This window comes from Gossypium hirsutum, chromosome D10, assembly GCF_007990345.1.
Source record: "Gossypium hirsutum isolate 1008001.06 chromosome D10, Gossypium_hirsutum_v2.1, whole genome shotgun sequence".
In the NCBI taxonomy this organism is placed as follows: domain Eukaryota; kingdom Viridiplantae; phylum Streptophyta; class Magnoliopsida; order Malvales; family Malvaceae; genus Gossypium; species Gossypium hirsutum.
Window position 1 is genome coordinate 67,845,749 of NC_053446.1, and position 61,256 is coordinate 67,907,004.

The 61,256-nt window shown below is 32.3% G+C and overlaps 8 protein-coding genes across 13 annotated transcripts; 5 read left to right on the plus strand and 3 right to left on the minus strand.

The window, feature by feature from the left end:
* Positions 1 to 852: 852 nt before the first annotated feature.
* Positions 853 to 3,704, minus strand: LOC107931849 (ribosome biogenesis protein NOP53). Its single transcript, XM_016863805.2, has 10 exons — positions 3,413 to 3,704; positions 3,140 to 3,312; positions 2,822 to 2,870; positions 2,522 to 2,739; positions 2,330 to 2,415; positions 1,971 to 2,090; positions 1,762 to 1,884; positions 1,478 to 1,544; positions 1,301 to 1,380; positions 853 to 1,197 (listed from the first exon to the last, which is right to left on the minus strand). Exons 1-10 carry the CDS (start codon positions 3,579 to 3,581, stop codon positions 1,191 to 1,193), a joined length of 1,092 nt encoding a protein of 363 aa, XP_016719294.1. The 5' UTR covers positions 3,582 to 3,704; the 3' UTR covers positions 853 to 1,190.
* Positions 3,705 to 5,659: 1,955 nt separating this feature from the next.
* Positions 5,660 to 9,484, plus strand: LOC107931851 (uncharacterized). Its single transcript, XM_016863808.2, has 7 exons — positions 5,660 to 7,140; positions 7,280 to 7,623; positions 7,951 to 8,103; positions 8,276 to 8,368; positions 8,807 to 8,865; positions 8,980 to 9,073; positions 9,166 to 9,484. The coding sequence occupies exons 1-7, from the start codon at positions 6,816 to 6,818 to the stop codon at positions 9,385 to 9,387; spliced, it is 1,290 nt and encodes a 429-aa protein (XP_016719297.1). The 5' UTR covers positions 5,660 to 6,815; the 3' UTR covers positions 9,388 to 9,484.
* A 714-nt stretch (positions 9,485 to 10,198) lies between these two features.
* LOC107931746 (polyprenol reductase 2) lies at positions 10,199 to 12,954 on the plus strand. Its single transcript, XM_016863677.2, has 7 exons — positions 10,199 to 10,356; positions 10,831 to 11,165; positions 11,269 to 11,618; positions 11,803 to 12,037; positions 12,324 to 12,422; positions 12,508 to 12,579; positions 12,664 to 12,954. The coding sequence occupies exons 2-7, from the start codon at positions 10,956 to 10,958 to the stop codon at positions 12,766 to 12,768; spliced, it is 1,071 nt and encodes a 356-aa protein (XP_016719166.2). The 5' UTR covers positions 10,199 to 10,356; positions 10,831 to 10,955; the 3' UTR covers positions 12,769 to 12,954.
* A 4,126-nt stretch (positions 12,955 to 17,080) lies between these two features.
* On the plus strand, positions 17,081 to 19,386 carry LOC107931790 (calmodulin binding protein PICBP). The gene has a single exon (XM_016863721.2). The coding sequence runs from the start codon at positions 17,352 to 17,354 to the stop codon at positions 19,248 to 19,250; it is 1,899 nt and encodes a 632-aa protein (XP_016719210.1). The 5' UTR covers positions 17,081 to 17,351; the 3' UTR covers positions 19,251 to 19,386.
* A 525-nt stretch (positions 19,387 to 19,911) lies between these two features.
* Positions 19,912 to 21,546, plus strand: LOC107931796 (protein trichome birefringence-like 39). Its single transcript, XM_016863730.2, has 5 exons — positions 19,912 to 20,209; positions 20,277 to 20,457; positions 20,550 to 20,725; positions 20,809 to 20,967; positions 21,056 to 21,546. Exons 1-5 carry the CDS (start codon positions 19,953 to 19,955, stop codon positions 21,345 to 21,347), a joined length of 1,065 nt encoding a protein of 354 aa, XP_016719219.1. The 5' UTR covers positions 19,912 to 19,952; the 3' UTR covers positions 21,348 to 21,546.
* Positions 21,547 to 21,622: 76 nt separating this feature from the next.
* LOC107931795 (uncharacterized) lies at positions 21,623 to 36,098 on the minus strand. Of its 4 annotated transcripts, XM_016863725.2 has the most exons (14): positions 35,941 to 36,098; positions 33,254 to 35,814; positions 32,450 to 32,818; positions 31,859 to 32,317; positions 29,471 to 30,265; positions 28,826 to 29,311; positions 28,040 to 28,501; positions 26,505 to 27,296; positions 25,863 to 26,345; positions 23,666 to 24,130; positions 23,268 to 23,558; positions 22,245 to 23,102; positions 22,070 to 22,158; positions 21,623 to 21,990 (listed from the first exon to the last, which is right to left on the minus strand). In XM_016863725.2, the coding sequence occupies exons 2-13, from the start codon at positions 35,789 to 35,791 to the stop codon at positions 22,105 to 22,107; spliced, it is 8,052 nt and encodes a 2,683-aa protein (XP_016719214.2). In that variant the 5' UTR covers positions 35,792 to 35,814; positions 35,941 to 36,098; the 3' UTR covers positions 21,623 to 21,990; positions 22,070 to 22,104. The 4 variants fall into 4 exon arrangements, with proteins under 4 accessions (XP_016719214.2, XP_016719215.2, XP_016719217.2 ...); XM_016863726.2 differs by lacking the exons at positions 23,268 to 23,558; positions 23,666 to 24,130; XM_016863728.2 differs by lacking the exons at positions 26,505 to 27,296; positions 28,040 to 28,501; positions 28,826 to 29,311.
* Positions 36,099 to 40,705: 4,607 nt separating this feature from the next.
* LOC107931797 (protein trichome birefringence-like 40) lies at positions 40,706 to 48,434 on the plus strand. 2 transcript variants are annotated; one of them, XR_005919975.1, is made up of 4 exons: positions 40,706 to 40,966; positions 46,365 to 46,453; positions 47,526 to 47,568; positions 47,657 to 48,434. XR_005919975.1 is itself a non-coding variant. In XM_016863731.2 (3 exons), the coding sequence occupies exons 1-3, from the start codon at positions 40,924 to 40,926 to the stop codon at positions 47,946 to 47,948; spliced, it is 378 nt and encodes a 125-aa protein (XP_016719220.1). In that variant the 5' UTR covers positions 40,862 to 40,923; the 3' UTR covers positions 47,949 to 48,434. The 2 variants fall into 2 exon arrangements, 1 of the variants encoding a protein (XP_016719220.1); XM_016863731.2 differs by lacking the exon at positions 46,365 to 46,453 and having other exon boundaries at positions 40,862 to 40,966.
* LOC107931791 (uncharacterized) lies at positions 48,324 to 58,241 on the minus strand. 2 transcript variants are annotated; one of them, XM_016863723.2, is made up of 11 exons: positions 58,102 to 58,241; positions 55,446 to 57,976; positions 54,632 to 55,012; positions 54,073 to 54,531; positions 51,600 to 52,382; positions 50,933 to 51,415; positions 50,217 to 50,522; positions 49,775 to 50,104; positions 48,871 to 49,632; positions 48,669 to 48,784; positions 48,324 to 48,590 (listed from the first exon to the last, which is right to left on the minus strand). In XM_016863723.2, exons 2-10 carry the CDS (start codon positions 57,951 to 57,953, stop codon positions 48,728 to 48,730), a joined length of 6,069 nt encoding a protein of 2,022 aa, XP_016719212.2. In that variant the 5' UTR covers positions 57,954 to 57,976; positions 58,102 to 58,241; the 3' UTR covers positions 48,324 to 48,590; positions 48,669 to 48,727. The 2 variants fall into 2 exon arrangements, with proteins under 2 accessions (XP_016719212.2, XP_040959753.1); XM_041103819.1 differs by lacking the exon at positions 58,102 to 58,241 and having other exon boundaries at positions 50,933 to 51,364; positions 55,446 to 58,085.
* Positions 58,242 to 61,256: the final 3,015 nt, after the last annotated feature.

The following is a 61,256-nucleotide window of genomic DNA, read 5'->3' on the forward strand; positions in this document are numbered from 1 at the left end:
AGGACTAAATTGTAACGCTATAAAAAAGAATAGGGGCTCCAAGGGAAAATATCCCGACCTTCCTTATGCCCACCGTTTTAAAGGACCAAAATAAAAAAATTAAATGGGATAAATTTAAAAAACAAAAAAAGAAATAGGGCTATATTGCAAAGTGTGTAAATATCAGAAGGACCAAAAGCGGAATTAGACCCCCTAAAGCAAAACACTAATACAATATACATATGCCAAAAAACGATACCATTGATTGCAAACCGGGCTAATCTAGAAGCTGCAATTCTTTTAAACAAGGGATCCTTAATATGCAAAAGTGACACAGACTTGTGCATCAACTAATCTCTTGCAAGTACATATAGGTTTTGTATATAGTTCAATACAAAGAATCTTGAGTTTGGTATAATAAACAGTAATAGTGAACTGATCTTGAGATAACTTGGAGAGATTCTTGCGAAAGATTAGAGATATTCCAATGAAACAATCTTCAAGATTCTTCCAAATATCGAAAGCGGAATCACAATCCAAGATGCTGGGGGCTATTGCTTTGCATACAGAGTTCTTGATCTAAGGAAAAACCATGTGATTCGATATTGTCCAGGCACGAAGTGATGAAACCAAGCTTGTTCTTGGCAGAAAATGCCATCAAAATCCAACGTTTCCAGGTGTCATAGTTTAAAGCCGTGGGAGGTTGAAAAATGAGCTATAGATCGGGATTGTTAGATTGAAGGAGGTAATATGGATTGCTTTCATGAAAAAGAAAATCAGCCGTAGTAGAAAAAGATTGAAAAGGAACTGTTTGGATGCCAAGAAAAAAGATAAAGAAAATTAAACTAATCAGAGAGTAGATTTCCAACAAGGTAAAAAAATAGAGGAACATTGCATGTAATGAAATTTATAGCTCATTCGACAAGAAGTAACAGAAATAAGGCCTCCTAGGACAAAATTTGCCTTTTAGAAAACATCATTAAACTATCTTTTCCAGGTTTTTGTTACATCTCATAAGACTTCGGTTTGGTCATAAAAAGGAAGGGAAAGCAACTATATGTGAATTTAACTATCATAAAAACAAAAGGAAAGCATTTAAAGATTGAAGATGGATCCAGCTTGGTCTCCCATTAATGGCAACAGGTGAAAAGCCTTCTCATTTGCCTCACCGAAAAATTTGAACAGTCGATATCCTTGGAAACAAATTCTCTCTATTTCCTGTCCACAAGAACATTCACGAACCGTCATCAAACATGCAAGTGAGCACGATAATAATGTTTGGAAAACAAATACATATGAACATTATCAGCTTTCAACTGACCTTCCACTCTTGGCTGATGGGGGAATTAGGCCTCTTTTCTCTAAGCTTTTAAATCTATCTCTTGCAAGTGTAGCACAACCCTTTATGCAACATACAAAAACCACAATGGAGAAAGTTAATTTTCATTACCTAAGAGTAAAAGAATTTGATGTTAAAAAGGATGTCAAACGACGTTACCTTTAGCTTACGGAGAGATCCAGTAAGTTCTTCGGATAAGAGGACTTGTGGGGGAGCAGGCTGGAATCTGGAATTATAAACAATACAGATCAATCGGGCATATGAAAATGTACTGCATTATCTTCAGCTCATTCAATGCAATATGTGAAATCGAACATTCAGATGGAAAACATTTCAAAAGCCAAGGTGTTGGACAAGCCTTACGTCTTTCTTGCTTAAAAAAATGAGAACTTTATATGTTTGCATACTTAAAAAAATGAGAACTTAAAAAAATGCTTGCATACTTATATTTCCCTAAGCGTGGTGGACAAGACTTAAGTCTTTCTTGCTTAGCTATGGCCTTTCGAAGATGCCTCTTTTGCTTCTCCTCATCCTCTTTGGCTATTTCTTGTAAAATATCTGGCAAGCTGCATCGAGAAGAACCAACAGGTGATGAACATATGTTCTGCAATAAGTAGATTATACATATAGTAGAGACAAAGCTGAAATGTACTTGTCAATGTCTTTGGAAAACTCCACTGCCTTTTTAGTTTCAGCTTCTTTTTTTTGCTGTTCTTTCCTTCTAGCTCTCTTATTTAACTCGACTCGAGTCACCCTCTTTGTTTTAAGAGGCCTGCAGCATGATAGAAGCAAAAATTAACATGCAAATAAAGTGTTCCCCGATATTGAGTTCCTTAAGCTCTTGGGAAACCCCAAAAGATAGCCACGCACATAGGAATGCTGGTTAGAGATTACAGAACTTTGAGTCCCATCTTCTCACATAACCCTAAAACCCCATATTTCCCGAGGCAAAAAGATGTAGTAACAAATACACAAGGAATTACAACAACAGCGATACTAAAATAGACTAACCTTTTCTCAGTTGCTTTATCATCCTCACTCAAATTCTCCTCGTCCATTTGGTCGTCATTTCCATCATCTGCTTCAATAAAGTATTTCTAACAAAAGAAGATGGTTTAGAGTTTCATAACCACAACTTATTAGTGTTTAGGATTGCAAGTATGAAGAATAATTAGTACATGAATGTAACAAATAGACACTCACATCATCTTCATCAACCACTTCTCCCATAACAGTTAATGGAACCGGCTGAGGTCCCAACTCGATCTTGTAGGCCTTTTGCATTTCTTCAGCAACCGCTTGAGCCAACGAATCCTGATGACTATCAAATGTGGGATTGTATGAACATCCCGGAGGCTCAACTTCAACTGCTGGAATAATCGATTGTTTAGATACCTGTCTAGCTTTGCAACTATGTTGACCTGAAAGTCCATAAAGAGAATCAAATTCACCATGAGGAAAAAAAAGCTCAAAACTTTAAAACTTCTAAACAAGGGATATTACCTTCATCTCCCCATATAGGAACCATACCAGAGTCAGGGACGGTTTCATCCTACAACCAAAACAAATCAACAATCAAATACTTATTAATAAAAAGGGATAAGTATCAAAACCATACATGAACTTTGATGCAATGTGTAATCACTAACAACATTATATAATTGGCACCATTTTCCGTTGATATATTGCATGCACAAATAATTACATTAAAATCCAACATGAAAAATCATGTATACATATGAACAATTCAAGTTTCATGTATATAATTGCACACAAATCAAAATTCATGTATCAAATGACAAATTGGACCAAAGTTCTCACCTTGGGAACATCTTGAACTACATCTTTAGCATTCAAAGCTTCCTTCTTTTTCTTCTTAGAACTCTTTTGCTTCGAAGATGGTACAGCTTCAACAAAAGGGTTCTTCTTCAACATACTATCCACACGCAATACCTTTTCTCTTTTCTTCTCAATCTTTTTTTTCACAGAAAGATCTGATAAAACAAAGAAACCCCAATTAACAAAACTGAATTACAATTAAGAAAAAAACAAAACAAAACAAAAAGGGTGTTATGTATTTAAAAAAAAAAAGACCTTGAGATTTGTCGATGAAGAAGAGAGATTCAGTAGGAGCTGAAGTAAGAGAACCACCAGAGAGAGCATCTTTAGTGGATTTCTCGAAGAAATCATGGATGTCTTCTGTGCTTATGTTAGCTCTCCATGCTTTTTTACCCTTTCTTGAGGTTTTTGATTTCTTCCCCATTTTTTTCCTGGTTAGGAGGGTGGCTTCGCGGCTGTGGAGTTAAAAGGAAGGAGACCGACGAAACAGAGGGTTTTTGCATAAGCTGTTTGGTTTTCGTGTTTTAAAACGATGTCGAGTTGTTTGATTTTGGTAAAATTCTAATTTTGGTTCCTCTATAATGTTAACCATTGAAATTGAGTCTCTATATTGTAATTTTACATAACTTCTCCCTTATTTTTATAATTTCATTAGCTAGTGTAATTATTAAATTTGTCCTTAGTTTCTCTACTTTAATTTATCAGGATTTGGTTCTCGTACTTTATGAAAATCAAGATGTTAGTCTAATTGGGTGACACTTATAAACATTGACGTTAAATTGGTGACTTGAAAACCAACGGTTCAACAATTTATCTGCACTGAATTTGTAATAAAAAAATAGATATTAAACAATTTATTTGCAATAAATTAATAAAAATAAATATTTCAAGTCTATATGTTTACCAACAAATTGACTAACTTCTTAGTTTTAGTAAAATATAAGGACTAAATTATGAAAAATTAAAGTAAAGAGACTAACTTTTCATTTTTTAAATAGAGGGATGAAATTTGTAATAAAATTGTCATGAGCTAGTTGAAATAATTTAAAAAAAATACTCTTCTAACATGTTAGGGTGATATTGATTTTTAAAAAATTCAAGTCAAGATTTTAATTAAAATAGTTAATAATGTTAACTATTTAAATTAAATAATAACATTATAAAAATTAACAATCCCAAATTAAAGTATAAAAATCAAATTTCAAATTTGAACATAACAAAGGGACTAAACCATAATTTGACCCTTAATTTATTCTCTTTAAGGCGGGCCCTATTTAAAACATAATGCAGGTAAGTTCAGCCCATTGAAAATAAACCTACGAAGAATTTAAGCCCAAATCAAAATAGTTGGCCAGTTGCTGCACTTCATACTATCTTATATATAACTTACATAAAAAAGAACAGAAATAGCTGAAGATGATTAAACTACCTACCAGTAATGTCCAAATAGTTGCTGCTTTTTTGTGTTGATGGTGATCCATTTCTGTGATGAAGTATTCATGTAAATTTATTACATCCACTGCTAATTGCTTGAGTTCCTACATGATGCATGTTCTCAATGGGGTTGTCTTTGCTTTTCTTCTCTTGTTGTGTGGCTACTATCAGTTTTAACACTGCTTTCATCACCTTCTAAATTCAACCACTGTTTAATGCCTTTTCAGTCTTCTTCTTTCACTGTCCTTGAAAACCCTAAACTGAAATATCAGTCCAACGTTACGAAGTAACAACATCATCATTGTTGCAGTCAATCTTGAAGTTGTTGAAAATGGCTCCCTAAACAAATTTTCTATTGGCAAATTGATTTCTCTCTCGATAAATATGCAGAAGTGAGGCTTCTTAGTTAATGCTTTTAGTGGTTTTATATGTATGCGAGTTATGTAGCAAATATTCTTTTGTGCTGAGATTTGTGTTTGTTTAATCTATTACATGTGACATTGATACTACAGTGTATAAAAGACACTCGAATGTTATTCTCATTTGCGGCATGTAAATAGTCTTATTTATAGATTGGGTTATTTGTTCAGATTCGAAGATTCATTTAAAATTTAACACAGTTTAGATAAAAATATTAATTTTAAAAAATAGGTTTAAAAAAAATTAAATCTATTTAAAACAGATGCTGAACTCAAATTTAACCTGACCCGATCTATAAACACTTCTATACCCATCATATTTTATGAGAAAGCCTTGTTTTTTTTTGGTTTGCATGTGTTGCTGGTAAAATTATGAACAATGAACCAAGGTGAAGCCCAAATCGAATAGGTTATTAGACCTTTCGTCAACGCTACTAAAGAAAAGCAACTTCATTGGGATTCACGCAGTGGATAATAATCATAACACTTTTGAAATTCATTTATTTTAATTTTTTAAAAAATAGTAAAACTTTATTTAATAAAATATATATAATTAAAAAATTATTTAAGATATAGAAATTAAATTCATAATTCATGACAGAATTTAGCCTATAAGTAGTTGACAAGCAACCGCCACATTTACAAGCATTTAAGCAAAACCAGTTGCCAAGTGGTTGTGACTCATGGTTTTAGAGGAAATGAAAGAAACAAAAGGAAAAGGGAAAGTCCTTCTGAGACCTGACAATTGACGCTTTCATAATAAAGAAAGCATGGCGGCAACTACAAAGTACAACATTAAAAAAAAACACAACCAAAACAGCCAACAGCAGCAGCAGATTCGCCCTGAAAATTGAAAAACAAGGGGCTCTGTCCTTCCTTTGCCAGATGGGTTCAATTAATGTTGGCCACCCAAACAGGTAAACCAAAACCAAAACCAAAAAAGTAGCTACATAAACAATGAGCTACACACGCACACCCTAATTAAAAACCTTCACCTGTTTTTGTTTTGTATTGTTTTTCATGTTCCCTATATAAATAATTACTGGTTTCTGTTGATTTCACAGTCTAAACTAGCAGCAAAGCAAATCCTGTTTCTTCTTTCAGTGAAAACACCATCAGTTGATTTTTTTTTTTTTATATTTCCATGGCTTCTCTTGTTCTTTTATTGTCTGAACTTGTTCGTCACCATGAACCAAACTTTGGTTTTGTAACACCAACACCATCTACCCCTTCTTCTTCATGCGGTGCTTCAATGTCTTGTACTGCCATTGTTGCCAGCAAGTACGAACCAGAGATTGTAGAAGAAGATCCACAAGAGCTAAAGGTTTCTGTTGACCTCGTCTGGCCGTAGTGCTCCATTACTATGATTTGATGCATGCATGCAAGCCAGATTTCTATGGTTTCTGAGCTCATTTTTGGCGTGTCATTATTTTGTTTCATGTACAAAACTAGGAAGAATAATGTCTTTATGTAACACAACTGAACCCAACTTGGGTTTCAATTAATGTATTTAATCTTTTTCATTCTCTTTGTAGAATGATTGTTAATCGTTTATTGTAATTTGAATTGCCTATTCTTTATGCACATGTTGATTCCAACAACAAAAAGGTGTAAGACTGTTAATTGGTAAGAACCCAAATCTGTAAAAAAATTTACACTGGATTTTTTATCAGTCTGGGACATGAACCCTAGGAAAAAAAAATGAAAGGACCAAAATTGATATTTTGAATATTTTTTTTTCTGCTTTGACATCCAAGTTAACCCTGGCCTTATCTACTTCACTCAATGACCACAAAACAAAAACCATGGCTGCTCTTCAACATTCATGGCTTTCATCTCTCAAAACCACTGCTCTTTTCTCTTCCACAAACCAACACAAGAGTTCTCTTTTCAAGGTTCCATTTTCTCAGAATTGGAGCCGATCTAGTGATGAAGCTTCAAACCCTGAGTCACCTAACTCGGAAGAAGCTGCTCCTGTTGACCCTGTGAAGCTTGCTTTTGAAAAGGCTAAATCTTATAAGAAAACCAAAGTGAACCCGGACGGGGATTCGAGTCCAGCTTCAGTTAAGGTTGCAAAGGAGAAGACAAGCGAGAACAAGGAGAATGGAAGTGAGAGCATAATTGCTTCTGGTAAGAATTGAGCATTCTTGGCTTTTTGCTGGTCTTATTATAAGTTCTGTATGATATATATTACATGTTACTAGGAAAATCATGCAGTTCATAAATGTGCTGATAATTGGTACTTGGTGGGCACTGATTATTTTTTCAGTGAAGAAAACTGGGAGTGAGGGTACCTCACAGCAAAGCAAGATTATGGAAAAGAAGGTTCAGAAGCCGGAAAAGTTGTCGATTTCGAGCATTGATTTCGTAGGGCTCGAGTTTGCTGATAAAAAAAAGAGCAGAGGGTTACCACCTGGATTGGTTCCAATTTCAGATCCTTTTACAGAAGGCGATTTGCCTGATGTTGAGATTCTTGTTGGGGACACAAGCCAATTTGGGGAGGCTACAATGCCTGAGACGAAGCCAAGCACGGAAGAAGAAGATTCGGAGTTTTACAAGCCGAAGGTATCAACATGGGGAGTCTTTCCTAGGCCCGGCGACATCTCGAAGACGGTAAGAAACGAATAATACGTGTGTCATTCTTGAATAACTTATTGCAATGGAACATGTTAAAAAACATACAGGCTCCTACTAGTTCCTAGAGAATAAACAAATTGATGCGATACAGTTTGTTTGGTGAGAATTGGAGCAAGTGATACAAATAAGAATTATATGGATATGTTCCACTTCAACAACTTGTTTGAGACCTGACCGTAGCTGCTCGAACTGTAAAATGACCGATCGAACTTCAATTCTTATGATTATAGAATTACAAGGTGCCTTCTTCATGTTCTCTCAAGAATCTCAAAAAGCATTTGTGATATTATTTCTTGGTTTTAGTTCGGTGGTGGAAGGACTATTCGACCCGGGGAAGTGCTTGAGACAGAACAAGATCGAGAAGCTAAAAACGAGCGCACGAGGCAATTGCTTGCTGCATACAAGAAGAAAGTTGGGTTAAATGTTGACCCAAAGCTAAGATCTGAATGTGAGAAGGTACTCAAATTATTATCAAACCACAGTAGTTGTCTCAAATAGAAGAAAATGCAATTCATTTCTGAAGCAAGCCAGTCTGTATGTGTGTGTATATATTTTGCATATATTGCTTCAAATTGGACTATAAGTGCCCAAAGGACCATTCTTCTGAATTGATTTTTCATAATTACAGATATTGGAGGATGGCGACTCGTTGATGGGTTCTGGGAAGCTTAAGGAAGCTTTACCATACTACGAAAGAATAATGGAGAAGATGCCGTTTCAGGTAATTCTCCCATTGTAACGTTTCGCGGACAAAATGTGATTTTCTTGTCTGTCTCTTTTAGTTGATGGTAGAACTTTTTGGTTAAATGCTCAAATTAGGGTCCAACCTTTAGGGGTAAACCTTTTAAACTGTTCATATAACAGCCTAACATTTACAGAAGTGCTCAAATAAAAGCTTTCCATGCACTTTAGTTTGTAGTAAAAATTAGGGGAATGATTTAAGATGTTCTACTCGTCCGGTCATTCTTGCAAACCGAACTAGACGTTTTAAGAACTAGTAATTTCTCTTTCAGATATCGAGTCAAGATCTATAGCACCGTAGCCTTGTTATCGTTGAAAAATCAATCTTATGTCAAAATAGAATTCAATTCATTACAGCAAGTAATTAACCATAACAAGATATTCTTTTCCTTTTAGTTATTCTCTTTTGATTGTGCAGAGTGAACTTCATGGAGTAGCTGCTTTGCAGTGGTCTATATGTCAAGATTCACTTAGTAGGTAACCATTTAATCTGTTGGAACCTTAACGGCGTGCATGCATCCTTGGACTCGGGTATTACATTACTTTTATTTGCATACAAGATGGACTATAAGCAACTGCAATTGTTCGCAGGTCGAACGAGGCTCGAATTATGTATGAGAAGCTGCAGTCTCATCCAAACCCCGAAGTAAGCAAGAAAGCAAGCCAGTTTATGTACAGTTTCAAGGTAATTATTGATAATCAGCTTATTGGTTTCGCTCCTTCATGTCATCTGTATTCTTTAACCAATGTAAACAACAAGTTTTCATGTATTGGTAGGCCATGGAAATGATGAAGGTAACAGGCTCAAACTTTTCACTAAAGAACACAGGGTACCAAAATTACTTTGAGGCATTTATTGAAGACAAAGCCAATTACACTGCAAATGGGTCTGAATTCACAGAAGGTGCATTGAATCAAGTCCTACCATATATAATTTTACTTGTTTCTCCCATTGTTGCTGTATTGATCATTGCTGTACAGAAAGGGTATACAAAATAGTATTAAACCAAGGGAGACTATAACTCACACATATTGTACATGTTTCATTATATACCTTTCCAAAAATATATATTCAAAGATTTCAATATTTTTCTGATTTCGTTAGCCGTATGATGATATAATATACCACGTTAGCTTGTTGTTACATAGGTAATGTGTAAATGTAATAATTTGATAATATTAATGATCATATCGAATTTTTCATCATATTGTAACTGATCAAAATGTAATTTAAATGGTATATAAGTGACTAAATTTATAATTTACCTTTAATCTTAAGTATATAAACAAAATATAAAAATAAAAGAAACTTTTCAGACTCTCTCAATTTTCATATTGAGCAAATCAGTCCCTTTCGAAAAAAATTACAGCAATTTAATTTATATCAAAGCCGAAAGTGAGCAATTAAAAAGAATTAATAATAGCATTGATTTTTTTATCAATTGTATATAATTTTGATTGGTATGATAATAAATGTAGTGCTTGATGTTTATATATTCTGTGTAAGTATTGACAAAATATGTAAATATTACAAGTTAAATTTGTAAAATCAAGATTAAATTAATAAAATGTGTACATTTTTGGGGGTTAAATTTTTTATTATATCAATAAAAATATATATAATTAATAGAAAAATGTTAACAATATGATTAGCTAGTTGAGTTGCTCACTTTTGAAATTGGAAGAGATTAAAAAACTGTGATTTTCTTAAAATGGATCAATTTGTTCAATATCAAAATTGAGAGGGACCAAGGAAGTCTTTTTACCAAATAAATCATTTTCTTAATTAAAAAAAAGTATAGCTAAACGGTGAGTTTTGGGTTTTTTCAACGATAGTCACTCTCACAGCCTCTTACTCAGCATTTACCCAGTCACCGCTTCTCTCTCAGCCTCTCACGGCGGCTCTGTCTCTCGCAGTATCCATCTCTAAATGCAATTTATCGACGGAATTCAAGGAGGGAAGAGAAGGTATAATAGAAGCTTGTTTGGCCACGGTCTTTGATCTGTATTTTCATTTGTTTTCCCTTTCGGTGATGATTATTCCCTTTACTAGTTCTTTGTTATGTTTCTGCAACTTGGCTAGAACTTAATTCTTCATTTTGAGCTATAATTGAAACCATATTTAGCTGTTACAATGTCTTTTTATTCTCGTATTGTTGGTTTTAAAGGTAGTACTCGTATCGTATTGTTGGTTTTAAAGGTAGTACTCGTATGTCTGTTGAATTTTTTTATTCTTTTTGTCTATGGTTAAAGATTAAGTTAGTTTCTTCTCCCCTTTATCTCGAATTGCTGATAATTAATTCCTTCTTTTTATTTGCTAATGATTTCGTTACTCAAATACTTTGTTTTTGTTTGATTATATATAACGTAGCTTGGATTTGAATTATTTTGGATTCTGATATCCTACAGATAATAATAAATTAGACATTCGATTTTTTGCAGATTTAGATATCTGCAGATGAATTAATTCATATCTTCCGCGGACTTGAAGTTTTTAGGCAGTTTTGCTGATTTGGATAATTTAGAAAACCGCAGATAACTGACCTGCTCCTATCCTTATCTGGGAAATGAATTTGCTTGGAATTTTGATGGAGGCTTTTATTTCACTGTCAGTGAACACCATTAAAACAGGCCTTATTTGGCTTCTAAGAGTGGCATGGATAGCTGGAACACTTCCTATCCTCATAGCTTCACTCCCTTTTCCAATTCTCAAGTCATTTCATACCCTTTTACTAAGCTTTGCCAAGAGGGGCAAGATTATGCCATCTTCATCACCTGTAAGAACCTTTTTTTTTTTCTTCATATTTTAAAAGAAATTCCCATCAAATTTCATTCTTCAAACAATTTATTTTTCTTCCTGGGTTTTTGTGGCTTATGTAGAGGTTCACAGTTCCACAGAGTTTCTTTCTGCACTTCTATTTGTTGGCTGTGGTTTGGACGACATCCTTGTTAACGTGTACCTGGTACTTTGCTTACAAAGTTGCACCTTTGGGTACTGAGTCTTTGAGTTATCCTTTTGCTGCTAGTCACTTGACAGGAGGGTCACATGTTTTTTCCATACACAAGTCTCGTTTTACCTCAGCCGAAGACAGATTCAATGTTTGGAAGGCTGTGTTCTTGTTGTTGTTGATGGAAGTTCAAGTCTTGAGGCGGCTTTATGAGACCTTTAACGTTTTTAACTATAGCTCTTCAGCTCGAATGCACATTGTTGGATACTTAACTGGTATCTAGTGAGTTGCTGAACACTATATGCTTCTAGTTGACTGTTGTGACTTCTTTTCTTTTTAGCTGAGCATGGTCAGTTAATGCATGAGCTTGATTATTTTGTGCAGTGACTATTGGTTGATGTTAATATAATCTTAAATGCCCTTGTAGTTGCATTTAGTTCTGATTGTATGATAATTGTATTGGCAGTTTTTATGCAGCAGCACCTCTGTCACTCTGTACGTTTTGTGTACTAGAGGCTTTTAATTTTGCAGCTGATCAAGTAGCTGAATTTAAAGTTGAAGGCCAAGAATTGGTATCAGTTACGGGTTTTGATTTGTGGGGATATGTGAAACCTATAACAAGGCTTGGATGGTGCCAATGGGCTGGTGCTGCTATATTTGCTTGGGGGTGGTTCCATCAATATTGTTGTCATGCAATTCTTGTAGGTGTTTTTGCCTGTTTAAATCTATATCTGCTTGTGGGTGGTTCCAAATTTTATGGTCTATATGCATCGTTGTGCTGATTTTGGAGGGTTAAATGAATTTATTCTTAAGAGAATTGATATTGATGGTTTGTTTGTCACCCAAATTTTAGGTTTTTCTTAGCCAGTCTGAAAATAAAAGCTATATCAAAGTTTAAACAAGATGGGATGAACACAAGGATTCAATTTTGTGTAATGCTTTGTAACTTGTAGACACCCAGATGCTGATTTTCTGTCTTAAATACAGGGTTCACTTAGAGAACGTGGAGATCGAACTGCTGATTATGTGAGTCCTCATGGAGATTGGTTTGAAATTGTCTCAAGTCCACACTATTTAGCTGAGATGGTGATTCTTTTTCACGCTCTTTTTGCGGATGCTTGTATGTTGTTGCTTTCAAAGTTATGATTGTCACTTCCTTTGCATCGTGCAGATAATATATGCTGGTCTATTGGTCGCGAGTGGAGGAACTGACTTTACCATATGGCTACTTCTTGGATTTGTGGTATTTTGTACCTCCTTCATAACTTTGTCCCCTTTAGCTGAACACTTTGTAATTGTTAGACTCATTTGTGGCTAACTATTTCAGGTGGCTAATCTTGCATTTGCCGCAGCAGAAACTCACCAGTGGTACCTCCGGAAGTTCGAGGACTATCCACGTAATCGGTGGGCCATTCTTCCATTTGTTTATTAGTTCCAAAGAGACAAAAAGTTCTGAAATATATATTTTTAAACCAGTTAGCTCCTGCTCTACTATTGTCTATAATTCCTTTTTGTTTGATTATAACTAGGTTACTGAAATATATTTAGATGCCTAAGCTTTTTTTTGTTAAACATTATCATTGAGCTGTATATTGGATTATAAAATGCTTTGAAATTACTCATTTATCTCCCTTCAACTTCCATGATTATTCATACTTCTAGATTTCAATTATCAAGATATAATATCTACTTTGTCCGATAAGTTCGGCTTGGATTAGGTTGAACAGGCAAATACCCGAATCCAGTCTAGTCCAACTTTTGAACACTCAAATATTTTTATAAGGTGGTCTTATTAGGAATGTATTCCTGACTGTTGTAGAAAACAAATATCATGTCATCTATATGATTCTTTTTCTTTTTCCCATTTTCCACTAGCCTAATTATAATTCAATATAGTCAACCATTCCCATTTTCCTTTACTTTCTCTAGAATATTCAAATCCCACAAAGCAACCTATGGGGTCCTTAGTCTACAATGCAAATTAAATTTATCAAAAGCTAGCATCCCATTTCTTATTTGTGTTTAGATTTCTTATGTATGAAACAAAAAGTGGATTCTCCACAAGCTTTAAGCATTGCCACAACTTGAGGCAACTTTAATAAAAGATTGGTACTGTTTTTGTGAAAGCTACTCAACACCTTTCTTTTCTTTTTGGTAAAGCAAACTTGTATATATCCCAAAGTTCTAATCACTGTTTTAGGATATGACTTAATGTATTAAAGTTTACAAATAAAATAATAAAGTTGCTTTCATGACTTGATTCTCTATCTGATCACCTCATGCATATCGATGGTTAGGTTTTTGATAGTCACATATGATTCACTAATTAGAAGCTTACACTATAGTAGGATTTAGGACAGCTAACCATCCACTGTTTCTAGTTTTGGGTTTCTTTACTACACTTGAGATAGTTGTTGGCTGCTTAAAAAGGTTTGCTTAAAAAGGTTAAGTTCTAGGACTGACATGCAATGAACTATCAATTGTAGGTTATAGGGAATTTCAATTATTATTGTAGGTTATAGGGAATTTCAATTATTCATTCCAGGGTAAACTACACTAATTATAAATTATTAGTAAATTTCGTTTTTAGTCATCAAACCATGAAAAGTTATAAAATGTCATCTAATTATTCAATTTGTCTTTTTTGGTCACTAGTTGGCTAAAGGTGATATCTTTTAAAATTAACATAATAGCAATTTTACTCTTAACATTCTACACAGTGTAAATTGGTCCTTTTTGCAGTTTTGCTTTTCTTTGCGACCCTTTCACTTATGATGTAAAAAAAATTATCAGCTAAATTTAATTGAAAATATACAAAAAAAAAAAAGTAACTTCCAAAAGTTCATGTTAATAATTTTGATTTTTCTCATTCTTTTGAAATTAATTCTCATTGTCATAAAGAAAAGCAAATCAACAAACAAAAAGAAAGATCAAATCACACCGTGTGTAAATGTTGAAGGTTAAATTTTTTAGAATCAAGACTAAATTAACATAATTTATAAATGTTGATGGTTAAAGTTATTATATCAATTTTAAAAGCTACAATTGTTAGCCGGTTGATGACTAAAAAAAATAAAATTGAATAGTTAACTGATTAATTTATAACTTTTTTTATTAGTTGGGTGACTACTTAGTTCAATTTACCCTTCATCCTATCATATAATTTATCAAGAGAAAAAATGATTTAGGGAACAAGAAAACATGGGAATTTTTTACAGGGGAATGGAAGGGGAGCTGTCTTCTTGTTGCTCTTGCGAAGAAGAAAAAACACATAGATATACTGAGATCCTTGTCTTATAACAACACTGCATTTGCATGGGATGTTTCATATATTTATTGATTCTTTGATATCTCTTCATAATGAAAAATTGTTGTGACTCAAAGTGTATTATTGTTATTGTTAGTCTGATATATTATTATTATTATTTGGTCTTGATGGTACCCACAAAGCTAGCTTGTTTCCTCATGGGGAAAGATTAAGGGGGTTAGAATAAGTGGAACTACAATCATTACTAGAATATACAGTTTATATTTTTTATGAAGGTGATATTATAAATCTATAATACACCTATAATAGGATTTAAAATTTAAATTTTATTTAAAGTTTTAAAAAATTATATATATATAAATAATATTATTCATCAGTGAGATTTAGATTCTTTTTATTAAAATTTTAAAATATAAATTTATTTATTAAAAATGTTTTTTTATTTTTATAAAAATTTTATTTAAAATTTAAACATTTCATTAAAATAATATCTTAACTAAAATCTTTTATGTTTATTTCATTTAGGAATAAAATTAATTTGATTAAAGTTTAAGTTATTACAGAGAACTAATTTTACTTAATACTTTATAACTGTTGTTGTTACATTACAACTTGACTGTTAGAATGAAGTGTTATTATAGAAAATGATTGTTATAGAGAGAGATGATTGTATTACAAATCCTCAACAAATATTAATATTAAGATTGTTTGAATTGAATTGGATCAACTGATTAGATCGATTGAATTAAGAACCGGTCGAGGAATTGGTGCAGAGAAATGCATTGAATCGGATGGCATAGGAATTGATATGGACTAGTAGAACAAAATGATTAAACTGAATTTTTAATGATTTATTTAATTAAACTTTATGGATTATCGAATTGATAAACTGGTGGCTTGACTAATTCGATTTTTAGTTCGATTCTATTATAGGCAGCAACGAAACTAGAGAGGTAGGTAAAGGTTTTAGCCCAAAAATGAAATATTACCTCTTTAGTCTTTTTAAAAATTAAAAAAATTTAATTTCATTCAATAATAAAATTATATTTTCACCTTTTTAAAATTTAGAATTTAATTATAAATTCTCCAATAACAAAAAAAATTATAATTTAATCTTTAAAAATTTCATAATTTAAATTCGATACTAAAATATTCTAATTTCGGCTTGACCATAGACTAAAACTTCTAGAAGCCTTCATTAATATACACGTGTTGTTTTGTGTCGTAAATTGCATGCGTAAAATCGTTTCAGTACCTGGTTGGTTCCTTTTTTAAATAATTATTTCTTAGTTAAAACGTGAAACGCATAAAAATAAAAAATTTAAGTAAAAAGAGAAAAATAATTAAAAAAAACAGTATAAAAATGTTGAATTGTTGATAAATGTTAGGTGAGGTTGGGAATATCAAAATTGATGTACGCTTACGTTCAATTTCAATTTGTTGACATTTCTAATTGCAAATTCATGGGTTTTTTTTATATTAGTAATACAAAAAAATAATTACGAAAATCAAATGAAAAATTAATTATTTATGAGAATAAATCATTTAAACAGTAAAAAATGGTATCGTTAATCTACCAAGTGGTATTACTTATAAAAAATAATATTTTAATAAAAATAAATTTAAAAAAATAAAAAAGTTAATTTGAAAAATGTGACGTCAAAAATGTTAAACGGCATCCCTTTTTCATCTTTTTAATATAAATTGTGCACTTTTCATCTAATAATTTCATATTTAGTTTTTATTGAAATCTGATAAAGGGAATTAAAAAATAGGAATGGGGGGAAGAGCGTGTGTGTAAGGCTGTGCGTTGTGACCCCACACGCAGCCCACTATCGCCGACCATTGCCTTTGTCTTTTTATAACGTGCCACCGCCCTTTGCCCCCAACCTCGCCTTACCTTTTTCCCATCACTTGCTTCCTTCCTAATCCTTTTTTTTTAAAGATAAATTATATCTAACGTGATTAAATTATTGATAAATTTATATTTTAGTCATTTAACTTTAAAATTAAAAACTCTCTTTTTCATTTTATTTTATAGTTTAATTTTTTTCATAAAATAACTTTAAACGTTGCGAATATTTAAATTAAAATTCAAATAATTTTCTTCTCCGATTTCTAATACTGATCATCAGATCAATTTAGATCTAAGTTATGTCTTCCCACTCACCGGCGGGTACTAATCTACCGTATAAGCATCTAATCGTTGCTTAGAATTTACTAACCGGACTTTGCTTAACAATTCAGTGATTTAAATAATATTATTTGAATAGTTTATTAAATTAAATAAAAACTTTTAAATAGTTCAGTGATCATTTTATAATTTTTTTAAAAGTAAGTGATCAAAACATAAACTTATTAATTGTTGAGTGTAATTTACATTTTGTTTTATAATCATCATATTTTCTTTGAATTACGTACATTTAGTTCATTGAAGGTATATGAATACATCTCATATGGTCATTGGCATAATATACAATATTCCAAATATTTTAGTAAAGCAAAAATTCTATTAAACTAAAACAAAGGGGTCGCAAAACTCAAACACCGGTTATCTTAATTTAGTGCAAGTCAGAATCTAGTTCTTATCTCAACCTTATTCAAATTTGGTGACACTGCCACCCCCACTACAATCCCACACCAAAGCTAATAATAATCTTTTATATAAATATAAAACTACTTTTCTGGTTTTCTTTCACAGCTCAATTTCCCCAGTTTCTAGGGGAACCAGAACCCACCCTTTGAACATGGTTCAAAGAAAGGTGACCAACAAGCTTGAAATTGGTATCCAAGCTGATCATCATATTGATGGCAAGAACAAAGGGACTGATTTGAAGAAAAAAATGAACAAGTGCAGATCAATCAAGTTATCAGATATGAAGGAGGGCCTAAGATCATCATCACCTTTGGTTTCAAGGAAAACTATTTCTCCGCCTGTTAAACCACCACCACCACCACCACCTCACAACAACAGCAGGTCTATCATCAAAGGAGCTAGCAGTGGATCACCAAACTACATGAAGTCCACCAGCAGTTCAGAGGCTAAAAAAGAGACCTCCGCCAGCAGTCAGGTGAGTTCTCGTAGGAAAAGTTCGGCTTCCGGTTTAACAAGAACGTCTAGTTTGAAGTTAACAAAAACTCCTAGTTTCAAACCTGTTAGAGCTTCCACCAAAAAGTGTTCCAAGGTTGCTTTGCGTTCAGATATGAATGTACAGAAAGCTACATGTTCTTCAACTTTAAAGGATTCGAAGTTTCCAGCTTATCTTATGCTTAATCCTGGTGGAACCGAGTATGAAGGAACTTCGATTGTGAAGGTTTGTTCATATGCTTATTGTTCACTCAATGGTCATCATCATGCTCCTTTGCCTCCATTGAAATGTTTCTTGAAAGCAAGAAGACGTTCAATGAAAGTACAAAGAAGCATGAAGGTGGAAGCTTTGAGCCCAAGAAAGGCTTATGGTGATGGAACAGAGGAATTGAACTCCTCCATGGACTTTTTTGTTGAAATATATGGCAAAAGCAAAGGTGAGGATAGTTCTGAATGTGGCAATGAAACAGCTCCAGAGCCTGAAACTGAGTCACGAGGTTCACTAAACGCTAAGATTGGTTTTGGTGAAAATGTTGAACATGGCAGTGAAGTTGTTTCTCAAGTAGATACCAGCGAGAACGAAGAGTTTCGAGGGATTTCGGCTAAAGAAGAATCCTCTCCATGGAGTTTTAATGATGGGGACAAGCAGGAAGGTGTTTCGAGCGCTGATATGGACGATACCATGTTTGAAGTTATTGATTTGGAGTGGGATGAATGGCCATTTTCTGCTTCACAGTCCGGCGATGAAGCCTGTTCTGCAATAGAATCCGATACGAGCATCGAGGATTCATCGGAAACCGTTAGGAATGACATGACAGAGGAGGGTGTGACCGACAATAATGAATGTACAAACGACATTGATACATGTAGCCAGGTATCTGAAACCTTATGTTATGACCAAGTTTTGGCTACTACCATGGATGAAGAACATGGGGAACCAACATCAGGCAAGGAGGAAATGTTGGAGAATGGAGTTCCTGCAACAATTAATGAGGTTTCTGAAGTAGATTCTACATTTGAAGTTCCAAGTAGAGAAATTCGAGACAAAACCGGGAACATAGATGTTGCCGGATTGTTGGTTGAAGCTAATGATGCTATAGATCAGACCCTAGAGGAACATGAAGATGCTGCAGATGGGGACACTAGGCACAAGCCAAGAAGCAAAGCTATTGTAAATGAAGAACTACCCGAAAAGCACACCACTAAATGGACGATTGGACATGGAAGACACGACGAAAACAACAACGAATTGAAGACATTCAACCCGAGAGAACCGAATTTCCTATCTGTTGTTCCAGAGACGGATAAAGAAAAAGTTGATCTAAGGCATCAAATGATGGAAGAAAGGAGAAATGCAGAGGAATGGATGTTAGATCATGCACTTCAACAGGCAGTAACCAAGCTTGGACCAGCTAAAAAAAAGAAAGTGGCATTACTTGTTGAAGCTTTTGAAACAGTCTTACCATTGCCTATAACTAAATGTGAAACTCATTTAAGGCATCATACTTCAACAGGATTTGCTCATAGCCATGGTAGAACCATTCAAGCTTGTAACTGATAGACTGTTCTATTACATGTTATTAGTTTGGTTTTTTAGTTTGTATTTGTGGGTGAGAATTATGTCTGCTGTTATGTACTCGTAATGGTGGCACTAAAGTTTATGTTTTAAATATTTAATGCATCAATGTTTTTTACATGTATGTTTGAGGTATAAGAATTTTAATTATTCTTAGAATAGTGATCATGCTAAACTAATAGTAGATACACATGGGATGCATGGATGCCAAAAATGTTTGCTTTTTCCACAACATTATTGTGTATATACATGTGTATGTATACAATGTTGTTCATTGTTTCCACTTACAATGACGGGTTGTTTGTCGTGTGTTGTATGTGAAAAGTAGGTAATTCTCCACGTATAAGTTTTCTCGTCTTAATTTAGTTTACACTCAATATTTTCTTAATATTTTTAAATAGATATATTTGTTTAACATTTAAAATTTGATTGTGATTTAAATGTATATATTTTTAATTCCACGTCTAAAATTGGGAAAAATTGTTAAGTTTTAGGAGTAGTGTGGACAATTTCTTTTTTAGGAATTAGGTTAAAGAAAATGTAACTTCCAGCACTCACAACACATGTGAACCAAATTGCTTGCATTACTAAAATAGCTGAAACTTTGATGCCTGTCTGTCTATTTATCCATCAAACAAGTGGACTAGTAAATGCAAACTCAAGCAATATTTTTTCTCCTCTCTAATGGGGATTTCAAGGACAAGAAGATCAGACTCTCTTATTGCTCTTAGCTTTCTCACTATTTCCTTTCTATGTTTAGAAAATGCCAATGGTTGTTGCAATGTATACAAAGGTAAGTGGGTGTATGACAGCTCCTATCCTCTCTACGATACATCAGCCTGTCCTTTCATCCACAAGGAGTTTAATTGCCTCAAGTATGGCCGCCCTGATCATCTTTACCTTAAATATAGATGGCAACCAAGCAAGTGTAATTTGCCAAGGTACATATCTCTCACCGCCCTCAAAGTTTGATCTGCATGGCTATTAGCTTAATGGAACAAATGACAGGTTTGATGGGACGCATTTGTTGAGGAGATTAAAGGGCAAGAAGATAATGTTTATTGGGGACTCCATAAGTATAAACCAATGGCAATCTCTGTTATGCATGCTTCACGCTGCAGTGCCTACTACATCTGGTATAATCACACAAGACTTGCATAATCACACTGTTTCCACTGTTACTTTCAAGGTAATCAATTTATTCTATACAGACATACACAAATACATGTATGTATAGGTAACTAACTATGGTCTATGTATATGGTGGACTAAAACTTTCAGCATTATAAGGTATCCGTGATGCTATTTCGTTCGTTGTACTTAGTAGACGTTGATAAGGAAACAATTGGCAGGGTTCTGAAATTGAATTCTGTAAGGAATGGAAAACTATGGAAAGAAATTGATGTTTTGATATTCAACACTTGGCATTGGTGGCACCGTAGAGGACTGAAGCAACAGTATGAGCTCTACAAAAATAAGTATAATCTGATTAACTGATGACTTTTAGTAAGAGCTAAAGATCTGTAATTGTTAACTGCAGATGGGATTATGTGCAATTTGATGGGAAGATTCGTAAGGACATTGATCGCACGGTTGCTTTTCGTACAGCTTTGAGAACATGGGCTAAATGGGTTGATTCAGATGTGGATACCAATAGGACTAAAGTTATATTTCAAGGAATTTCCCCTTCTCACTACAAGTGAGCTTTTTCCCTGTTGCGATCTCTTTGTTCTGTATCGGCCTTCCGAGTAACATGATTACTAGTCTCTTGTTTATGCATGTATCAGTGGCATAGATTGGAATGAGCCAGGAGTAAGGAATTGTTCAAGGCAGACGACACCATTCAAGGGATCGATTTATCCAACTGGTTTGCCTCTGGCAGAGTACGTAGTTAAAGAGGTCATAAGGAACATCAAGAAGCCTGTTCATTTGCTTGATATTACAATGCTCTCTCAATTACGAAAAGATGCACATCCTAGCACTTACAATGACTTCAACGGCATGGATTGCACCCACTGGTGCGTGGCCGGCCTCCCCGATACATGGAATCTACTTCTGTATGCAGCCCTCATCAAATAGCAGAGAAATTTGGTTCAGGCACTAGCCACCCAACATATATGTGGTCTCCTTAAATTATTTATTTTGCTTACTCAAAAAAGATCATAAGATTATATATTGAAAATATAATAAATTTGTTTTACTTCTGTTTGCAGTTCTCAATTATGCATGTGATGTAATTCAATTATTTATGGCATTGGTTTGTTTTCTTCTTGCTTTAGAGTGTTTCTCCTATTGCCTAAAAAAAGAGAATTGGTGATATTATCATTGTGAGGATGAATATGAGAATCCTGAGATTGAAGAGATATTAGCTTCAACTTTTCATCAAAATACTGAAATAAGTACATAATATTCTTTATAGAGAGAACAAAAAAAGATGAAACAAGCACACCCAAAATGAGTAGCAATCTTAGTTAAATCGTCTAATCCCCCAAGCTGATACAAAAATACCAGCAAAAAGTATAATGTGGCTGAAATGCATCCATAAAACTGGGGTCAACCTTACTACAAAAAGTTTTCATGTTTGTAATTCCCAGTGCCAAACATGATGCACTTCAAAATCAACACTTAGGTTATAATGTGAAATGCAACAGTTCAATAGTGGATTTGCAAAAACTGAATAAAGGAAAGTGGACGCCCCCATACTCCAATAGAGCAACTCAACCTACAATGAAAAAGGCATTTCCATAGTCACTTTGTAAAGCATTAGTTAAAGCCATGATGAAAATAGAAGAGTAAAATACCATTTGGTTTGAATTGAAATGAAACTGAGCTTGTCTCACACGGACCCCAACTGATCAGTAACCTCGACCGCTTGAGAATTTTGAACATTCTGTACGTGCGTGATCAAAAGAAACAATTATAAAGAAAGGTAAAACCAACGTTTTCAAAAGTTAAACACTTTAAAATGATTGGTACCATTTCATCGAACATATGTTTTATGCTAGTGTTAAGATCGCCTTCCCACTGCAGTTCACCGTCCTCATCTCCTGTTAAGTTCGCTGGTTCCAGCCTTGGTGTGCTTAACTCTCCTTGACAGAAATTCTTCATTTTGGGGCACTTTTTCACCTTCACGGTTTCCAAGACTGGGAACTCCAACAAGTGATGCGCCAAGGAAAAGCTTGCTAGACTTGGCAGACAACTTAGTTTCAAATACTTCAGTTTGGGGAAAACAATGTTGCCTTGTATTTCTTCACCCTCACATGCTATGATTTCTTGTATCATCTCACAATCATCTATGCTCAGGCTTTCTAGTAGCGTCAGGCTCTTTGCTGTCGCGCATGCCATTAGATTGATGAATCCATGGCATCTTGAAACTTCCATACTTAATAGATTTTTGAAAGACAACAAAAATGGCTCTAAAGTCTTTAACGTTAGCTCTGGAAGTTGAGACAACCTTAAGGCCTCTAACTGATCGCATGCCGATGCGTGCCTTTCCTCATTGATGAGTCCTTCAAACAAAGTCTTTAATGTCAACTCTGGAAGTTCAGACAAGCTTAATTCCTTTAACTGAGAGAACGCTGATGTATCTATTTCATTGTGGAAGAGTCCTTCAGACCGGACTAATTCAGAAATGGAAGCATTGTTTATAACAAGCTTCTGAAGGTTTGGTAGTGAGCGAATGAAGGAATATGGAAGAGTAGTGGATGTCTCAGGAAAGAATTGGAGGTTAAGAAGTTCGAGGTTTGGGAAACACAATGAGAGTTGTCCATCACATATCCCCTTCATCATATCACTCGTCGTCAGTGTTAAATCTTGTAAAACAGGGAAAGTGTCCTGGACACCAACAAATATATTAAACATGGATTAAAGAGTTTTAAATTTAAGTAAGAGAGAAGGTGAGAATATTAGTTAGTTAAAAAGGCAATTTATAGGTAATCTCATTTGATTGGATATAATCTCGAGTAATGAACATGGAATATCAACTATCAGTGAGCATACCTCATTGACGCAAAACAAGGGTTGTTGGTTTGAGATTTGAACCTCACCAAATATCTGTGCTTTGGGGCATTCAATAACGTCCATTTGTTTCAAGGATGGCCATTGGCTGGTATGCATCCTAGAGAAGAAACTTTTCAATCTCGGCAACTTGGTCGTCACTGTTTCTGCCATAGTAGACCGAGTAGCTGATGTTGACTGTGACTCATTAGCAATGAGTCCTTGCAGCTCAATTATTTCTTCTAACGAATCACAATTCTGAATCCGCAACTTCTCCAGACGAGGGAAAACAACCTAATAAACCATTTGATAGGGTTAATAACTGAAAAATGTTGAAATGAAAAAAATTAATGAAAGAAGTAAAAGGAGAAGACTGGTAAAGTAAAAGAAGAAGAAATGACCTTTTCATTGAGGACAGCAGAGTCATTTGTTTGTGTAGGTTGGTGAATTTGAGGTTCATCTCCACATACAGATTTAGAGATGAAAGTTTTCAGCAGAGGACATTTTTTTAGCGTTAGCTCTTTTAAGCATGGGAATTCAGAGTAATTTTGAAAGCAGAAATTTGTGAGTTTGGGAAGGTCTCCCAGTGACAGCAACTCTAGTTTAGAGAAAATCGTATGATTCCTCCATTGATCTTCTGCACCCAATCCATCCGTGAAGATTACTTGTTCCATCACATTACAGTCTTTAATTTCAAGACGTTGGAGCATGACAAGATCTTTTAGTAAGAAAGACGGAAACAGGTACTTCAAATTGTGACACCCTTCCACCTGTAAGTGTTTGAGAGATGAGGAAGATGGGTGGTGCCATATCTCATGAATGTTAATGGAGGACAAAGTCAGATACTCCAAATTGGGAATGACAACCTGCAGACATATATAAATGTCATAATAAGATAACATAACTCTTCCTTCTTTACATACAAATACAAATTCAATCAAAATGAGAAGAAGAAATGATAAATTGTAGAGAAAATTGAAACATGGACTGAGTTAAGTGATAAAATGTAGAGCTGCATAAATCTAACATCATTCAACCGCCTTTCTTTTTCTATCCTTAAATTACACTTTCATTATCATTTACATTATTTATTTTTCATTTACGCTTTTATTTTATTTCACTAATTAATTAACAGAAAAATCAGCAATTTTCACTTCTTCATTCATTCTTTAATTATGGTTTGAAGGTTTTTTTTATTGCTGTAAAATAATTAATATATTTTAATTATGTTTAATAATTTTAATAATATTACTTTATATTAATTACATGAAATAAAAATACACTATATTTGTCACATATTTATTTATTAAAAGGCTTAATAAGACATTTGATATCTGAACTTGACACTTTTTCTTAATTTAGTATCTAAGTTTTTTTTTTATGTCTAATTTGATATCTAAACTTGTTAAACATTATACAAATTACTCCATTATACTAATCGTGTTATTCCTCAATATGATACTTATGTTTTTTCTTTCTATTCTTATAATCAATCAACCAGTTTACCTCGAAACCGTTACGAAAAATGATGTGGCACTAAAAGACCAATTCGCCATTAACCTGTGGCATTTCTTATAAGAGTCTCACACCCAATAACAATTTGACACATGGTAACATTATAAAAATATATTTTTAAATTTTTAAAAATAATATTTTTTAAATTCATTAATATTTGAAAAATAAAAATATAATATATATTTTTTGAAAAATAGAATTAATTTTTTTGTTAAATTAAAGTTAATTAACATTTTTTTAATTAGGTCCTAAAGTATCAAGTTTAGGTATTAAATTAGAAAAAGAAAGAGTCAAATTTAGGTACCAAATGTTATATTAAACTTATTTAAAAAATATAATTATTTATTTTACAATTTATTAAAATTAAAACAAGTGGTTAAGTGTAATGGTAAGGTACGTTGCACTCCCAAAAGAAGGAACTAGGTTTGAACTTTAGAGATGACATTATTAAGAAGGTAGCCATGAATCCGGAACATAAACCATAAAACGGATATAAAAATTACCAAAAAAGAAATTACTAGCTTCTCTAATGTTAAGTGATTTTACCTATTTAACAATTTTTTAAATAATATATTTTGAATTATTGTAATTACTGTAAAATAATATTCATTATCCAAGCTATTGAATATAATTAAAATATTTAATAATATAAATGATATTATAATAAATTTTGAAATCACAATTAAAATATTTTTATTATATTCAATGTTTTACTTCCTATAATTAATATAAAGCAACATAATTCAGAATAATAACACATATCATTCACGTTTAATAAAAAAAATTTCCTAATCGCCATTAAAGCATTCGTACAAATTATAAAGTATTGATGTATTATAAATTAACTTGACAGTAAGTGTATATTTAAGATGACTAAAAAGGCATGGAAAAGGGCCGTGAAAAGATTTTGTTTGATATTCTTCATACTCAACAACCTTATTCATTTCTATCTTTTATGCTATCAATTCCCCCACTATTTATCTAATACATTCTCATCATATATGGATTCTCATCAATTCATCAAATAGAAGGAGAGAAGATATGAATTATTTAGTGCACATAAATATTGAATATCAAACTCACCTTGTCGCAGAATAAAGTTGTAGTGTTATCTCCCACGCCTTGCTCGCCAATCACTTTTTCACTCTCTCTTGAAATTGAAGAAGAAAATGCCGTCATTTTTGGACACCGAACTATCCTAATACCACTTAACTTTGGAAATTCAAGAGCTCGACTTCCCAAATAAAAATTTGTCAAGTTGGAACACGCCTTTATTTCTACAGAGGAGAGCTTAGGAAATGTGAACTCATGTGTTGTTGCTTCCTCCTCGTCTTCCCTAATCACTTGTTCCATTGTATCGCATTCTTGTACGTTTATCCTTTCCAATTGCTTGAGGCTCAAAAGCATAGACGAGGTAAAAATGTACTTCAAGCTGCTACATTTATAAAACTTTATTTTGCCAAGGAATGTCAATTCCAAAACTGCTCGAGGGCTTTTTTTCCATATTTCTATCAACTCGGGAAACGTGTCAGAGATGGTCAAAACACCTAGGTAAAGGCATCCAACCTAAAACAACAAATTCCTCCATATTAGTACATTCATAATTCAAAAATAAACACTCTTTGTTAGTTATTCAACAATGAAAGAATAGGAAAGAAAATCGAGCACTAACATTCATTGTATCAGGACAAGGAAGCTAGATAGCATTATGAATTAACTCCGTACCTTTTCCATGTACAACTGTTGTATGGTGGTATTCAAGTCACCTGCCCAACACCTATTCATGTAGAGACTACCCTTTTTTACACTTTGTAATTGTGGGGTGCTTAAAACTCCCTCAGAAAAGATCTTCAATTTAGGACACCCTTCCACAACTACTTCTTCCAAACAAAGAAAGTTGAAGGTGTAACTTCCAGGACAAAAGCTTGTGAGGCTCTCTAAATTGCTTAGTTGTAAACATTTCAAGTTACGAACCACAATCGTTTGATGGTAGTCTCCCTCGTTTGCCACTATTTCTGTCATTTTAGTGCAGTTGCTTACCTCCATTGTTGTTAATTGCACAAGACTCTCAACTATTAAGGGTGTAGCTAAGTTTGCCATCATTGCGCAATTTGACACCTTTAAAGTTGTGAGATTTTTAAAAGATAATGATGAGGCTCCAAGATTTATCAAATCATCACAATTCTTAATTGTGAGTGTCTGGAGGTTAGAAAGAATATGGCCAAGCTCCGAATCTTTCTTCCATATATGCTTAAGATTTTTGGAAGAAGTCAATTGCAGATTTTTTATTGGTGAGGGAGTCCCAACATCTCCCTCACAAGGGACTACATGTTTGAAATCAAAATTATCAAACTCGAGACTTTTCAGATTGTAGAATCTTCGGAGGAAAAAGAATATAAAAGGAGATCCACCATGATGCCCTTTAAGAACTTTAATGTGGGGAAACAAGTTCGGTGGAAACTGGCCCACATCACCAACAAGATCTCGTAACCGAAGTTGTTCTAGATTGGGAATGATCTAGGAAACCAGTTAAACATAAACAAATCAAGCTCAATGTTTGAGTAATAGGATTTTATTTAAAATTTTTAAGAAAACAGAACACCTTATGAATGAAAACTGATAAAAAACACACACACACAACTTGAAAGTCGATTGAAGAATAACAAGTTTGAATAAAAAAGGATAAGCAATCATTGTTTCTGATTTTAAAAAAATAGGAAGAATAATGTAACTTAAAAATATAATAATTCATGACAGTTGTACTTCCTTAATTGCTTTCAAAACAATAACCTCTTCTCTAACCCACTTTCCATCTTACATTTTTCTATGGTTAAATGCTTAGATTAGAGTCCAATTTTTTAGGGTTGCTCATAGGCCTAACATTTATAAAAATATTCAAATAAGAAATTTTGATGCATTTCAACCTAATTTGAGTTAAAAAAAAAAGATAAACTTTAACATATTTAGAATAAAATACATGATAGTCAAATCAAATATTGCTTGAAAATAATAAAAATATAATTTGAGACTTAATATACACTATTTGAAAAGCCTTTATTTGAGCACTTCACAAAACAGTTTGATTCTTATTTAAGCACTTTCAAAACATTTTGGTCCTTATTTGAGCAGCTTTCATTTAAACATTTTTATGGCTATCAAACCAATGTAAGATTCAGTTAATTAAATTGCATTATTATGTCATATAACATAACATGCGGTTTAGATGATGAAAACAAAAATATTTGGAATGATATACGTACCTGTTCAGTCAACATTGCTGCCTCCCCATTTCCCTTTCTTTCTTGCATTAATCTAACATCTTCTAAGGCCACTATCATTAGCAAAGCAGAACTATTTGTGCTCAATGTTTTCAACATGGGCCACAGGATTGTATGTTGCCCTTTATAGGGACATTTGAGCTCTTTTAAGTCTTCAACCACAAGTGAAGACACTTTGGGAAACTCAAACCTCATAGGCTGCTCCTCTACTCCTTCCCCTTCTGATACAATCTCCTCCACCCCACATTTTATTATGCTTAAATCTTCAAGTTGTAGAAGATGTTTGACTATTGACGCTGGAAATAGAATTTTCAAACTCTCACACCCTGAAACACTTAATTTTCGTAGATTTTGAAAAGAATCTGATGGTAGGTCATTTTGAAATATCATCTTCACATTACTCAACTGGAAGATCGTCATGGTTTCCAAGCTAGGAACAACAACCTATTCATATATATATATATATGTATATAATGCCCATTTTAAAGTTAGCTCATATATCGCAAGCAAAAAAACAATAAAGGACAAATCAATTGAATTATACAAGTGTAAGACTAATGAAATAAATCACCTTCTCATTGAAGAGAGCCTGCATGCCGGACTGATTACTTAGTATATATATATATGTATATAATGCCCATTTTAAAGTTAGCTCATATATATATATATATATGGATTATCACCATTTATATACTCATCAATTCATCTAATAGAAAGCAAGAAGATGTGAATTATTTAGTGCACATAAATATTGAATATCAAACTCACCTTGTCGCAGAATAAAGTTGTAGTGTTATCTCCCACACCTTGCTCGCCAATCACTTTTTCACTCTCTCTTGAAATTGAAGAAGAAAATGCCGTCATTTTTGGACACCCAGCTATCGCAATATCACTTAACTTTGGAAATTCAAGAGCTCGACTTCCCAAATAAAAATTTGTCAAGTTGGAACACGCCTTTATTTCTACAGAGGAGAGCTTAGGAAATGTGAACTCATGTGTTGTTGCTTCCTCCTCGTCTTCCCTAATCACTTGTTCCATTGTATCGCATTCTTGTACGTTTATCCTTTCCAATTGCTTGAGGCTCAAAAGCATAGACAAGGTAAAAATGTATTTCAAGCTGCTACATTGATAAAATTTCATTTGGCTAAGGTTCTTCAACTCCAAAATTGCTCGAGGGTTTTTCTTCCATATTTCTATCGACTCGGGAAACTTGTTAGAGATGGTCAAATGATCATTTCGGCCATATAATTGTCCCTAAAACAACAAATTCATCCATATTATTACATTCATAATTCAAAAATAAACACTCATTGTTAGTTATTCAACAATGAAAGAATAGGAAAGAAAATCGAGCACTAACATTCACTGTATCAGGACAAGGAAGTTAGATAGCATTATGAATTAACTCCGTACCTCTTCCATGTACAACTGTTGTATGGTGGTATTCAAGTCACCTGCCCAACACCCTTTCTTATCGAAACTACCCTTTTTTACACTTTGTAATTGTGGGGTGTTTAAAACTCCCTCAGAAAAGATCTTCAATTTAGGACACCCTCCCACAACTACTTCTTCCAAATAAGGGAAGTTGAAGGTGTAACTCCCTCGACAAAAGCTTGTGAGCCTTTGTAGATAGCTTAGTTTCAAGCATTTCAATTTACCAACAACTATTGTTTGACGGTAGTCTCCCTCGTGTGCCACTATTTCTGTCATTTTAGTGCAGCTGCTTACCTCCATTGTTGTTAATTGCACAAGACTCTCAACTATTAAGGGTGTAGCTAAGTTTGTCATCATTGGGCAATCTGACACCTCTAAAGTTGTGAGATTTTTAAAAGATAATGAGGAGGCTCCAATATTGATCAAATCATCACAAGACATAACTGTGAGTGTTTGGAGATTAGAAAGAATATGGCCAAGCTCTGAATCTTTCCTCCACATACGCTGCAGATTTCTGAGATCAGACAAATTCAATTTTTTTATTCGTGACGGAGTCCCAACGTCTCCCTTACAAGGGAGTCCATCTCTGAAACTAAAAAGCTCAAGATCAAGACTTTCCAGATTGCAGATTTTTCTCAGGAAAGGAAATATAGGAAATCCATCCCCGAAGCCACCATTCACTTTAAGAACTTTAACGTGGTGAAACAAGTTCAGTGGAAACTGGCCTTCATCACTAAGACGTCGTAACTCAAGTTGTTCTAAATTGGGAATGACCTAGGAAACCAATTAAACATTAACAGATGAAGCTCAATGTTGATGTACATGCTTAAATAAAACCAATGTACAGGAATAGGATTTTTTTTTATTTTAAGAAATCAGAATAGCTTATAAATGAAAAATGATAAAAAAAAAAACACAACTTGAAAATAAAAAAGACAAGAAATCATTGTTTCTGATTAAAACAAAAGGTTTTAAAACGCTAATATAATAATACATGACACTTGTACTTCCTTAATTGCTTTCAACACAATAAGCTCTTCTCTGACTCACTTTCTTTCCATCTTACATCCTTTAAGAGGTATAAAAATCTTCAAATAAAGTCTTTACACGTATGAGTAAAAAATAAATGAATTTTAACGTATTTAGAATAAAATATATATGAGAATTGAATCAAATATTACTTGAAAATGAAAAATAAAAAATAAAAATATAGTTTGAAACCTAATATACAACATTTGAGAAATCCTTATTTGAGCACTTTTAAAAAGGTTCTTATTTGCGTACTTTCAAAACATTTTGGTCCTTATTTGACCATTTTAAAAGATTTGATTCTTATGTGAGTAACCCTTTATTTGAAAATTTAACCTTTTTTATCCTTGTTCGGGTGTTTCTTTCTATTTTTTTCCAAAAAAAAAAAAAAAAGTAAACTACACTTATGGTCAATCTAAAGTAAGATCTATCTTATTTTGATCACTCTAATTTTTTTTTTTTCTCAATTTAACCACTCTAAATAAGATAATTGTACGAATTAATCACTGATGTTAAAATTTTCATTTTATTTTAGTAGATTGTTGGTGTAGCATATCAGTCCATTGAACGATTTACATGTGGCTTTTTTTTGGCTTTTAACTAAAGAGTTAATGGGGGGAAAGTTTTGGACTAATTATAGGAATGTCCTATTTTTTTTATGTACTTTTTGAGATTTTTTTTATATTTTTTAATTTATATAACTATTTATTTATATATACATATTAATTTTTAGGTTCAAGACTAAATTGATAGAATATGTAAACATTGGTTGTTAAAATTATCAAAATGTTAGAATCAAGACTATTTATCACTCATTAACATTAAATAAGAGTGTGATTGATAAACCATTAAAAAATTTCATTTCATTGAAAATGACAATTTTCAACATTTAATTTTTTTAATTGTGTTTGAGAACCATATCACCATTTTACTTAATATAAAAATTTTAACAAAAAAAATGTTAGAACATAATAAGTAGATAACTATCTATCACTTAATGTGAAAAATAGTAAGTTGATTTTACTTTTGAAATAAATTATTTCCTATTTTTTTTTTTGAAAAATAAAAAAACAACTTTTTATTTAAAGATAATATGAAAGTATGAAAAGATAAATATTATCATAATAATATTAATTATAATTTAAAAGAATGAATATTATGTAATTACATAATTAAATTGGTGATCTGATTAAGGGTAATTCTAACTCAAGTAAAATGCTTAAATATAAATATTAGATAGATAGGTCTAATATAAGACTTCAGTTAATTAAATTGCATTATAACAACATAAGATGCATGTGATGATGAAAAGAAATATATTTGTAATGATATACATACCTCTTCGACCACCACAACTGCCTCCCCATTTCCCTTTCTTTCTTGGATTCTAACATCTTCTAAACCCATTATCATTAGCAAAGCAGAACCATCTGTGGTCAATTTTTTCAACATTGGCCACACAATTGCATGTTGCCCTTTATAGAAACATTTGAGCTCTTTTAGGGATGTAACCTCAAGTGAAGACACTTCGGGAAACTCAAACCTCACAGGTTGATCCTCTACTCCTTTCCCTTCCGATACAATCTCCTCCACCCCACAATCACGTATGCTTAAATCTTCAAGTTGTAAAAGATGTTTAGCTATAGATGCTGGAAATAGATTTTTCAAAATCTCACACCCTGAAACACTTAATTCTCGTAGATGTTGAAAAGAATTTGGTGGTAGGTCAGTATGAAATATCATCTTCACATTACTCAACTTGGAGATTGTCATCGTTTCCAAGCTAGGAACAGCAACCTATTCATATATATAATTCATGCCCATAAGAAAGTTAGCTCATATAATGCAGGGGCAAAAATTAAAAAATAAAAAAAGGACGAATTAACTGAATCATATAAGAGTGTAAGACTAATGAAATAAATAAATCACCTTCTCATTGAAGAGAGTATGCATGCCGGACTCAATACTGCTTTCACTAATGAATTCTTTTAATTTCGGGCAACACCCAATCGTTAGCTCTTTCAACGAAGGGAATTCGATATTATAATTTCCTGAGCAGAAGGAGATGAGGTTTGGAAGGAAATCCATACGCAGAAAGTTTAATCGGCGGAAACAAATCACATTATTCATTTCTTCTTCTTCTTCTATTTCCTCTGTAAATATTATCTCCCTTAAGGACTCACAATGCACTATCTCAAAGCGGTGGAGCAGCACCAGACTCCTGGCGACAGAGGGTGATAACAGATGCTCCAACTTGCCGCATCCACTGATGATCAACCTCCTCAAATTCGAATATGTCTGCTTGTGCCATATTATGTTGTTGTTAATGGAATGATGGAAAACAAGTTGCATACATTTACAAACAATTCTTTTCTTCTAAAAATCTAAATGGAAGGGAAACGAAAAGATAATACGTAACATAATTTGGAAATATGGTTTTCGATTTTAAAGAATTTTAGTTCGAACTGTGAAATCCAATTACATTTTCATAATTTTTGTGTATTGAATTGATTTTGGATTTTCGATCAGTTTGGATTAAAATTTAAATTTTGGGTTTAAAATTTATTTTGTAACCTTAAAAACCATTGGATAATTAATTATTTTATTATTAGAAATTTAAGGTTAGTGGATCAAATAATTATTTAATAATTATAACTTTTTGATGATGTCACTAAATAGTTGCAGTATAAATAAAAGTTGTAAAAGAATATATGAATAATGTCAAACAAATACCTGATTAATTAAAAGTGGTTGGGGCTCAAAACTCGTGGAACACCTTTCCTCTTGACAGCAAAAGCTAATAAGTTGCGGCAGCTGCTCAAGTGTTATGGAACGTAATTCAGAAAACTTAATTTTGTTCATTGTGATATATTGCACCTGCATACCATTTCGGACATGAAGAGACTGTAAATGTGGAAAATCGTTCCCTTTATTTAACTCTGCAAGTACATTCTTGATGCCTTCAAGTCCTTTTAGGTCTAGGTACAAATCTTCAGCCTTTCCCAGCAACATTTTCACCCCATTATCCAAACAAATGTTTGAATATAACTGGAGCGCCAATCTCCTTGAACATTCATGTCTTGGAGGCCAGTTGGATATAAGATGATCACCTACAAAAATCCTGTATCTGTTCAATGTCTCAATGAATCGATGCTTTGGAATCATTTGGATATCAGGAATACGAACATATAAAGTAGTTAGACGAGACAAATTGTTTAATTCATCAAGGCTTGCATTTCTCCTCTCGTTGTCAACAACTCCTTCATTTTCCCATTCAACAAAGCTTCCCTCCATATATAATTCTTCTAATTTAGACAAACTTGATAAGACATTTGGCGGGATGATTTTGAGTGCTCCACACCAACTCAAATCTAACAACCGTAACCGAGTCAATTGTGCTATCTTCTTGGGTAATTCTTTGATCCTTGACAAGGCAAGGTCAAGGATTTCTAAATTTTTAAGCTCTCCAATGATTGTTATGTCTTCAACTCGCCATCCTCTTAAACACAACATGCGAAGATTTATGAGGTTAATAATTGACCCCGGTAGGTGAATAATTGACCCCGGTAGGAAGGTAAATGAAAGTTCGTGAGGTAAATCCAAGACTTCGAGACTTTTAATTCGTCCGAAAAAATCGGGAGGAATTGCCACTGAATCATCATGGGCCATATGGAAAAAGGAAAGACCTGAATACTCCATCTCCCTAGGAAGCTCGGCTACAATTTGAGGACAAGGTAAGCTTATCACTCTCAAGCTGTTCATTTTCGCCTTATCGGACCACTCCTTTGGAATATGATCTCTCAAAACAAGCATATGGTAGTCCTTCGATGCAATAGCTAAAGCAGCATCCCAAACAACATCATGGATATCAAAGTGCTCATCATCATAACTATCAAGCAACAGGGAAGACGCTTTGAGATTAGCCACAACCGTCAATACTTCATTTCTAGCTTCTTCCATAGTGTTGACACCACCAAATAAACCCAAACCCACAGTATATCTCATCAACTTCTCAACCAGACCATTATGGCCTATTACACAGCAAAGCAAGAAAGTCAGCTTAACTTCCTCACTTTCTAAATAATTAAAACTCCACTCAATAGCTGAATATGCTGCAGCTATCCCCGTGAAGTTGCTTGATGAAGGCCTCTCTAGTTCTCGTAAAGCATTCTTCCACTCAAACAATCTTTTGTTTCTCAAAGCCCCTGCAACTGTCGCAATGGCTATGGGCAATCCTGCACATTTTTTGGCTACTTCCATAGCTATAGGCTTCAAATCGCAACTTTCAACACAACCGCCAGCCTTCTTCTTGAACAGGTCCCAGGCCTCCTTTTCATTTAGAAACCCTATTGCAAAACATTTCTGAGCATCCATCCCATTTGATAAAACATTTAGCTCTCTAGAAGTTAGCAGCAACTTGCATCCCTTGTGCTCATCTCCCAAAGGGATCCCAACTTCCTCAATATCAACCTTTGCCCAAATGTCATCCAAGACAACCAGAACCCTCTTCTCTTTCTTCAATCTTTCTCGTAGTCGAAGTGCCTTTACATCAGTACTCGGCTCCTCAAAATTCAAGCCCAATAACTCTGCAATTCTGTTCTGAATTTTCTCAATATCAATGGTTTGAGTTACTGTTGCTATGACAACCGAATCAAATAAATTGCCCTTGACCTTTCTAGCGATTTCTTTGACTAGCATTGTTTTTCCGATCCCACCCATACCGTGCACCCCAATAACGCTGACGCTATCATCATTTAGTGCCTCCATTATTCCATTCAAAACCAACGTTCTTGACTCGAAATCCTCGTACCCTTTAACTGGTGGGACAGCGATACCTTGCAGAGGCATAGGATAAGAAACCTCGTCAAACTTGCCCTGTTCAAGTAGCTCGGCAACAGCCTTCGCCTCCGCTGCAGCTTTCAGGCTATGCTTGTAACGAGTCCAAAAATTAGGACACAAACCAATGAAACACTTTTTCTTTGCTTTTTCTTCATCTTGCATCACTTTCTCTACTTGTTCAGTGATCTTCCTGTCCACTGCAGACAACCATTTGTCAACATCGCCTTCGATCTCTTTGCCGTTTCGCTCAGCTGCATCAACAGAATGCTGTACTCTGTCCCTTTTATCTTTCAGCTTCTCAGCCTTGTCCTTGAGGGTCTCAACATTTTGCTGATGATTGGAAAGGTATTTGACATGGTTTATGATAGGAGAAATCGTATACTCTGCAGCTTTAGTGAAAATAGAGCTAACGATGCCAATAACGAACTCCATTGAGAGAGCAAACAGCAAGTAAACTGAAAAACCACAGCCGCAACAGAAATCAAAACAAAACCAGAAGAAAAAAGTACAAGTAAAAATAAGTAAAAAGTAGAGCTTCTGTAAACAAACAAGTAAGACCAAAATGAAAGCAGATGGCGTACCTTTCCAAAATGAAAATAATTTGCCTTAACGGAGTAAAGCGAGTAGTAATTTGAGAAAAGGCAAGTCAATGAAAAAGTAAGCAAGTTTCAATTGTATTGTATGTTCAAAAAGCATGCATTACTTTCGCGGATACAACGAAAAAGTGAAGAAGACAACAGACATGATGACCCAACACGCCCATGCTTTTTCATTTATTGCAATTTTTTTTTGTACACTAATTGTGAAAAACTATTTTCATTTTTTTAAAATTATTCTCTCTTTAGTCATGTGACATTAATTCAATATTATTTTATACTCATTTTAGTCACCTAATTTTAATAAATTTTTATTTTGATCACTCATTTCATGTTTTAAATTAATTTTATTTTTTTCAAAAAAATATTTTTCTTTTTCTTTGCAACTCCATTTTCTATAAAAACCAAGATAATTCATTGAAAAAACTCAAGTTTTTCTCTTGTTAATGAATAAAAACTAAAATGAAATTGCAATAACATTAAATTAAATTTATTGGTGAGTGGCCAAAATAAAAACAATTTTAATCCTAAACCCTAAAATAAAAATAAATTTTAATAATAGTGCCTAAAATGAAAATTTTTATTTTTTAGTACTAAAAATAAAACTTTTTGACAAACTGTGACCAATTATATAGTTTTCCCTAAAATACTTTAGCTTGATTAAAATAGCCTTATCTTTTTTTAACTTTATTTTTTATTTATTAATTTACATTCTATTTTTGTAAAGGTCACGAAAGAAAGGAGCAAGGTGTGACCAATTATTGAGTTGGGGGCTTAATGGGAATACTAGGCTATTTTACTAAAATAGTCTAAAAAAATATTATATTTATAAAAATAACTCAAGTTTAAAAATAATCATGAAAATAATTATGTTTACAGAATAATCACCTATGATTGTCTGATAATTGTGTCAGATTTTAAAAAAATAATTTTTTGGGTTTTGGCCTGTTAATGGGCGGAACTCGTGTATTTTTTTAAATTGTATAATATTAATATAAGAAAAAAGAAAAAGAACAAAAAATTGGGTGCTGGCCTGTCAATGGCCTGCACCGAGTACAGCAGAGTAAAAAAAAATTTTTTTGGGTGCTGGCCTGTCAATGGCTGACACCCAGTACAGTAAAAAAATTCGAATTTTGGTCTATCAATGACCGGCACCAAAGTATGAAAAAAAGTAAAAAAATATTTTTTTTGGGTGCTGGCCTGTCAATGGCCGGCACCCAGTACAGTAAATTTTTTTTTTATTTTTTTTAAAAATATATATTTTTTAGTATTGACTTATTAATGACCTACACTCAGTACGGTAAAAAAATTTACTTTTTTTCCTTTGTACTTATTGTATGTTCAAAAAACATGTATTACTTTCGCGGATACAACTAAAAAGTGAAGAAGACAACAGATATAATGACCCACCACGCCGATGCTTTTTCATTTATTGCAATTTTTATTCGTACACTAATTGTTGTTGAAGTTAGGTAGCATTAAATGTTGGGTAAATTCCACAATTGGTCATTTAGGCATTGCAGTCAAAAATTATTTTTAAAATCTTTAGTCACGTGACATTAATTCAATATTATTATAGACTTATTTTAATCACCTAATTTTAATAAATTTTTATTTTAATCACTCATTTCATGTTTTAAATTAATTTTATTTTTTTTCAAAAAAAGACATTCCTTTTTCTCTGCAACTCCATTTCCTATAAAAGCCCAAATAATTCATCAAAAAAACCCAAGTTTTTCTCTTGTTAATGAATAAAAACTAAAATGAAAGTGCAATAACATTAAATTAATGGTGAATGGCCAAAATAAAAACAATTTTAACCATAGTGCCTAAAATGAAACTTTTTATTTTTTAGTACCAAAAATAAAACTTTTTGAAAAACGGTGACCAATTATATAGTTTTCCCTAAAATATTTTAGCTTGATTAAAGTAGACTTATCTTTTTATAACTTTATTTTTTATTTATTAATTTATATTCTCTTTTGGTAAATGTGACAAAAGAAAGGAACAAGGTATGACCAATTATTGAGTTGGGGGCTTAATGGGAATACTATTTTGGTACTGTGTTTTGCAGGTAAATTCGAAAAAAGATATTATAAAAATCTGTTGGAAAAATATCAACACATAGATCAAAAGCTATCAACATATCTATATAACTATTTATATATGGCTAAATTAGCCAAAAAAAGCAGATTTAAAAAAAAAATTTGTTGTTTAGGCCCATGTTTGACATATTTTTCGTAATAGTTTAATTTTTAATAGAAAAACTAAAAATGTGTAAGAAAGCACGATACCCTTACCCTTACTTGACATCGACATTAATTTAAACTTTAAAGTTTAAAAAAACTTAACAAAAATCAAAAGTATTGGTACACTTGACATCGACATCAATTTGAATTTTAAAGTTCAGAAAAATTGAACAAAAATTAAAAATATTAATACACTTGAGAAAGTATCGATACTTTTCACCATGTATTGATACCATCATCAATCTTTCAAAATTCTATGTTTTTTTTTTGTTCATTTTCATATGTATTTTTCTTCTCATATTTTACCATTTCTCAACCTGTTTGTTTACCTTACAAGTTTATCATATCTAAAACATGATTTTAGCAAAGCTGCTATTGTGGAACCAAAAATATTTTGTATTTATGATTTAAATGAAGGAAATTTTTTTTTACTATTTCTACATTTCACATTACTTTTTTGTGAAAAAAATTAGAAAGTGGGAGACTTTCAAGTAAATGTTGGGGAAAAGCAGGATCAATCAATGAAGGATAGTTTCAGCAAGGTCCCCATAGTGGAGCCACCATTGATAATTTCCTTTCATTTTTGGAAAACAATAGAAAAATGTAAGTTTTGATTTAAAAAATGAATGTAATTTTTTTTTTGAGATGATATTAAGAAAATATACAACTAGTTACACGAAAAAACTACTGAAAACCAAAACTATTAGCTTTATCCATGTCTAAGATTTCTTGAATCTCTCTAGGAGAAGAATCAAGTATTTGCAACTCTTCCTTTCTTCTAAGAGCCAATTTGGTTATAGCGTCCACAACCTAATTATTCTCCCGAGATATATGTTTTACAGGCCACTAGCCTTCGTGAGTCAATAGGTATTGGATCCTCCTGATTAGAGCAAAATTCAATATGGTTGATATGCTATCTTGAATTGATTTAATAGCCTCCAAATTATTTGATTGGACTATCACCTTATCATGCCAATCTGTTTCATAGTAGGTTAATACCAACCAAAATGTTCCATAATTCAGTGTCAAAAGTTGAGTACTTCCCCAAATGATGATTATATCCGAGAATCCAAAACAATGAATAAAGCAAGAACTTTTAGGTTAGTTTTGAAAAAAGTCAAAACAAAATAATAACGTGGTATGTTTGAAATTAGTCCCTTTATTTTTCTTTATAAATTTGAAATTTTGTCATGATACTTTTATTTTAAAGAATTTAGTCTATTTATTTTTACATTTCAAAATTTAAGTCTAAACTATTAGTATTGTTAAAATTATTTTATTAAATTCAAGTTCATTATAATAATGTTATTTCCTTAATTACATTGCTATCAAGTAGGGGAGAATCCAAAAGGGTAGGCAAAGGCCTTGATCTCTTGGATAATATTGGTAAATCCTGGCTTCGCCTTTGGTATCCAATGAGTTTTTTTTTTTCTAAAGCATGTAATCAATCAACAATTTATAGAGTTAAATAAGTCGTTTTAAGATTTGATAAAATTTTATTTTTTAAAAAAACTAAAAAATTTATAGAGGACTAAATAAGTCTGCTTGGAATAGGAATTTGCGAATTTTGTGTTCTTCAATATTTAAATCGACTAAAAACATAAAAGCTTATGCCCTACCAGTTTTTGTACTTTTAGAGAGAGAAAAAAGATTCAAATAAAAATATTTAATAGTAGAATTTCTCATTACTAAAATTTTAATAAATTAATACAACCAATAAAATTAATTTAATAAAATAAAAATCAATTATGGTTTGAATATTTATTATTTAAAAAAATAAGTGTTTCCTTATCTATTAAGTGTTTGGTGGATGTTCAATTCTTTTGTCGATTTTTGCTCGCCGCTTTGGGCTATCCGAGGCTAATTTCCTTATCTAAGTGTTTGCAACCATTTCAGATATGTCGTGCTTGAGTTGTGACAAAGTTAATTGTCAACGTGTCATAATGTTCTAAAGCCTTAGAATTCAATTAAACATAAACAAGTCATGCCCAAATTTGGTGTTTGATTTTTATGATTAAATCCTAACAAAATCAATATTAAATCAAACGAATCTAGAATAGATGGATTTTTTTTTGTTGTTTTAAAAGATCATAATACCTTATAAAAATTACACACCATGAAAGTGGAAAGAAGAATAGGAAGTATGATTTAAAATTGATAAACTAGCATTGTTTCTGTAATAGCCCGATTTTCAGAAATGTTGAAAATAGTGGTACGAGATCATCAAATTCAGAAAATAAGCTCGTAAATTTTATTATCAATAATTACGAGCCAAATATGATTTTTAAGAGATTTTTAAATTAGTAATTTGTATTTTATAAAAAATTATTAAGTCAATAAATTGAGGAAAAGAGTTATCGAGACTTCGATGTTATAAACTGAGCCGTAAATATTTTTATAAATATTTACGGAGTGTCAATATGGTAGTGTTAAAGTTCCGTCAGAAAATTTTAATGTTTTTGCAGTTAATTAATTAAAAAGAACTAAATTGAAAAGATGCAAAACTTGCTAAAGTGATTAAATAGCTTAACAATTAAATAAGGAAGGACTAAAAGAGAAAATGGACCAATTTAAGTGGCTGAGATGGCATACCGTTAAAAAAATCTAACATTTTTATGTATTAAGGACAAATTTGGAATTACAATAAAGTTTATGTGGCCAAATTTTATTTTAAGCATTTCAAGACCATTTCTTCTGGAAATTTCGGTGGGAGACAGCCATGGAAGAGGGTTTGGAGCTGGTATTCCATATTTTGGCTTCAAGTAAGTTTAATTCTTGCTTTGTCCTTGAAATTTTTATATTTTTAGACTTTTACAATTAGGTCCAACTTAGTATTCTACTAGTTTCTCATTTTGTTGAAAGTTTTGGAAGATACTAATGATAAGTTCATATGATTTTTGTTATTTTGTGATGAAATTGAGATGTTAATGGATGTTTAAAGGTGTTTTATTAAAGAATTTTAGATGAAAACAAGTTTTAGGGATTAAATTGAAAAGTATTGAAATCATGGAGAAATTCTAAAATTTCATGGAATCCATGGGCTGTTATTGATATGTATGGGAAATACTAGGCTTGAATCAAGGATTATATTGCAAGAATTTCATTTTCCAAGCCTAGGGACGAAATTATCATATATTAAAAGTTTAGAGTCAAATTGGTAATCAATATATTACACTAAACAGTTTTGGGCAGCAGCAGTGGCCTAATTTTGAAAAATCACCAAAAATTGTGAGAATTGAAATAGAAGATGAATAAAATATAAAATTAAAGCTTATTGAGTCTAGTTTTTTTATAGAAGAAATGGTGTGAGCAATGGAATTGTAAATTATAAGATATAATAAGTTTTGTGAGACAATGTCAGAATGATTTGGGGTTTCCCTGTTCTGATTTTGGAAAATCATCAAAAATTTAAGAAAAATATTTATGAGCTATAATTTATATGTTTAGAATCCTTGGTGAGTCTATTTTCAAATGAAATAAACGGAAACATCATCTGAATTCTGTACAATTAGATAATTCATTTTTAGTAGAGAGTGGTCGGAACTGTCAGACAGCAAAACAAGAGAAACTTTAAAGAATAAATTGTATTAATTTGCTAAACCAAAAATTCTGAAAATTTTATTGTAAGAAGATATGTGAGTCTAGTTTCAAGGAAATTTTACGGATCTTAATTTGGAGCTCTTTAGCTCCAGATAAAAATAATTGACTCTGACTCGGATAAACAGCTTTGAATATATATGTGAGTGAATAGTGAAATTATAGTTAATGTTGTTTAAGCGTGTTATATACATTAAGGATGTGGAATGGAGAGGAGGAGGAGAAAAATTGGAAAATATATGATTGATTTGTGTATAATTGGTCATAGGCTTGATTATAATTGATAAATGATGAAATCGAAATGATGCTTGTATTTGTACATTATTGGTCATGGTATAAGTTTATGTGTGAAAATAAAGTTTCATAGTATGTTTGTATGGTATATTCCGTATATGATTTGGCATGAATGGTTTATGAATTAACACATGTTGGCTTTGGCCAAGTGGTGATTAGATTATGCCACGTTAAATTTATAAGTTATGCACCACGCCTATGCTTTTTCATTTGGCCAAGTAAAAATGAACAGAAAGTAAAGCTTCTGTAAACAAACAAGACAGAACAAATGAAAGCAGATGGCGTACCTTTGCAAAATATAACAAGTGTATTGTATGTTCAAAAAACATGTATTACTTTCGCGGATACAACTAAAAAGTGAGGCTATTTTACTAAACTAGTCTGAAAAAATATTATATTTATAAAAATAATCCAAGTTCAAAAATAATTATTAAAATAACCTAAAATGAACAGCACCCACTCTTTTTTTGCACCAATGATTGCCTAATAATTGTTTCAGAATTAAAAAATTAATTTTTTGGGTTTTGGCCTGTCAATGGCCGAAACCCATGTATTTTTTTTAAATTGTATAATACTGATATACGAAAAAGGAAAAAGAAAAAAAATAAAAAAATTAAATTTTTGGGTGCAGGCCTGTCAATGGCCGGCACCCAATAGTAACAAAAAAAATTTTGAATTTTTTTCGTGTCAGAATCAGATATCAGTATACGAAAAAAGTTGAAAAATTTTTTTTGGGTGCTGGCTTGTCAATGGCTAGCACCCAGTACAAATTTTAAAAAACAATTTTTTTTCTTTTTTTTCGTGTAAAAATCAGATATCAGAATACAAAAAAAGTAAAAAAAAATTTGGGTGCTGGCATGTCACTGGCCGACACCCAGTACAAATTTAAAAAAATTTCTTTTTTGCGTGTAAAAATCATATATCAGTATACGAAAAAAGTTAAAAGAAATTTTTTGGGTGCTGGCCTGTCAATGGCCGGCACCCAGTACAAATTAAAATTTTTTTCGTGTAAAAATCAGATATCAGTATATTGATATCTGATTCTGACATGAAAACAATTCAAAATTTTTTTTGTTACTATTGGGTGCCGACCATTGACAGGCCAACAGCCAAAAAATTAATTTTTTTCTTTTTTTCTTTTTCTTTTTTCGTATATCAATATTATACAAATTAAAAAAAATACATGGGTTTCGGCCATTGACAGGCTAAAATTCAAAAAATTAATTTTTTTAATTCTGACACAATTATTAGGCAATCATTGGTGCAAAAAACGAGTGGGTACTGTTCATTTTAAGTTATTTTGGCGATTATTTTTGAACTTGGGTTATTTTTGTAAATATAATATTTTTTTAGACTGATTTGGTAAAATAGCCAAAAAGTGAAGAAGACAACAGACATGATGACCCACCACGCCTGTGCTTTTTCAATTATTGCAATTTTTATTCGTACAATAATTGTTGAAGTTAGGTAGCATTAAATGTTGGGTAAATTCCACAATTGGTCATTTAGGCATTGCAGTCAAAAACTATTTTCATTTTTTTAAAATTATTCCCTCTTTATAGTTAATGTTGTTTAAGCGTGTTATATACATTAAGGATGTGGAATGGAGAGGAGGAGGAGAAAAATTGGAAAATATATGATTGATTTGTGTATAATTGGTCATAGGCTTGATTATAATTGATAAATGATGAAATCGAAATGATGCTTGTATTTGTGCATTATTGGTCATGGTATAAGTTTATGTGTGAAAATAAAGTTTCATAGTATGTTTGTATGGTATATTCCGTATATGATTTGGCATGAATGGTTTATGAATTAACACATGTTGGCTTTGGCCAAGTAGTGATTAGATTATGCCACGTTAAATTTATAAGTTATGCACCACGCCTATGCTTTTTCATTTGGCCAAGTAAAAATGAACAGAAAGTAAAGCTTCTGTAAACAAACAAGACAGAACAAATGAAAGCAAATGGCGTACCTTTGCAAAATATAACAAGTGTATTGTATGTTCAAAAAACATGTATTACTTTCGCGGATACAACTAAAAAGTGAGGCTATTTTACTAAACTAGTCTGAAAAAATATTATATTTATAAAAATAATCCAAGTTCAAAAATAATTATTATATATTGCCTTTTTGCAATGATTGCTAATATTGTTTCAGAATTAAAAAATTAATTTTTTGGGTTTTGGCCTGTCAATGGCCGAAACCCATGTATTTTTTTTAAATTGTATAATACTGATATACGAAAAAGGAAAAAGAAAAAAAATAAAAAAATTAAATTTTTGGGTGCAGGCCTGTCAATGGCCGGCACCCAATAGTAACAAAAAAAATTTTGAATTTTTTTCGTGTCAGAATCAGATATCAGTATACGAAAAAAGTTGAAAAAATTTTTTTTGGGTGCTGGCTTGTCAATGGCTAGCACCCAGTACAAATTTTAAAAAACAATTTTTTTTCTTTTTTCGTGTAAAAATCAGATATCAGAATACAAAAAAAGTAAAAAAAAATTTGGGTGCTGGCATGTCACTGGCCGACACCCAGTACAAATTTAAAAAAATTTCTTTTTTGCGTGTAAAAATCATATATCAGTATACGAAAAAGTTAAAAGAAATTTTTTGGGTGCTGGCCTGTCAATGGCCGGCACCCAGTACAAATTAAAATTTTTTTCGTGTAAAAATCAGATATCAGTATATTGATATCTGATTCTGACATGAAACAATTCAAATTTTTTTTTACTATTGGGTGCCGACCATTGACAGGCCAACAGCCAAAAAATTAATTTTTTTCTTTTTTCTTTTTCTTTTTTCGTATATCAATATTATACAAATTAAAAAAAATACATGGGTTTCGGCCATTGACAGGCTAAAATTCAAAAATTAATTTTTTTAATTCTGACACAATTATTAGGCAATCATTGGTGCAAAAAACGAGTGGGTACTGTTCATTTTAAGTTATTTTGGCGATTATTTTTGAACTTGGATTATTTTTGTAAATATAATATTTTTTTAGACTAATTTGGTAAAATAGCCAAAAATTGAAGAAGACAACAGACATGATGACCCACCACGCCTGTGCTTTTTCAATTATTGCAATTTTTATTCGTACAATAATTGTTGAAGTTAGGTAGCATTAAATGTTGGGTAAATTCCACAATTGGTCATTTAGGCATTGCAGTCAAAAACTATTTTCATTTTTTTAAAATTATTCCCTCTTTAGTCACGTGACATTAATTCAATATTATTATATACTCATTTTAATCACTCAATTTTAATAAATTTTTATTTTAATCACTTATTTTATATTTTAAATTAATTTTATTTTTTTCAAAAAAAACCTTCATTTTTGTCTGCAACTCCATTTTCTATAAAAACTCAAATAATTCATCGAAAAAAACTCAAGTTTTTCTCTTGTTAATAGTGAGTGACCAAAATAAAAATAATTTTAACCGTAGTGCATAAAATGAAAATAATTTTTAATAATAGTTCATAAAATGAAATTTTTTTATTTTTTAGTACCAAAATAAAACTTTTTGAAAAACGGTGACCAATTATACAATTTCCCCTAAAATATTTTAGCTTGATTAAAGTAGCATTATCTTTTTATAACTTTATTTTTTATTTATTAATTTATATTCTCTTTTGGTAAAGGTGACAAAAGAAAGGAACAAGGTATGACCAATTATTGAGTTGGGGGCTTAATGGGAATACTATTTTGGTACTGTATTTTGGAGGTAAATTCGAAAAAAGATCTTATTAAAATCTGTTGGAAAAATATTAACACATACATCAAAAGCTATCAACATATCTATATAACTATTTATAGCCAAAAAAACAAAGCAGATTTAAAAAAAAAATGGTTGTTTAGGCCCATTTTTGACATATTTATGGTAATAGTTTAATTTTTAATAGAAAAAGTAAAAATGTGTAAGAAAGCACGATACATTTACCCTTACTTGACATCGACATCAATTTGAACTTTAAAGTTCAAAAAACCTTAACAAAAATTAAAAGTATTGATACACTTAAGAAAATATCGATACCTTTCACCATGTATTGATACCATCATCAACTTTTCAATATTCTATCTATGTTTTTCTTTTGTTCATTTTCATATGTATTTGTCTTCGCATATTTTACCATTTCTCAACTTGTTTGTTTACCCTACAAGTTTATATATTTAAAACATGAATTTAGCAAAGCTGCTATTGTGGAACCAAAAAATATTTTGTATTGATGATGAGATTTATGGAACTTACAAATTGGCTATCAGGCCTTGAAAGAATGGGTGGTAGTGGTGGTGGCAGCTGCTTCCTTGTGAGGCTGCTATAGTGGCACTTTCCTTAAACTAATATTGTAAAGGTACTCCCATTTTTAATGGTATCTCGCTCTCTCTATTCTAATAATGTTTTCTTTTCTCTCCATTAAATTATAGAAAAAAGATTTTGGTATCGGAGGATTCACCATGTATCCATCTTCTAAAGTTAGGAGAAGACTACCATTAGAAAGTAGCATTACACAAAGCATCTCTCTTTCCCCACATTGTCGATAAATCTCTGTAATCCAATTAACAGATTTATAAATTCCATTGTAACTCTAAACATAAGAAACAATACCTGCAAGGGTACGGATATTAAAAATGCATCATCCTAGACACAATGTCATTTTCTCTCTTCAAAATCGGCCTATTCCAATAAATATATAAAAAATAAGCCTAAACAACCAAATTTTTTCTTAAATCGGCCTTCCTGACTAATTTAGATTTTATATAAGAACGATGATTTATGCTTCACATAAATTAGATCAATAATCGAAGTAAGTATATAAGTGGGTGTGAACTTATTAAAAATATCAAGAAAGTAACATATATATAATTAAATATATAATTAGTTAACTAATGAGGTGTCACAAATACTAGAGTGCTACGTTCAAAATTGAAAAAAATTATTAAATTTTAAAATTATGTGAAAAAAAATTACAGATCAAATTAAAAGAAAATGTCATGTTCGGAACTAAATGTTGACTAACCTTCATTTATTAACCCAAATGTTAATAGGATTAAATATCTTAAAGTAATTTTAATCTCTAAAATTTAACACGATTTAAAGTTTTTAATTTTTTTTAGGCATAATAATAAATTTAGCTTCTAATATTTATTGTTTTTTACTTTAATCTTAATTTTTTATTACTTTAACTCTCAACCTTACAAATATAATCAAATTGTTTTTCACTTTAGTCTTAATTTTGTTCTCCTCTCTAATGGGGTTTTCAAGGACAAGAAGATCATACTCTCTTATTGCTCTTAGCTTTCTCACCATTTCATTTCTACGTTTATGATAATACTCTAAAATGACATATTTTTATGTATTAATTACATATTTATTTTGAGTACGATCTTATTAATTTGTACTTTTTATGATTTTTTATTTTGTAGGGATTAAATTGCAGGCAAAAGGAATTTCCCCTTCTCACTACAAGTGAGCTTTTTCCCTGTTGCGATCTCTTTGTTCTGTATCGGCCTTCCGAGTAACATGATTACTAGTCTCTTGTTTATGTATGTATCAGTGGCATAGATTGGAATGAGCCAGGAGTAAGGAATTGTTCAAGGCAGACGACACCATTCAAGGGATCGATTTATCCAACTGGTTTGCCTCTGGCAGAGTACGTAGTTAAAGAGGTCATAAGGAACATCAAGAAACCTGTTCATTTGCTTGATATTACAATGCTCTCTCAATTAAGAAAAGATGCACATCCTAGCACTTACAATGACTTCAACGGCATGGATTGCACCCACTGGTGCGTTGCCGGCCTCCCCGATACATGGAATCTACTTCTGTATGCAGCTCTCATCAAATAGTAGAGAAATTTGGTTCAGGCACTAGCCACCCAACATATATGTGGTCTCCTTAAATTATTTATTTTGCTTACTCAAAAAAGATCATAAGATTATACATTGAAAATATAATAAATTTGTTTACTTCTGTTTGCAGTTCTCAATTATGCATGTGATGTAATTCAATTATTTATGGCATTGGTTTGTTTTCTTCTTGCTTTAGATTGTTTCTCCTATTGCCTAAAAAAAGAGAATTGGTGATATTATGATTGTGAGGATGAATATGAGAATCCTGGGATTGAAGAGATATTAGCTTCAACTTTTCATCAAAATACTGAAATAAGTACATAATATTCTTTATAGAGAGAACAAAAAAAGAAGAAACAAGCACACGCAAAATGAGTAGCAATCTTAATTAAATCATCTAATCCCCCAAGCTGATACAAAAATACCAGCAAAAAGTATAATGTGGCTGAAATACATCCATAAAACTGGGGTCAACCTTACTACTAAAAGTTTTCATGTTTGTAATTCCCAGTGCCAAGCATGATGCACTTCAAAATCAATACTTTGGTAATAATGTGAAATGCAACAGTTCAATAGTAGATTTGCAAAAACAGAATAAAGGAAAGTGGACGCCCCCATACTCCAACAGAGCAACTCAACCTACAATGAAAAAGGCATTTCCATGGTCACTTTGTAAAGCATTAGTTAAGCCATGATGAAAATAGAAGAGTAAATTACCATTTGGTTTGAATTGAAATGAAACTGAGCTTGTCTCACACGCACCCCAACATATTTCCTTATTTCATTTGGAGCAACTGATCAGTAACCTCGACCGCTTGAGAATTTTGAACATTCTGTACGTGCGTGATCAAAAGAAACAATTATAAAGAAAGGTAAAACCAACGTTTTCAAAAGTAAAACACTTTAAAATGATTGGTACCATTTGATCGAACATATGCTTTATGGTGGTGTTAAGGTCGCCTTCCCACTGCAGTTCACCATCCTCATCTCTTGTTAAGTGCATTTGTTCCAGCCTTGGTGTGCTTAACTCCCCTTGAGAGAAATTCTTCATTTTGGGGCAGTCTGTCACTATCACCATTTGCAAGACTGGGAACTCCAACGAGTGATGCGCCAATGAAAAGCTTGCTATACTTGGCAGATGACTTAGTTGCAAATACTTCAGCTTGGGAAAAACAATGCTGGCCTGTAAGTCTTCACCTTCACATGATATGATTTCTTCTATCAACTCAGAATCAGCTATGCTCAATCTTTCTAGTAGTGTCAGGCTCTTAGCTGTCGAGCATGCCATTAGATTGATGAATCCATGGCATCTTGAAACTTCCATACTTAATAGATTTTTGACAGACAACAAAAATGGCTCTAAAGTCTTTAATGTTAGCTCTGGAAGTTGAGACAACCTTAAGGCCTCTAACTGATAGCATGCCCATGTGTGCCTTTCCTCGTTGATGAGTCCTTCAAACCGGACTATTTCAGAAATGGAGGCATTGTTTATAACAAGCTTCTCAAGCTTTGGTAGTGACTGAATGAAGGAATATGGAAGAGTAGTAGATGTCTCAGGAAAGAATTGGAGGTTAAGAAGTTTGAGGTTTGGGAAACACTGCAATGAGAGTTGTCCATCACATATCCCCTTTATCATATCATTCGTCTTCAGTGTTAATTCTTGTAAAACAGGGAAAGTGTCCTGGACAACAACAAATATATTGAACATTGACTAAGGAGTTTTAAATTTGAGTTAGTTCAAAAGGCAACTTATAGGGAACCTCATTTGATTTGAATATAAATTCAAGTAATGAACATGGAATATAAACTATCAGTGAGCAGACCTCATTGACGCAAAACAAGGGTTGTTGGTTTGGGATTTCAACCTCACCAAATATCTGTGCTTTGGGGCATTCAATAACCTTCATAAATTTCAATGACGGCCATTGGGTGGTATGCATCCTAGAGCAGAAACTTTTCAAACTCGGCACCTTATCCAGTCCAAGGTGCGTTAGACGGGGAAATACAAACTTGGTCATCACTGTTTCTGCCATAGTAGACCGAGTAGCTGATGTTGACTGTGCTTCATTGGCATTGAGTGCTTGCAGCTCAATTATTTCTTCTAACGAATCACAGCCCTGAATCAGCAACTTCTTCAACCAAGGGAAAACAACCTAATACATCATTAGATTGGGTTAATAACTGAAATATGTTGAAATGAAAAAGATTAATGAAAGAAGTAAAAGGAGAAGAGAATAATAGTAAAGTAAAAGAGGAAGAAATGACCTTTTGATTGAGGACAGCAGAGTTATTTGTTTGTGTAGGTTGGTGAATTTGAGTTTCATCTCCACATACAGATTTAGAGATGATTGTTCTCAGCAGAGGACAATTTGTTAGTGTTAAATCTCTTAAGTATGGGAATTCAAAGCCATTCTCAAAGCAGGTATCTTTGAGTTTGGGAGGGTCTTCCAGACACAGGGACTGCAGTGTAGGGAACATCTGATTCCTCTCTGGTGAGTAGGATGGGTGGTGCCATATCTTATGAATGTTAATGGAGGACAACTTCAGATTCATCAAACGGGGAATGACAACCTGTTGACATAAATAATATGAGTTTAGATTTTATGAATATAAATAACAATATAAATTATAACACATTTCTATTTTCATCAAATAAATTCAGTTGTATTTTAAGGTTAGAGAAAAAATTAGAAAAAATAATTTGTTTTTAAAATGTCTTTCAAATAAATATTTATACTATTATTCAAATACCAAACTTTTAAAACAAAAATCATATATTAAAAGTATTATATATGTACTTTAATTTATTTTAAAAATAAGATAAAAATTATTCTATTGACGATTCGAGTTTGGATGCATACTCATATCAGCACAACTAAAATTTAAATAAAGTGAATAAAGTTTACGCTTCGCTCAAATTCATCAAATAGAAAGATGATATGAATTAATTAGTTCAGATAAAGATTGAATGCCAAACTGACCTTGTCACAGAATAAAGCGGCAGTATCATCTTCCACATCTTGCTCGTCAATCACTTTTTCACTCTTTCTTGAAATTGTAGAAGAAAATGCCCTCATTTTTGCGCACTCAGCTATCGTAATATCCCACAAATTTGGAATTTCAAGAGGTCGACTTCCCAAATAAAAATTTGTCAAGTTGGAACACATCTCTATTTTTACAAAGGAGAGCTTAGGAAATATCAAATTATGTATGGTTGCTTCCTCCTCGTCTTCCCTGATCACTTGTTCCATTGCATTGCATTCTTTTACTTCTATCCTTCTTAGTTGCTTCAGGCTCAAAAGCATAGACGGGGTAAAAATATAGTTCAAGCTGCTACATTTATAAATCTCCATTCTGCTAAGGTTCTTCGACTCCAAGATTTCTTGAGGGTTTCTTTTCCATATTTCTATCAACTTTGGAAACGTGTCAGAGATGTTCAAATCAAATGGGATATTGAATCCACCCTAAAACAACAAATCCATCCATATTATTACGCTCATAATTCAAAAATAAACACTCTTTGTTAGTTAGTCAAGTAGGTTTTAATTTTTTTTAAAATGATGAAAGAATAGGAAAGAAAATCGGGCACTAACTTTTATTGTATCAAGACAGGAGTAAGCTAGATAGCATTATGAACCAACTCCGTACCTTTTTTGTGTACAACTGATGTATGGCGGTATTCAGGTTCCCTTTCCAACACACATTTCGATTGTAACGCTCTTGGTTTACTCTTTGTAATTGCGGGGTGCTTAAAGCTCCCTCAGAAAAGATCTTCAATCTAGGACACCTTTCCACAACTACTTCTTCCAAACAAGGGAAGTTGAAGGTGTAACTCCCTGGACAAAAGCTTGTGAGCCTTTGTAGATAGCTTATTTCTAAACATTTCAATTTCCTGACAACTATTGTCTGATGATAGTCTCCCTCATTTGTCACTATTTCTGTCATTTCAGTGCAGCCTCTTACCCTCATTGTTGTTAATTGCACCAGATTCTCAACTACTAAGGGTGTAACTAAATTTGTCATCATTTTGCAATTTGACACCTCCAAAGTTGTGAGATTTTGGAAAGATAATGACGAGGCTCCAATATTTTTCAAATCATCACAATACCAAATTGTGAGTGTTTGGAGATTAGAGAGAATATGACCAAGTTCCGAATCTTTCCTCCATACATGCTTAAGATTTTTGGAAGAACGCAATTCCAGATTTTTTATTGGTGAGAGAGTCCCAACATCTCCCTTACAAGGGACTACATGTTTGAAATCAAAATAACTAAACTTTAGACTTTCCAAATTGTAGAATCTTCGGAAGAGAGGAAATATATAAGAAGATCCACTATGGAAGCCACCACCCACGCGAGGGAACAAATCCAGTGGACATTGATTCATATCACTAAAATTTCGTAACTCAAGTGTCTCTAAATTGGGAATGACCTAGGAAACCAAGTAAACATTAACAAATGAAGCTCAATGTTGATGTACATGCTTAAATAAAACCAATGTAGAGTAATAGGAATTTTCTTTTTAAAAATTTAAGAAAACAGAATACCTTATGAATGAAAACTGATAATAATAATAATAAAAAACACAAGCAGAAACCCGAATGAAGAATAGGAAGTCTGAATTAAAATGCACAAGCAATCATTAAGTTTCTGATTAAACAAAAAAAGGCAGAATAATGTAAGTTAAAACAAAAGGCTAATATAATACATGATACTTTTACTTTTTTAATTGCCTACAAAACAATAATCTCTTCTCTTAAATGCTCAAATTAGTGTGCAACCTTTCAAATGTTGATATAAGCCCAACCTTTATAAAAATCTTTAAATGAACATTTTTCACTTACTGCAATTCAAGTTGAGTAAAAAATAAGTGAAATGTAATATATTTAGAATAATATACATGACAGTTGAATCAAACATTGCTTGAAAATAATATAATATAATATAAATATAATTTGAGACATAATATACATTATTTGAGAAAACCTTATTTGAGCACTTTCAAAAAAGTTTTGGAACTTATTTGAGCACTTTAAAAGGTTTGGTTTTCATTTGAACATTTTTGTAAATGTTAGGCTCTTATATGAGCATTTTAAAAATTTTAACTCTTTTGTGAGCAACCCTTAAAAGGTTAGGTCTCTATTTGAGCATTTAGCCTTTTTTTTATCCACCTTGTCATAACACTTTGTACTTTTTCTATCTTTTTCACAAAAATAAAAGGTAAACTACAACTATGGTCACTCTAAAATAGGGTTTGTCCTATTTTGGCAACTTCAATTTTTTTCTCAATTTAGTCACTTTAAATAAGATAACTGTGCAAATTTGTCACTGTTGTTAATGGATTGTTAATGTGACACATTAGTCTATTGAGTGACTGACAAGTGGTTTTTTTTTTATAAACTAAAGTTTAAGCGCAAAAAGTTTTGGACTAATTATAAGGATGCCTTTAAACTTTAGTCAAAAGTCAATAAAAAATTTCACTTGTTAGTCACTCAATGTGCTAATATGTCACATAACAATCCATTAAAAGAAAACAAAAAATTTAACAGTAATAACTAACTCACACAATTATCTTATTTAGAGTGTCTAAATTAAATTTTTTTTTAAAAAAATTAAAGTTTGAAATGGTATTATTCTATTTTTAAAATATATCGTCTCATATTTTTTAAATTTAATTTTTTTAAAATGTGTTTCATAACCATATTAACATTTTATTTAATATAAAAATTATAACAAAAAAGTGTTAGAATATAATAAGTAAATATATAACTATTTATCACATAATGTGGAAAATAGTAAGTTGATTTTATTTGTCAAAATCTTATTTTTGAAATAAATTATTTCTTCATTTTTAGAAAAATAAAAATAAAAAATTTAACTTTTATTTAAATATAATATAAAAATATAAAATATTATCATAATAATATTAATTATGATTTTAAAAATTAATATTTATATAATTTCATAATTCCAATGATGACCCTAAACCAGTAAATACTTAAATATAAGTATTAGATAGATATCTCCAAAGAAATGCCTATCAAAGCAATGTAAGATTCAGTTAATTAAATTGCATCATTATGGCATATAACAACATAACATGCATGTGATCATATACGTACCTCTTCAACCAACAATACTGCCTCCCCATTTCCCTTCCTTTCCTGGATTCTAACATCTTCTAAACCCACTATCATTAGCAAAGCAGAACAATCCGTGGTCAATTTTTTCAACATTGGCCACGCAATTGTATGTTGCCCTTTATAGAAACATTTGAGCTTTTCTAAGTGTTCAACCATAAGGGAAGACACTTTGGGAAACTCAAAACTCACAGGCTGCTCCTCTACACCTTCCCCTTCCGATACAATCTCCTCCACCCCACACCGAATTATCCATAATTGTTCAAGTTGCGGAAGATGTTTGGCTATTAACGCTGGAAATATATTTTTTAGCCTCTCACAGTTTGAAACACTTAATTCTCGTAGATTTTGAAAAGAATCTGGTGGTAGCTCATTATGAAATATCATCTTCGCATTTATCAACCCGGAGATTTTCATCCTTTCCAAGCTTGGAATTGCAACCTATTCATATATATCATTCATGCTCATAAGAAAGTTAGCTCATGTAATGCAGGACGAATCAACTGAATCATATATAAGACTAATGAAATAAATAAATCACCTTCTCATTGAAGAGAGTATGCATGCCGGACTCAATACTGCTTTCACTAATGAATTCTTTTAATTTCGGGCAAAACCCAATCGTTAGCTCTTTCAACAAAGGGAATTCGACATTATAATTTCCTGAGCAGAAGGAGATGAGGTTTCCAAGGAAATCCATACGCAGAAAGTTTAATCGGGGGAAACAAATCACATTATTCATTTCTTCTTCTTCTTCTTCTATTTCCTCTGTAAATATTATCTCCCTTAAGGACTCACAATGCACTATCTCAAAGCGGTGGAGCTGCACCAGACTCCTGGCGACAGAGGGTGATAACAGATGCTCCAACTTGCCGCATCCACTGATGATCAACCTCCTCAAATTCGAACTCCTATGATATGTCTGCTTGTGCCATATTATGTTGTTGTTAATGGAATGATGGAAAACAAGTTGCATAAATACAAACAATTCTTTTCTTCTAAAAATCTAAATGGAAGGGAAACGAAAAGATAATACGTAACATAATTTGGAAATATGATTTTCGATTTTAAAGAATTTTAGTTCGAACTGTGAATTCCAATTACATTTTCATCATTTTTGTGTATTGAATTGATTTTGGACTTTCGATGAGTTTGGATTAAAATTTAAATTTTGGGTTTGAAATTTACTTTGCAGCCTTAAAAACTATTGGATAATTAATTATTTTATTATTAGAAATTTAAGTTAGTGGATCAAATAATTATCTAATAATTATAACTTTTTTGACGATGTCACTAAATAGTTGCATTATAAATAAAAGTTGTAAAAGAATATATGAATAATGTCAAACAAATACCTGATAAATGAAAAGTGGTAGGGGCTCAAAACTCGTGGAACACCTTTCCTCTTGACAGCAAAAGCTAATAAGTTGCGGCAGACGCTCAAGTTTTATGAAACGTAATTCAGAAAACTCAATTTTGTTCATTGTGATATATTGCACCTGCATACCATTTTGGACATGAAGACTCTGTAAATGTGGAAAATCGTTCCCTTTATTTAACTCTGCAAGTACATTCTTGATGCCTTCAAGACCTTCTAGGTCTAGGTACAAATCTTCAGCCTTTCCCAGCAACATTTTCACCCCATTATCCAAACAAATGTTTGTATATAACTGGAGCTCCAATGTCCTTGAACATTCATGTCTTCGGAGCCACTTGGATCTAGGATGATTACCTACAATAATCCTGTATCTGTTCAATGTCTCAATGAATCGATGCTTTGGAATCATTTGGATATCAGAAATTCGAACATATAAAGTAGTTAGACGAGACAAATTGTTTAATTCATCAAGGCTTGCATTTCTCCTCTTGTTGTCAACTACTCCTTCATTTTCCCATTCAGCAAAGCTTCCCTCCATATATAATTCTTCTAATTTAGACAAACTTGATAAGACATTTGGTGGGATGATTTTGAGTTTTCTACACCCACTCAAATCTAACAACCTTAACCGAGTCAATTGTGCTATCTCCTTGGGTAGTTCTTTGATCCTTGAGAAAGCAAGGTCGAGGATTTCTAAATTTTTGAGCTCTCCAATGATGGTTATGTCTTCAACTAGACATCCTCTTAGACATAACATGCGAAGGTCTAAGAGGTGATTAATTGACTCAGGTAGATAGGAATATGAACGTAAATCCAAGATTTTGAGACTTTCAATTCGTCTGAAAAAATGGGGAGGAATTGCCACTGAATCATCATGGGCCATATGGAAAAAGGAAAGACCTGAATACTCCATCTCCTTGGGAAGCTCGGCTACAATTTGAGGACAAGGTAAGCTTATCACTCTCAAGCTGTTCATTTTCGCCTTATCGGACCACTCCTTTGGAATATGATCTCTCAAAACAAGCATATGGTAGTCCCTCGATGCAATAGCTAAAGCAGCATCCCAAACAACATCATGGATATCAAAGTGCTCATCATCATAACTATCAAGCAACAGGGAAGACGCTTTGAGATTAGCCACAACCGTCAATACTTCATTTCTAGCTTCTTCCATAGTGTTGACACCACCAAATAAACCCAAACCCACAGTATATCTCATCAACTTCTCAACCAGACCATTATGGCCTATTACACAGCAAAGCAAGAAAGTCAGCTTAACTTCCTCACTTTCTAAATAATTAAAACTCCACTCAATAGCTGAATATGCTGCAGCTATCCCCGTGAAGTTGCTTGATGAAGGCCTCTCTAGTTCTCGTAAAGCATTCTTCCACTCAAACAATCTTTTGTTTCTCAAAGCCCCTGCAACTGTCGCAATGGCTATGGGCAATCCTGCACATTTTTTGGCTACCTCCATAGCTGCAGGCTTCAAATCACAACTTTCAACGCAGTCGCCAGCCTTCTTCTTGAACAGGTCCCAGGCCTCGTTTTTATTTAAAAACCCAACAGAAAAATGTTTCTGAGCATCCATCCCATTTGATAAAACATTTAGCTCTCTAGAAGTTAGCAGCAACTTGCATCCCTTGTGCTCATCTCCCACAGGGATCCCAACTTCCTCAATATCAACCTTTGCCCAAATGTCATCCAAGACAACCAGAACCCTCTTCTCTTTCTTCAATCTTTCTCGTAGTCGAAGTGCCTTTACATCAGTACTCTGTTCCTCAAATTTCAAGCCCAATAACTCTGCAATTCTGTCCTGAATTTTCTCAATATCAATGGCTTGCGTTACTGTTGCTATGACAACCGAATCAAATAAATTGCCCTTGACCTTTCTAGCGATTTCTTTGACTAGCATTGTTTTTCCGATCCCACCCATACCGTGCACCCCAATAACGCTGACGCTATCATCATTTAGTGCCTCCATTATTCCATTCAAAACCAACGTTCTTGACTCAAAATCCTCGTACCCTTTAAATGGTGTGATAGCGATACCTTGCAGAGGCACAGGATAAGAAACCTCGTCAAACTTGCCCTGTTCAAGTAGCTCGGCAACAGCCTTCGCCTCCTCTGCAGCTTTCAGGCTAAGCTTGTAACGAGTCCAGAAATGAGGACACAAACCAACGAAACACTTTTTCTTTGCTTTTTCTTCATCTTGCGTCACTTTCTCTACTTGTTCAAGGATCCTTGTGTCGACTGCAGACAACCATTTGTCAACATCGCCTTGGATCTCTTTGCCGTTTCGTAAAGCTGCATCAACAGAATGCTGCACTCTGTCCCTTGCAACTTTCAGCTTCTCAGCTTGGTGCTTGAGGATCTCAACATTTTGCTGATGATTGGAAAGGTATTTGACATGGTTTATGATAGGAGAAATCGTATACTCTGCAGCTTTAGCGACAATAGAGCTAACGATGGCAATAACAAAGTCCATTGAGAGAGCAAAGAGCAAGTAAACTAAAAAACCACAGCCACAACAGAAATCAAAACAAAAGCAGAAGAAAAAGGTACAAGTAAAAATGAGCAGAAAGTAAAGCTTCTGTAAACAAACAAGACAGAACAAATGAAAGCAGATGGCGTACCTTTGCAAAATATAAGAGAAGGATTGAGCGATGAGTTTTGAACGATGGAAATAATAATTTGCCTTAACCGAGTAAAGCGAGTAGTAATTTGAGAATAGGCAAGTTAATGTAAAAGTAAGCAAGTTTCAATTGTTTTGTATGTTCAAAAAACATGCATTACTTTCGCGGATACAACTAAAAAGTGAAGAAGCCAACAGACATGATGACCCACCACGCCGATGCTTTTTCATTTATTGCAATTTTTATTCGTAAGCATTAAATGTTGGGTAAATTGCACAATTAGTCATTTAGGCATTGCAGTCAAAAACTATTTTCATTTTTTAAAATTATTCCCTCTTTAGTCACGTGACATTAATTCAATATTATTATATACTCATTTAAGTCATCCAATTTTAATAAATTTTTATTTTGATCACTCATTTCATGTTTTAAATTGATTTTATTTTTTTTCAAAAAAATACCTTCCTTTTTCTTTGCAACTCCATTTCCTATAAAAACCCAGATAATTCATCGGAAAAACCCAAGTTTTTCTCTTGTTAATGAATAAAAACTAAAATAAAAGTGCAATAACATTAAATTAATGGTGAGTGGCCAAACTAAAAACAATTTTAACCATAGTGCCTAAAATGAAAATAATTTTAATAATAGTGCCTAAAATGAAAATTTTTTATTTTTTGGTACCAAAAATAGAACTTTTTGAAAAAACGGTGACCAATTATATAGTTTTCCCTAAAATATTTTAGCTTGATTAAAGTAGCCTTATCTTTTTATAACTTTATTTTTTATTTATTAATTTATATTCTATTTTGGTATGACCAATTATTGAGCTGGGGGCTTAATGGGAATACTATTTTGGCACTGTGTTTTGCACGTAAATTCGAAAAAAGGTCTTGTTAAAATCTGTTGGAAAAATATTAACACATAGATCAAAAGCTATCAACATATCTATATAACTATTTATATATGGCTAAGTTAGCCAAAAAAAAAAAGCAGATTTAAAAAAAAAAATTGGTTGATTAGGCCCATTTTTGACATATTTATTATAATAGGTTGATTTTTAATAAAAAAAAAGTGAAAATGTGTAAGAAAGCACGATACTCTTAAAAAATATCAATACCCTTAAAAAAGTATTGATAACCTTGCTTGACATCGACATTAATTTAAACTTTAAAGTTCAGAAAAACTGAACAAAAATCAAAAGTATTAATACACTTGAAAAAGTATCGATACCTTTCACCATGTATTGATACCATCGTCAACCTTTCAATATTCTATCTATGTTTTTTCTTTGGTTCATTTTCATATGTATTTTTCTTCGCATATTTTACCATTTCTTAACATGTTTGTTTACCTTACAAGTTTATCATATCTAAAACATGATTTTAGCAAAGCTGCTATTGTGGAACCAAAAATATTTTGTATTTATGATGAGATTTATGGAACTTTGACTTACAAATTGGCTATCAAGCCTTGAAAGAATGGGTGGTAGTGGTGGTGGCAGCTGCTTCTTGTGAGGCTGCTATAGTGGCACTTTCCTTAAACTAATATTGTAAAGGTACTCCCATTTTTAATGGTATTTCACTCTCTCTACTCTGATAATGTTTTCTTTTCTCTCCATTCAATTATAGAAAAAAAAAAAAGATTTTGGTATCGGAGGATTCACCATGTATCCATCTTCCAAAGTTAGGAGAAGACAAGATGCTAGCTACCATTAGAAAGTAGCACTACACAAAGCATTTCTTTTTCCCCACATTGTCGATAAACCTTTGTAATCCAATCAATAGATTTATAAATTTCATTGTAATTCTAATTGTAGGAAACAACACGTACCGATATTAAAAATACATCATCCTAGACACAATTTCATTTTTTTCTCTCTAAAATCGACCTATTCCAATAAATATATCAAAAATAAGCCTAAATAACCAAAAGAATTTTTTAAATCTGCCTTCCTAACTAATTTAGCTTTTATATAAGAACAATGATTTATGCTTCACATAAATCAAATCAATAATCGAAGTAAGTATATAAGTGGGTGTGAACTTATTAAAAATATTTATATATAATTAAATATATAATTAGTTAACTAATGAGGTGTCACAAATACTAGAGTGCTACGTTCAAAATTGAGAAAAATTATTAAATTTTAAAATTAATGTGAAAAAAAATTACAGATCAAATTAAAAGAAAATGTCATGTTCGGAACTAAATGTTGACTAACCTTCATTTATTAACCCAAATGTTAAAAGGATTAAATATCTTAAAATAATTTTAATCTCTAAAATTTGACACGATTTAAAGTTTTTAATTTTTTTAGGTATAATAATAAATTTAACTTCTAATATTTATTGTTTTTCACTTTAATCTTAATTTTTTATTACTTTAACTCTCAACCTTACAAATATAATCAAAATGTTTTTCATTTTAGTCTTAATTTTTTCTCCTCTCTAATGGGGTTTTCAAGCGCAAGAAGATCATACTCTCTTATTGCTCTTAGCTTTCTCACCATTTCATTTCTATGTTTATGATAATACTCTAAAATGATATATTTTTATGTATTAATTATATATTTATTTTGAGTACGATCCTATTAATTTGTGTTTTTTATGATTTTTATCTTTTAAGGACTAAATTGCAGCCAAAAGGAAATTTGAGGGCAAAAAGAGTGAATTTGAGGACAAAATGGCAACATGCAAAATAGGAAAGAAGTGGTGCCAAAAATACAAAGTGTGAAAGACTTGAGGAAAAAAATTCAAAGAAGAGATTTATAAACATAAGACTCTATTTAAATTTAAATTTTATTAGGATTATTGTTAAGATTATTATTTAGATTTAATTTCAGCTTTTATCTTTATTTATCCTTTAGAGTTTTAATAGGAAAAAACTAAGTTTTTCTTGTACTATAAATAGGGAATGAAGTGATACAAATTGCACTCATCTTTTTTGTAAAAAATTTTGTCTCCCTGAAGCTCTTGATCTTTGTTCATTTTGTTATTTAATAAAATTCCATTTTATTAAACTTATTTCTTTTTTCCCGAAAAGCATAAGCCACTAAACTCATCTAGCCAAAGGTGCTTTATATGTTTTGGGAAGGTTGCACAGTTGATTCGTTAGCTTACTGGATCAGTGGTTGTCGAGCCTAAGAGACAAGATGG

What these genes read in the sequence shown, in the direction of transcription:
- LOC107931790 (XM_016863721.2), top strand. Translation starts at nt 17,352, where the DNA reads ATGGTTCAAAGAAAGGTGACCAACAAGCTTGAAATTGGTATCCAAGCT.
- LOC107931795 (XM_016863725.2), bottom strand. Translation starts at nt 35,791, where the DNA reads ATGGAGTTCGTTATTGGCATCGTTAGCTCTATTTTCACTAAAGCTGCA. An exon ending in AACAGTTGTACATGGAAAAG is followed by an intron (nt 26,346 to 26,504) that starts GTACGGAGTTAA and finishes TTGTTGTTTTAG; the next exon opens with GTTGGATGCCTTTACCTAGG. An exon ending in CCTTGTTTTGCGTCAATGAG is followed by an intron (nt 23,103 to 23,267) that starts GTATGCTCACTG and finishes GTTGGTGTCCAG; the next exon opens with GACACTTTCCCTGTTTTACA.
- LOC107931796 (XM_016863730.2), top strand. Translation starts at nt 19,953, where the DNA reads ATGGGGATTTCAAGGACAAGAAGATCAGACTCTCTTATTGCTCTTAGC. An exon ending in AGCAAGTGTAATTTGCCAAG is followed by an intron (nt 20,210 to 20,276) that starts GTACATATCTCT and finishes AACAAATGACAG; the next exon opens with GTTTGATGGGACGCATTTGT. An exon ending in CGTAGAGGACTGAAGCAACA is followed by an intron (nt 20,726 to 20,808) that starts GTATGAGCTCTA and finishes TGTTAACTGCAG; the next exon opens with ATGGGATTATGTGCAATTTG.
- LOC107931791 (XM_016863723.2), bottom strand. Translation starts at nt 57,953, where the DNA reads ATGGACTTTGTTATTGCCATCGTTAGCTCTATTGTCGCTAAAGCTGCA. An exon ending in TACCACTTTTCATTTATCAG is followed by an intron (nt 55,013 to 55,445) that starts GTATTTGTTTGA and finishes TGGCACAAGCAG; the next exon opens with ACATATCATAGGAGTTCGAA. An exon ending in ATCAGTTGTACACAAAAAAG is followed by an intron (nt 51,416 to 51,599) that starts GTACGGAGTTGG and finishes TTGTTGTTTTAG; the next exon opens with GGTGGATTCAATATCCCATT.
- LOC107931797 (XM_016863731.2), top strand. Translation starts at nt 40,924, where the DNA reads ATGGAAGAGGGTTTGGAGCTGGTATTCCATATTTTGGCTTCAA. An exon ending in ATTCCATATTTTGGCTTCAA is followed by an intron (nt 40,967 to 47,525) that starts GTAAGTTTAATT and finishes TTTATTTTGTAG; the next exon opens with GGATTAAATTGCAGGCAAAA. An exon ending in ATTTCCCCTTCTCACTACAA is followed by an intron (nt 47,569 to 47,656) that starts GTGAGCTTTTTC and finishes TGTATGTATCAG; the next exon opens with TGGCATAGATTGGAATGAGC.
- LOC107931746 (XM_016863677.2), top strand. Translation starts at nt 10,956, where the DNA reads ATGAATTTGCTTGGAATTTTGATGGAGGCTTTTATTTCACTGTCAGTG. An exon ending in TTATGCCATCTTCATCACCT is followed by an intron (nt 11,166 to 11,268) that starts GTAAGAACCTTT and finishes TGGCTTATGTAG; the next exon opens with AGGTTCACAGTTCCACAGAG. An exon ending in GGCTACTTCTTGGATTTGTG is followed by an intron (nt 12,580 to 12,663) that starts GTATTTTGTACC and finishes TAACTATTTCAG; the next exon opens with GTGGCTAATCTTGCATTTGC.
- LOC107931849 (XM_016863805.2), bottom strand. Translation starts at nt 3,581, where the DNA reads ATGGGGAAGAAATCAAAAACCTCAAGAAAGGGTAAAAAAGCATGGAGA. An exon ending in TCCTATATGGGGAGATGAAG is followed by an intron (nt 2,740 to 2,821) that starts GTAATATCCCTT and finishes ATGGACTTTCAG; the next exon opens with GTCAACATAGTTGCAAAGCT. An exon ending in AAGTGGTTGATGAAGATGAT is followed by an intron (nt 2,416 to 2,521) that starts GTGAGTGTCTAT and finishes TTCTTTTGTTAG; the next exon opens with AAATACTTTATTGAAGCAGA.
- LOC107931851 (XM_016863808.2), top strand. Translation starts at nt 6,816, where the DNA reads ATGGCTGCTCTTCAACATTCATGGCTTTCATCTCTCAAAACCACTGCT. An exon ending in CCGGCGACATCTCGAAGACG is followed by an intron (nt 7,624 to 7,950) that starts GTAAGAAACGAA and finishes TCTTGGTTTTAG; the next exon opens with TTCGGTGGTGGAAGGACTAT. An exon ending in TAAGATCTGAATGTGAGAAG is followed by an intron (nt 8,104 to 8,275) that starts GTACTCAAATTA and finishes TCATAATTACAG; the next exon opens with ATATTGGAGGATGGCGACTC.